This window comes from Cupressus sempervirens, chromosome 6 (genome assembly GCF_028749045.1).
Source record: "Cupressus sempervirens isolate cs-2001-9-10 chromosome 6, ASM2874904v1, whole genome shotgun sequence".
Taxonomy (NCBI): domain Eukaryota; kingdom Viridiplantae; phylum Streptophyta; class Pinopsida; order Cupressales; family Cupressaceae; genus Cupressus; species Cupressus sempervirens.
The window spans coordinates 237,194,011-237,266,099 of record NC_143123.1 but is presented as its reverse complement, the minus strand read 5'-3'; the positions used below and the strand labels follow the sequence as shown (position 1 = coordinate 237,266,099).

The 72,089-nt window shown below is 34.7% G+C and overlaps 1 pseudogene; it reads left to right on the top strand.

Moving 5' to 3' along the window:
• The first annotated feature begins 22,103 nt into the window (after positions 1-22,103).
• LOC149552124 (putative methyltransferase PMT7 pseudogene) lies at positions 22,104-47,473 on the top strand (annotated as a pseudogene).
• The last annotated feature ends 24,616 nt before the right edge of the window (positions 47,474-72,089 follow it).

Below are 72,089 nucleotides of genomic sequence, written 5' to 3'. Positions count from 1 at the left end.
CCTTATTTAGCACATGTTGTCTACTCCACTAATTTGCATGCTACACCATTGTAGGCTTATCCTCACATCATCGCACTTAATCTTGTGCTTAATGGAGGATAACCCATATTAGGTGGACATGTGCCTGGTTGTATGACATATCATGATGTTGACTTCTATGCATTCTAGAAGCTCTCCTGAGGCCTTTATATTCAGGCACTCCTAGTTTACTCTTGAATGTAAGTTATTGAATGAATATCATTATTCTGATCATACTCTATCTATTTTGGTCTACTGTGTGCTTGTGTTGAGTTCTTTAGTTCTTGGGTGAATTCTGGCCTAAGCCAAATTTTTACATGGTATCAGAGTTGAGGGAGATTCTCATCACGTAGCCATTCGAGACTATTCATGCTTCAACGCCTCGACACGAAATCGAAGGATCCACATAAATTGGGAGCGTCTAGAGCTAGATTTGACCTCACCATTGCATTTGGAGCGTTGATTCAATGAAGATTGACTATAAATTTGCCTATATTAGGTGAAAGTTGATCATGAGGCAAATTTTTTTTGCAAACTGGCACCCGAAGGCACCGATTTGCAATTCGGGTATGATCGTTTCATTGATCTGATTATTGTATTTCAGATCTGCAATTTTTCTTTTTCTCTGCACTTTATCTATATTTTTGAAATTATTTTTTGAATTAATTGGCAGATTACTTAGTAGAGACAGAATTTTTTTTTCGCTGAACTGGGCAATGACACCCTAGCTAGGCCCTCTATATTATTAGGTGGAATATTTTATCAATTGCAAGGTTTGATTATTAATCTGCAGGCTCATAGATCCACCGTCTATATTGCAAATCCCAGCAACACATTCAGTGAGCACACAATTTAGTCCAGCAAGACCTCTGACCAGCTAATCCAAGCACCAAGGCCGTTAGCAACAATCTAACAGATTTCACTTTTGTGTAAAATGCTGAGTGCATTTCGTTTTATACACTTTGCAAACTCCAACACCCACGATGTGGGACTAATACCTATACACTGGTAATCCGTAGAATTTCGATAGTGCAATAAAATATAGCAGGCAAAAAGTAGATCTTGGCATCGACAAAGGCTTCTTCGGCACATGCTCGCCAGTCTGCACTCTGGCCATCGTGAAGATAATATTCGACAAAGTTCTGACTCAGCCTCTGAATATAGTTTAGCAACCTCCAGCGATCAATCTAGCATCAGCAATAGAGAAGATGATTTCAACCATCACGTAATCAATTCCTTTGTGCAAAAGGATTTTGGTGGTCACTTTCTACAGTTTCCCGTGCATAGATTTGACACTACAACAAAGACATGCATCAGGTGACAGAACGCTGCTTCATGGACATGTGGTGAACTAGGTTAGGACATGTGGCATTTTTTCCTATCCTCCCACCTACAGATACATCCTCCATGTGGATTTGCACAATCAACGTACTGTAGACACATGGCGCATACTCATCTGCCAACTCACCTATACAGTTAGTAGTGACTGTACGTCTACCTCGTCAGCCTCGAACACGTCAGCAGTGAGTTAGCGACACCTCATCACTGAGCCAACAGACATATCAATTTTTTTTATCGATCGTATAATTTCGTACAGTACGGATTCACACGTTAGTTGCCACGTCATCTAGTGGGAAAAAATTCTTGTTGACATCATCATATTCTGAGCCTAAAATTAACGGTCATCTAATTGTCATTCCAGGGCAATATTGAACTACTGCGATAGCTGTATGACCATAAAATTTAACCTCATGTTTCACTGATGCAACCTTGCTCCAAATAGATTTTGGCTTTTGTAGTCTGGCTTCAGCAGGTTTCTAACTTGCACATCATGACTCCAAATCAGGTGTGATTTTTTTTGAAATTGGGTAGAATTTTCTAAAATTTTTAGTGCTGCAACTATTTTCTAGTGCACGAATTGTTCAAAATTTGCATTTTTTGGTGACTGTACCTGGATAATCTTGCATTTTGCAACTTCAAATACTCCGTACAGGCACATCTGGAGTCGAAAACAGGTTTCTTTTTTTTTTAAAGTTCATATTTTTTGGTCTACTTTCCAAATCTAGCATCAGATTATAGAGTTGTGTGGACAAAATTGTCACTTTCAGCAATAGGGCCTTTCTTTGCATTGTAATGCTTGAAAATTGTAGCACTTTGTAAAGCTTTAGATTTGTACTCCATTAAGAGGTTGTAACAAGCAAAATTAGAAGTCCACAAAGGCCAAAATTGGCAAGTGACCCATTGTAATCGCACTACTGATAAAGTGCCTAAAGCATCTATTTTGGGGGGGTTTATTGATTTAGTGAAAAGGGGGGGTGTTCTTGGTGTTGTGTTCCCTCTTTTCTGCACTTTTCTTTCATTTTCTGCATTATGGAAAACTTTAAGTTTCCTAAATTAATCCTCATAACTATGCTTCGTGGTTAATCAAAATGTTGTATCACTTAATGCATAATGGAGTTTCACAATATGTAGATAGTACTCTTCCTAAACCAGCAGGTGATAATGTATCAACAAGTGAAATTTTTAATTGGGTAGCCATGGATAGGAAAGCCCTAGGTGATATATGTTTGGGGGTAGATGATAAGATCATGTATCAAATTAAGAAATGTACTACATCCAAGGAAGCTTGGGATACCCTTGAAAGCCTTTATTGTAAAGTGTCTGAAGAGGATGTGTTCAAAATTGAAGATGAGCTTGTATCCTTAGATCCTAAGTCATATGACTATATACAAGACTTCATCATTAAGGTGAATGAATTAAGGAAAAAACTTACTGATTGTGGGAGTTCCATCAAAGATGATAGACTGATCTATCTCATCCATAACAAGCTACCATCAGAGTATTCCACATTTGTATCTTCTTTTAACACCTCAAAGACTACCTTAGGGTCTGCGTACAAGAAAGTCACTTTTGATGAATATGCTAAACTATTGGATGATGAAGAAAAGAAGTTGAAATTAATGGAGATTCTCAAATCACCTCAGTCCAAAGCATTGGTGGCCAATGAGGGTTATCAACATTCAGTTAGATAGTCTTCAAATAAAGGAAAGGGTAAAAAGAAGTGGAAGAAAGATAAATCTAAGGATGCAGAAAAGACAACACCACAATCAAATCAACAAGGGAAGTCCTCGAATTCCAACAAGAAAGGGGACAACGATAATAAGGAGAAGAAGAAGTGTGCTTATTGAAAGATATCAGGTCATGAAGAGCATGAGTGTTGTCTCAAAAATATTGATGAGTTGACCAACATCATGAAAAGACATAATGTTCCATTGCCTAATGCTTACAAGGAGAAGGGATCTTCTTCAGATTCTAAGGGCAAAGGGCAAGCACTCATGGCTAATTCAAACTCTTCAAAAGAATGGATATTTGACTCAGGTGCCTCATTTCATATGGGTTCTTCAAAGGAGGAATTTTCTTCATTGAATCACTCAAAGGTACCACACATCTTCATGGGGAATGATAGCAAAATGGAAGTTGAAGGAAAGGGAAACGTGGAGATGGAAAATGGAGAGTTTCAAGAGGTTCTCTATGTTCCAAACCTAAGTTCAAATCTTCTATCAATATACCAAGTCACTCACTTTGGAGATGGACATAGAGTTGAGTTCCTTCTAGAATTAGTTTAGGTGCATAGTCTTAAAGATAATTCCTTAGTTGCAATGGGGAAAGTGAATGATCACAAGAGGTTGTACTCTTTCTCTCATTTTGTGCCCAAGTCTTCTTCAAAGGCCTTGTTATCTCAATCCAATTCAAACATGCAATTATGGCATGAGCGGTATGGTCATCTTGACTATCACTATCTTCAACAACTTTGCACTTACCACGTGGTGAAAGGTCTACCTCAAATCAACTTTTCTAAGGGTGAATGTCCAACAGATTCAGTGGATATGCATCCAGAGGGGAAGTTACAAAGAGGGAAGTCTTCTAGAGCAACAAGTGTTCTACAAATGGTTCACATGGTATTAGCAGGTCCTTTTGCATGAAGACAGGGTCGCTACATACTCACTTTAGTTGATGACTTTTCAAAGTTCACTTGGGTCTACTTTTTGCATAGTAAGGGTGAAGTGTTGGAAACATTTCTAGCCTTCAAGGCTCATGTAGAATGAAAATCTAGAAAGGCCATCAAAGTACTCTGCATGGACAATGGAAACATGGATGTGAATAGAAGACTTAGGGACTTTTGTAGACATAAGGGCATTGATCTTCAAACTCCTTCAACATTTAGTCCGCATAAGACAGATGTTGCAGCTTTGAGGATCCAAAATCTTAAGTCTATGGCAAGTTGCATGATTCATGCCAAGTCTCTTGATCCATTATTAGAATTTGAAGCAATCTCTAGTGCCACTCACATTCTTAATCATTCTCCTCATCCAACCTTAGATGGAAAAACTCCTTTTGAGGCATGGTGCGGCAGAAAACCTATTGTGACACACTTTAGAGTCTTTGGTTGTCTTGCATGGGCAAAGAAATCTTCTAGGGGATGCAAGGCACAATCACCTAGGCCTTGTACCTTCATTGGTTATGAAGATTGTGTGAAGGCATACAGACTTCTAGATCGTGAGACACATTAGATATTTGTGGAGAAGGATGTACACTTTGAGGAAAGTTCACCTAGCTTATCCTCTACTCCTCTTCGCACATCATACAGTGTGGATACTAATAGTGACACCAACGATAGTGCTTCAACAGATTCAGAGATGTGGGTTCTATCGACAGATATAGTGAGAGGTCACTTCATCAGTTCAGTCCACATGCATACATTGCCACAGTGATAGGTCAAGAATAGCAGGGTACTTCTAGTCTTCCAGATACAAGTTCAATGAAAGATTTGGGAGATAGTATTGATGATTTGCCTCTTCTTCTTGATGCAAAATTACCTTCTTTAGTTGTCACAAGGGTTCCATCCAACTCTCTTGTTCATTCTCTACATGATCAATCATCACAAGTTGAAGTGATTGTGGATACTTATGATCAGCAGTTGTAGCAGGATTCTTCATTAGTTGCAGAAACATACAATTCTTTGGGACAGGTTCTTTTGCCAGATGAGTAGGTTTCAGAGACAACACTTATCCATGGGATTCTTTCCATGCACAGTGGAAACATCTCCTTTGTACCCTTGGCATTGTTTCTTCCTAAAGGGAGGAACACCATTATGTAGTCTTGGATCAGCTTCTTCATCAGAGAAATCACTGTTCAACATTCTTCTTTGGGGGGGGGGAGCCCATCCTGTCTCTCTTCCTCTTCTCATCATTCTCTTATGTATATATTGGATTTATGTCATAATGGGGGAGTCTTGATTACTCCATCCATCGATGCATCCTTCTTTATCTCTCTTTTTGAGTGAGGGTTTTTCCCACGAGGTTTTCCCTCTTTCCCCGCTTTATGGGAGATTGCATATCATTATGTACATGGGTACCTAACATGGCCTAGTAGTCGGGACCCATACTGCATTTCATCCTAGATTTCGTAAGCTTAAGGGCATTCCCTTAAGTTGCACTTAAGGGGGGGTGTTGGTGTAAATAAGTATTTACTTATTACACTTACTTAAGTTTTACTTAGGTTAATGCATTATTTAATTATTTTGCATTATTTTATTATTATTTTAGGTGAGAGACTTAGGAGTTTGTGAACTCTCATTGAGTTATGCAACTCTAATTATGCACATGGTGTCTACAACACAGGAGTATGCATCATTCATTGAGTTGTCATGTTGACAACATAGTTATCCGCACTCCTTATTTAGCACATGTTGTCTACTCCACTAATTTGTGTGCTACACCATTGTAGGCTTATCCTTATATCATTGCACTTAATCCCGTGCTTAATGGAGGATAGCCCATATTAGGTGGACATGTGCTTGGTTGTATGACATATCATGATGCTGACTTCTATGCATTCTAGAAGCTCTCCTGAGGCCTTTATATTCAAGCACTCCTAATGTACTCTTGAATGCAAGTTACTGAATGAATATCATCATTTTGATCATACTCTATCTATTTTGGTCTACTGTGTGCTTGTGTTGAGTTCTTTAGTTCTTGGGTGAATTCTGGCCTAAGCCAAATTCTTACAGTTTGGACCTTTGAATTTCTTGCATCATCTCAACTTGGGTGAAGTCATCATTATCCCAACCACGAGCCTTCCATTGGTGCCCTCTACCACCAGATGGTGTATGATGCAGGAGCATCCAGTGGTGTAATGGCAATCCTGTATCACCCAAAAATATGCTTAGTGTTAGTTTCTATTTAAAGTGTTTTCATTTTTGGATACCTATTTGGGTCAAATAAATATTCCAACTCTCATAGTTCCGCTATTGATTTTTTGGGTTAGAGTTTTTGAGCACCTTGGGATACATGCCAATGTAGAAAATGGGTTATTTTGTAATTGAGTCATAATTATGATGAGATAGAGGGTGTAAGTTGGAGTGATGATTATATTTGTAATTTAAAACACTCTAGAAAAAGAATTAGGTCAAAAGGCTTCATGATTTGAAAATTATTATAGTTTTAAGTTGCCTGGAGACCTCCTAAGAGCACTTTTGAGTTAGATTTAAGGCACTAAATGAACTTGTACTATCCCAAAATTGGGGGATGAGAAAAATATGGTCCATTGGGCTATAGAGGACTTTGAGAGCTTTCTATAAATGTAAACCATTTGTTAATCAGAGTCCCAGATCAAAAGTTATGCCTCCTGAAAGTTGGACTACCATTTCTAGATTCTTCTAATTTTACACTAGCTTCTAATGTGATTTCTAGAACCTTCTATTTTGGTGGTGGATGCTAAATGGAATATTCTAAAATGTATTTCTAACCCTAAACCTAATTGGGTTTTATTTAAGAACATTTCTAGCAATGTATAGGTAGTTCTTGGTGGAGTTTGAGAGAAGGTACTGTGAGGAGGACTTTTCTCCATGATCTAACTATTATAAGCCCATAGGGCATGTCTTTGAGTCTATTTACCTATACTAAATGTAGTAGTAGATTTTACTAATAATAATATTCCCCTTTTTCCTTTTGCATTCATTTTGGTTGTGGCTTGTGCCTTCATCAAGTGGTATCAGAGTAGGTTTTCCTGAGTGTGTAGATAGAGTGCTAATTGTGAGGTAGTTTGCACAAGGACTGTGTGGTTGTGGGTTTGAGATTAGAAGATTCCTCCATGAAGGGAGCATGGTGGAAGGGCTAAAGTTGTTACTCTTGAGGTTAGGGCCCTCTAGAGACAAGTCCAAGCATTGCAGGAGGATATTTGTAGAGGGATGAATGTTGCCGTAGGCAATGAAAGTGAGGAAGAAAATGAAGAACAAAAAATTGGGCCAAAAGGGGAAGGAGATGAAGAAGTCCTAAACAAGATAGAGGAGACACTTTTTATGGCCATTACTAATCTTGGAAAAATACCTTAAATTGACATGGGTATATTTTTAGGAAGTCTAAACCTGGATGAGTTGATTGACTAGATCAATGAACTAGAGAAATATTTTGAGTATGAGGATATCAGCGACCCAGATAGGGTTAAGTTTGCGAAGGCCAAAATGAAAGGCCATGCCAAAATTTGGTGGCAAGAGATTCAGCTAGAAAGAAATAGAAGAGTAAAGGAGAAAATCACAAGATGGGATCACATGGTGGACAAATTAAAGAAGTAGTTCATTCCTGTTGATTACAAGCTTGATTTGTTCAAGAAAATGTAAGGGTTAAAGCAAGCAAGAAATTTTTTCTAGGAATATACAAAGGAATTTTACAAAGTTCTTATTAGGGAAAGGCATGTAGAAGTGAACAAGGAGAAGGTTTCCTATTACCTTAGTGGGTTAAGACCTAGCATTCAAGAGGAGTTAAGTCTGGTTAGAATGACTAGCATTGAAGAAGCATACTCGTTTGCCCTATGAGTTAAGGAGAAGCTAAAAAAAAGATTTGATGGAAGGTAGAGAGGGCATAGTCAAGGAGGAAGGGGGCATGGTAGGTCATTTGGAGGCTGAAATGAGAACCAAAGGAAAAATGAAGATGTGGGTAGTAGCCGAAACCAGAGCAACGAGGGTTTCAATCGCTCCTGTGATCAAAACTTGGAGATCAAAGAGGAAGAGGTAGAGGATGTGGACAAGGTTTAGGAAGAGCAGGCTTCCATGGTACCTACTTTCATTGCAATGAAGAAGGTCATCATGTCTTTGAATGCCCTCAATGCCAAGGAAGGATAGATATAAGAGCTGATGGTCAAGCAAGGGTTTCTCATGTGGATGAGGATGCACAGTCATCACATTTAGAGGATGGAGAAAGAGGAAAGGTTCTAGTAAATGAAAGGGTCTTACTAAGTAGTGAGACTAAACCTAGACAAAGGAGGAGTTTGTTTCATACTAGGTACAAGTGAAAGGGTAAATGTTGTGATGTGATTGTTGATGGTGGAAGCACTAACAACTTGGTGTTAGAAGAGATGGTCTCAAAGCTAAAGCTCAAAGGGAGAAACACCCCAAACCCTATCAGATTGCTTGGGTGAAGGATGATCATAAGGTTCTGGTTAGTGAGCAATGTTTGGTGAAGTTCAAGATTGGGAGTTACCATGATGAGGTTCTCTATGACATCATTCCAATGGATGTCTGCCATTTATTGTTGGGAAGGCCATGGAATTTTGATAGGTATGTTGTACATGATGGTCATGCAAATACCTAATCTTTGAGAAAGGATGGAGTTCACCACAAACTCAAGCCCTTGATAAAGGAAGGTGAAAAGGTATGAAATAGAGCTAGGGTATGTCTTGTTGATGGAAGAATTTTTTTGGATGGCATGAAACATCAAAATATGTGTTATGCTTTGATTCCTATAAAAGATAAGGAAGGTAGTAGTGAAATTCCACTTGAAGTTTCAGGCCTCTTATGTGAGTATGGAGATGTTATCTCTGATAATGTTCTAGAAGGGTTTCCACTAGTAAGGTAAATCAGTCATGAAATAGATTTAATCCATGGAGCTAGTTTTCCTAATAGGGCTACTCATAGGATGACTCCTACTCAAACTAAGGAGCTAAACAAACAAGTTTAGGAGCTATTGAGGAAAGGTTTGATTCGAGAGAGCTTGAGTCCATGTGTAGTACTTGTAGTGCTAGCACCAAATAAGGATGGAGAGTGAAGAATGTGTATAGACTCTTAGGCTGTAAATAGAACAACCATCAAGTATCAGTTCCCTTTGCCAAGAATGGATGACCTTATGGACTATTTGAGTGGAGCTCAGTACTTCACAAAGATAGTCTCAAGAGTGGCTATCACCAAATATAGATATGAGAGAGAGATGAGTGGAAGACTGCATTCAAGACCAAGGAGGGTCTATATGAGTGGTTAGTCATGCCCTTTGGACTGACCAATGTGCCAAGCACCTTCATGCGGCTTATGAATGAGGTACTAAAGAAATTCTTGTGAAAATTTGTTATTGTCTATCTAGATGATATTTTAATTTTCAGAAAGTCTTTGGATGAACATTTATTACACATTCATAGTGTCCTTTAAAGGTTGAGGGAAGAGAAATTATTGATTAACTTGATAAAGTGTAGCTTTGTCAAAAAGGAGTTAGTCTATTTGGGGTTTGTTGTATCAGCTGATGGTCTCAAAATGGATCCAAAGAAGGTAAAGACCATCTTGGAATGGTCTACTCCAAGTTCTGCTACTGAGGTGAGGTCATTCCATGGTCTAGTTAGTTTTTACAAGAGGTTCATTAGAAATTTTAATGGCATATGTGCACCCCTAACTAAAACAATGAGGGGGGATAGAAAAGAGTTCAAGTGGACTATAAGAGCTGCAAGGAGTTTTAAATTGTTGAAAAATAAGGTGATAGAGAAACTTGTATTGGCACTTCCTGATTTCAATAAAGTGTTCTAAGTGGATTGCGATGCTAGTGGCAATGCTATTGGGGTTGTATTAAGCCAAGAAGGTAAGCCTATTGCCTACTTTAGTGAAAAACTGAATGATGCAAATAAGAAGTATTTTGTTTATGATCAAGAGTTCTATGCAATAGTTCAAGCCTTAAATAAATGGAGACATTATTTATTTCCAAAAGAATTTGTCTTGTATACTGATCACCAAGCATTGCAGTACCTAAATAGCCAAGGTAAATTGAATCAGAGACATTTGAAATGGGTAGAGTTCATGCAAAGCTATACATTTATGTTGAAACATAGAAGTGGAAGGTCTAATAGGGTAGTAGATGCATTGAGTAGGAGATAGTTTTTGCTGACAGTAATGTAGGTTGAAGTGGTTGGGTTTGATGAACTCAAGAATTTGTACCTTGGGGAACCTGATTTTACTGAAGGATGGAAGGCTTGTAAAGAACCTATTACTCTAGATAGGACTAGGTGGTCAAATTATTTGATTCAAGATGGTATGTTGTTCAAGGGTGGTCAATTATGTATTCCAAGGAGCTCTATGAGGGAGAACTTGATCAAGGAAAAACATAGTGGAGGAATGGTAGGACACTTTGGTTGAGATTAAAACTATTACAATTATTAGAGAACATTATTTTTGGCCTCAATTGTCATAGGATATGAAGAAGTTTGTGTAGAGTTGTCAAGTATGTGAAGCAACCAAAGGATTTAGTCACAATATTAGATTCTATTAGCCATTGCTTGTTCTATCGAAACCTTGTGTGAACATAAGTATGGATTTTTTTCTTGGATTTTTGAGGACACAAAGGGGTAATGACTCAGTATTTGTGGTGGTTGATACATTCTCCAAGATGGCACATTTCATTCCATGCCACAAGACTCATGATGCAGTACATATTGTAGATTTGTTTTTTTAGAGAAGTGGTGAGACTACACGGTCTCCCAAAGAGCATTGTTTTTAATAGAGATACTAAATTTATAGGGTATTTTTGGAGGACTTTGTGGAAGAAGTTGAGGATGGAATTGAAGTTTAGTTCTACACATCATTCGTAGATTGATAGACAAACATAAGTGGTAAATAAAAGTCTATGCAATTTGTTGATGTGTTTAGTAGGAGATAAGCCCAAGGAATGAGATTTGATTCTCCCACAAGAAAAATTTTCTTACAATAATTCTGTAAATAGGAGTACTAGTAGATAACCATTCCAAATTGTGTATGGAAATAGTCCAAGGACTGTACTAGAGCTAAGAAAAATGGAGCAAGGGGAGAGGACAAGTGCTGAGGTAGAAGAATTTGTTGAACATGTCAAGAATCTACATGAGGAGGTACATGCACATATTACCAAGATGAACCAACAATATAAGGCTAGGGTAGATCAAAAGAGGAGACATAAGGAGTTCCAAGTAGGGGATCTGGATATGGTATACTTGAGGAAGGAACAATTTTCAGTGGGTACCTACAACAAGATGAAGATGAAGAAATTTGGTCCCTACAAAATTTTGAAGAAACATGACTCAAGAAATGCATATGAGGTGAAGTTACTAGATGGGATTCAAATTTCTCCTATCTTCACTATTGCTGACTTAATAGAATATCATGATGATGGTGTAGATGAGGGGTTGATGTTGGAGCCATGTCCAATTCCTACTTTAGTGAAGGAAGAGATTGAAGACATTTTGGATAGTCATGTGGGCCAGAATACCAAAAATAGGTAGTATGAAGAATACTTGGTGAAGTGGACAGGATGACCAATAGAAGACTCAACTTGGATATCCGCAATGGAGGTTGCCCATTTGGGTTTCCCTCTACCAGCTATAAAGTGACAAGGTCACTCTTCAATCTACCTTGGGTGTCTGATGCAGGAGCATCTAGTGGTGTAAGGGAAATCCTGTATCACCCAAAAATATGCTTAGTGTTAGTTTCTATTTAAAGTGTTTTCATTTCTGGATACCCATTTGAGTCAAATAAAGATTCCAAGTCTCATAGTTCCATTATTGGTTTTCTGGGTTAGAGTTTTAAATTGAGATAACAAATATCATAGTATAAATATTTACAACAATCTAAAGAATAATATAGTATAAATATAATAATCTAAATAAAGTTACAACTAATCCAAGTTTTGGGGCTGTGAATTGCTAATGTGAGAAGTTGTGGACTATGTCATCTCATTGAACATCGTGGCATTGGTGATGTCTATACGACATCAAAAAAACAATTTTTAATTAAATTTAAATTTAACATACAGTTTAATACTAATTTTTAATTTAATTATTAAAAATGAAACATTGTGGTTTTGACATATACACTAGCTGACACTTTGGACAAGCACTATTTGTGGGGCAACATATATATACCATTATTAAATGGAAGTATAAAATACTTCTACTATTTAACACTTGGGAGGGGTGCATATATGTGATGAAAAATATTTCTTTTCCAATTATGGCACTGGCCTCTTCCTCACCCACTAATCCTAGTATTCTCTTTCTATATTGTTTAAAATGCTGAATTTGTTTCCCAAATGATATCACATCCTGCATTCATGTATACAAATTCATCTTATTAAATTAGAGTTTACAAGATGCATACATTTGTTGCACATTCATCATTTTCCTACAAATGTATAAAAGTCCTACGAAACATTATAATATTAGATGCTTACAAATGCTGCTTCTATGAGATTGTCTAACCTTGAACTAGAAGATGTAGAGAAAACACCAGTTAGCAAGTCTTGGGGATTGAGAAAAGGGTCCAAATATAGGGGCAACAATTCCTTGACTCCAAGTCCTTCAGCTATAATGAAATTATAGAATTTAAAATATCATGAAATTAATTTGGAAATGAGTAAACATCAATCTCCCAAGTAATAATACCAGTTTTAAAGAACAAAAAACAAGAATGGTGCCATACTAAGATGAAGTTTTGAAATCTTTTTATTGAGAAGTTGTAAGCCAATAATAAAATAAGGGAATATATAAGCTTTTAGTGTTACCAAAGTAGTCAAACATGCGCTTTCCATAAGAGGACCTTCCTATTGGAATGTCATCTATAAAGTCTCTTCTATATTAAGGAAAATCACTGGTCATTATTGTACCAATAAAATCATTATTCCTTGTATCTCCATAAGAATCCCTAAACATAAAAATAATAGGCACTTTCTGTCCTTTGACAATCAAAACATAATCACAATGCCGAGCTATTATGATAATCAAACTGAAATATACAAAGAACAAAACTAGGAATTCTGCCCTAGATTTATACTCTCATAGTTCCACTATTGATGTAAGTTTGAGAGATGATTATATTTTTAATTTAAAACACTCCAAAAAAAGAATTAAGTCAAAAGGCTTCATGGTTTGAAAGTTATTATAGTTTTAAGTTGCGTGGAGACCTCCTAAGAGCACTTCCAAGTTAGATTTGAGGCACTAAATGACCTTGTAAGGGTCCAAAAAATGGGAGACTAGTGAAGCTATCCATAGGGCTATAGAGTGCTTTGAGATCTTTCTAGAAATGTAAATGGTTCATCAATCAGAGTCCCAGATCAAAAGTTATGCCTCCCAGAAGTTGGACTACCATTTATAGATTCTTCTAATTTTATACTAGCTTCTAACATGATTTCTAGAACCTTCTATTTTGGTGTTGGATGCCAAATGGCATATTCTAGAATGTATTCCTAACCCTAAACCTAATTGGGGTTTATTTAAGAACATTTCTAGCAATGTAAAGGTAGTTCTTGGTGGAGTTTGAGAGAAGGTATTGTGAGGAGGACTTTTCTCTAGGATTTGACTATTGTAAGCCCATGGGGCATGTATTCGAGTCTATTTACTTGTACTAAATGTAGTAGTAGATTTTACTAATAATAATATTCCTCTTTTTCTTATTGCATTCATTTTGGTTGTGACTTGTGCCTTCATCTGTGTATGAGAATGTTCATGCTCGCAGTCACATTCCTCTTCTCTATGCTTAGACCAGTGGGAATCTCCATGATGAGATTCCTCTTCCTGACCATTGTCATGTTGGTTCTCCTCTACATAAAGTCCCAACCAAGCAAGAATCTCTTGTAGTACTAGTATCAATGCCCCAATACCACCCTGATTATTGTTACCCTATTCTCTCTCACCATCTTGACATTCCTCTTACTAGTGTTCTTCTTTATAGTTATTCTATCACTTACTAGGCTGACCACCAGGTCTACGTGTAGGAGGCATCACTATGGAAGCAACAAGATAGGGTCTGAATCATATGTCACTAGCATAGGGTCATAAGCATGAACCAAAATGAGATATCAAAATAATAAACATAAGATAACACTACACAAACAAAAAACACAGACATAGTGGAAGCATAACACAGAGATCCCAATGTTGCAACATGGGTTTTGATACTAGATGTAATGGCCCACCTAGAGACCCTTGGAACAAGGATAAATATAAGATAAGTTTTATTTATTTATTTTTAAATTTTGGATGCACACAAAAATTAACATACAAGGATCTTAAAGATCGCAAGGGAAGACTAACCAAACATCCAAACACCAATAGATATCCAAATACCACTACCAGACTAACACGACCAAATTGAATGCCGAAAACCCAAGATGATAACAACACCTAAAATCTTTGATCTATCAAAGCATGGAAACACTAGCATTACTAAAGGGTACTCAAAAATCCAAATTGTGTTCTTCGAAGAATAAAAAAGATATCCCCTATTTTCTACGTGAGAAAAATAAGGAACAATTTTGTGTGATGAAGTGCACCAAGCTACACGAGAAACTACACTCTCACATGATGGAATGTCTAGCCCAACCACCAAAATGCATGGAACAGGTATCAAGGCTCATGTGAGGAAACACAAGGAACCCTACATGGAAACACCAAGTCTGGCATTGTAGAGCGTACAATCTTTCTCACAAGAGAGTACAATCTCACAAGAGGATTTGCATCAATAAGCAAGATAAACATCAAAAGAGAAGATAGGGAAAAAAATCCTCCACATCATGGAGTATTAGATTGAGCAATTGAGGCAAAAAAAACTCAAACATAATATCTGAAAGATAGAAATTGCATCTAACCATCTAAACATAGCAGTGAAGTAAAAGTACTGAAAGCAACATCACAATGAAAAAACATAATGAAAATCATGCACAGTTCCTCCCAACCATAATGACATCATGAGACCTCAAAGATCCTAGCCATCCCTTGCGTGTAACATCCCAAACTACCCACTTGATAGTTGGAGCTATCTTATGAGGTCATCACCACCACAGTGTAATAACATCACAAGAACATGAAATCTAACATGCTAACCAATAAGCAAGAGATACTCCAACTAAAAAAAATCACATCATCTAATCATATGTTAAACATCATAATATAGGAATGTACAAAATAAACTAACATAATCTAAACATGATATCCAAGCATTCCAATGAAGGCATAAATCACAAGGAAACATACTTTAGATAAACTAAAATACCAAGTGAACATCAAGAATCGGTCACACTAGAACAAAAGACTATCTCTATACACCAATACCCAACAGTGATAAAGGCAGCTATGCCTCCCAACCATGTGGAAATCATAGGTCCACTCCCACTATGCTGATGGAGATAATGATCCAACCACAAACACACATAAAACAAATGTCCATAGCTAACATGCATCTTAGAAAATAATGATGATAGAAACCAAGATCATGAGATAATGCATGTACAATAGGTCCTGATCAAACACTAAATGGAAAACTATGTAGGGATCGAAAACATGGATAGTCACTTGGCATCAGAAAGCCAAAGCTTAGAACTATGCAAACTCAACTTCCCAATGGAAGGCTCTCACACTAAAACATTTTATTATCTTAATTTTTATTACCACCCAATTTTTTATTTAGTTATCACTTGATTAAAACTTCAACATGCCAACCCTTAGGAAATAGTCACCAGGCTATGGAGATAGAAGCCCTCTCCATGGATGCTACCCTACCCTACTCATGCTCATCCAACAATGAGTGCCTATAGGTTTGCATATTCCCAACCCAACCCCAAATGATCATAACTCAACTGAAATACAACTGGGAGATTAGGCCTCACAAGTCACCTGACAATTGCATGCGTATGTGCTCGTGTATGTCGCACCACCATCATGAAGATCATAACATAAGGACTGAATGATAACAGAATAAAAATACAACACTCAATCGAATATAGCTCAAGAGGATGAATGTGACACACATCCCAATGAAAAATAAAAGTGTAACAATGGTTTGACTAACATCCTATAGATAATCCAAGTCCACGACCACCATCATGCCAAGAAAACTTGAGAAAATTTGGTGGCACACAAATTGAGGTAAAAACCTCAAAACTTGAAAACTTCAAAAATAAAATCCATTTGGTCTTAGGGCACAAAAGCCATGGAAATAAAATAAAATTTAGCTTCAAAAAACATATGAAAAAATGGCCAACATAATGGTGTGAAATCCCAGACCCTCATCCCAAAAATATGAAAAATGTTCATACCCGACCAACCAAGTAGAACCATCAATCAAAAATGGAAGGGAAGACTAGTTCTCATTCTCCTAACAAACAACTGCTAAAAACATAACTAGAAATGGAGCTGAAACACAAAAATAGGAGAGTCCTATCTGGTAGCAAAAGGGACAGAAATGGAAATTAACCATATAAAATAAATATCCCATGGAAGATACCAAAAATTATAGAAAAACAAGGTCTGCCTAAGCTGGATCTAAGGAGATCAACCTCGTGAAGATCCCATGCCTGTAGCTCTCACAATGACGAAAACACAATCCTGTAGAAGAGGATTTTGGGAAATGTTCTCAATTTTGTAATTTCCAAAAGTGAGAAGTGAGGAATTAATTTCCTCTTTCAATACTTATTCAATTTTTGACTAAATAACTGATTAGGGTAAATAACCAATTAAACTAGTTAGACATCAAATCAAGGCAAATGAGAATAGGCTATTTTGATTAATTGGAATTATCTATGGTAAAGCTACTATAAATTAAAAATCAAAACAATTAAAGCCCAAAAACTATAAAACCAAAATCACAAAAGACCTTAACAACTTTGTGACCATGCAAAACTCTAAATTCACAAACACATTCACAGGTCTAGTCACATAATGCAAATGAGTCAAGATTTATGAAATCATTGGAAGGTTTAATTTAACATTTAAAGAAGATACAGTGACCATACAAGGATGACATTGGTAAAATATGAATAGCTGAATCACTAACTCCATGTGCCACTGCTAGGGCTATAAATCTTGCACACTAAAACACATGATCAATTGCATATAATAAAATAGCCAAAGAAATAAATGCATTAAATACCTAATTCAATCATTTATTCAATATATTAAATAATCCATTTACATCACTCACATTCACACAAAGCATATCAAAGCATGAATGAAGTAAATTACCATAGCATTAAATCTAACACATAAACATAATTAGAGATATATCCAAATACCAAATAACCATGTATCATCGTAATGTTAGAGTGGGGTTGTTGTTGCACCAAAAAATCAATCTATCAATGCTTGATACAACCACTCAAATTATAGTACATAGGAGGCGGTTAAGCCCTTGTCATGAATCTCGAGGGGAGCACTGAAAAAATTTCCAACAATCTACCGCTCAATGTTACCCGAGGGTTTGAGGATTCAAACTTGTGACAAGCTCTGATACCACTTGTTAGAGTGGGGTTGCTATTGCACCAAAAGACTGATCTATTAGTGCCCAATATAACCAGTACTCAAATTATAGTACATAGGAGGCAGTTAAGCCCTTGTCATGAATCCCAAGGGGAGAACTGAATAAATTTCCAACACATAAAACATACTATCATCTCAAAATGGCATCAACATACAAATATGATTAATTGCACATAATAGTATTATAGCATCGATGATACTAAAATCAAAGTATAACATCCAACCCTTAGGTCATCTCAAATGCAGAAATAATAACATGAGTGCAACCATCTCTCGAATCAAAATATAACAAGGTATAGACTACAAACACGAGAGGTACTACATGTTCTCCCTTTAGACTTTGGTGATCCTATTCCTAATAATCCCCACAAGCTTAGTTGGTTGTTCATAGTTCTCATTCATCATCTTACACACCACTACAATAACTTTCTCTTTGACTCATGGATCATTGATATTCTCTAAGTTATTCCACTCTACCTATCAATATACTTGATTTTTCTATGGCTATCCATAGATTTTTGTAGTATGTATAAAGAAGAGTTTTTCAAAAAAATATTCTTGAAGATATTGATGCTAGGTAAATAAAGTAGAGCAAAAATATTAGACAAAGGAGAGATTTGATAGCAGTGATATATAGATAAGAGAAACAATAATGTAAGTGAAAGAAAGATAGTGGCATAATCATCCAATAGAAAAAGTATAAGGTGGAGATAATAAAGAGTCAAATAAAGACAACATAAAAAAGGAAGACCATTATGCATTAGACCATGTGAACAAAAAAGTGGTATAGATGAGAAGGGAGGCAATTGGTATCAAAGCTCAGTAAGAAAATTTAGAGAAGATCCCCTCAGTATAGACCATCTATAGTTAGTAGTAGCCATACAAGACATTGACTCATGTTAGCAAGAGCAAGATATATTGAATGGAGAGGGAGTATTAAATAATTTTAATAAAAGGCTACAGTATCAGATTTGTTTCTCTCTTTGGATATGATGATTAAGGTTCTCTCTTACTATATCAATGCCTAGCTTTACTCATATTTTTAAGTGATGTATTTGTATTTTTGAAAAGCATTTTTAATATTAATACTTGTTTCATCAGAAAAAATATGTGCATATACAAGGAAAGGTCAACTGACAACAACTACAAAATGAAAGTTTGTAGAAGATTTGAAAAATAATATAGGAGACAATATCAGACCATGCTTGAATTTGATGGGCATTGATATGCTATTTCAAATATTATGTTAAGGTTATGATTGGCCCAAACTTTCATTTTTTGTGAAAATTGTATCATTTTAACACTTGATCATGCTTGATTCAAAGCTTTTATAATATTAAGCTCATCATGATTATATAAAGAATCTATGTCAAGCAAGTAGTTAATGTTGTCATGACTCTAAATCTTATAATTCCAATTGTGAATCTTCTTAAATTGAATTGTGTTTGAGACTCCTTCAATTGAAGAATAGTTGAATACTTAGAATTATATCATATTTGTAGTGATGCTAGAAGTAGAGAGATGAATGAGAAGTATGGGAGAGTATTTGCATTATCTTGAAAGCATTTATGGATAAACACAAGAAATTATATAAATATTGTAATTTGTATAGTATCTTATTGCTTGGTTGTCATTTCAAAAATGAAAGGACCGTGGCATACTATGCTTATTTTGTAGGGTTGTGCTTTTGTTTGAAGCCTTAAATATTGTTGCTCTTTTCCATTATTATTACATTCTTTGAATACATTAGTTAAGGTTTCAATTCAAGATATTATCTTAGATCAAAAGAAACACCTATTATTTGGAGCATGAGATACTGTATTCAATTTTACTTCTTATCCTGCTTTCTAATAGGGTTGGCTTAGAGTGTCATGTCTTGTTTTCTTCTCACCCCGTCTTATCATTTTATGCCAATTCTTGTTCAGGATTTGTATTTCAAATTGAGAAGTATCCTTTGTGCTATGAAAAAAGCCCTTACACTTTCCAATCAAACTAGTGTTGATCAATAGCTTAGATTCTTTTTTGATACATAACATACATAGACATCATACCTCTTGCTTCTCTGCCTTGAATCTTCACTTTGAGGTTGTTGAACAATTCTAGAAAAAGAGAGCTTGGGATCAAATATAACTACTTTGAGGTTGCTGAATAGTTTTGGAAATAGAGAGCTTGGGATCAAATACAACTACTTTAAGAGCAAGCCCAAAAACCAATCTCACTAATAGACAATAATCTCTAAGGATCATATTCTTGGTAGAAATTTAGAAAGAACCAAACATAAATTTTCAAAATTATTATACACAAGATACCATGTTACTCTCTCTCTCTCTCTCTCTCTCTCTCTCTCTCTCTCTCTCTCTCTCTCACACACACACACACACACACACACACACACACATTTTGTTCAATGTTTTAATAGGACTTTTTGGATCCTATTTTATAGGGAATAACTCTCCAAATATGAGTTTTTTTGACAACTCTTACTATAGTCCAAACTATAATTACTTCTAATTTAGGATTTTCTAGATTTTATTTTATAGGTTAGAAATTAGGCTAGGGCTTGCTAGAATTGGCTCCATTGGATGCATAAAACTGATCTATTAGTTTGGTTAACTCCTATAGACAAAGAATGAACTATTCCATACAAAAAATCTGGCCCACATTCTTCTCTTGCTGGTTACTTGCTCAAACAATGCATTCTACGACTAAATACATAGTCATGTTTAGCCTAGGGCATCAAGTTTGAAGTAGCTAATGGGTTTTTCCTATCCTGAGCCTTTAGAGTCTCAAAATGCATCCTACCTATTTTCATTTGAGTGAAGAATATCAATTTTCAAGAGTGAAATTTCAAATTATGGCCATTTCTTGGCTTCAAATCCTTGAAATGAGGGTTTCAGACCCGTAGTCAGAAAATTTACTATAACTACCTCAAAACTCAATCAAATTCAACCAAATCAATTACAAATGAAAGGTAACATAGGAATCCAAGTTCACATGTGCATCATCTATCTATACCAACCTGTACAGAGTCATACAAAAAAAATTTTCTCTAGAAAATAGGTTTTTCCCTTCATTAAATATTGATTCTTCCGTACAACTTGATGGCCAGTTATTAAATAGACACAATGAGTCTTAAATACCTTCATCAAATTGGTTCAAACTAAATTTTTATGGTTATGAATGTTGGGAGTCCATAAAGACATTTTTGACAACTTTTCCTAAATTGTATTTTTGCATATTTGCAATTTCTTGTCAAATACGACAACTTTTTGCATTTTTTTATCATAATGGACACTAACTAATCCCAAAAATTTAGGAATGGTAGTAAATTTGTGTCTAAGGTGAAACAAACATGTTTTCCCTTATTGAACACTAAAACACTCAAAAACCAAGAATGAGGTGTTTTAGTGATAAAGTTTAGAAACCAATGAAATAAAACATATTTAAGAATTTACATCTTCAAGAAGAATTAAGAATGAAGTGACACAAAGGAGTATATTAAAAAGAGCATTGCAAGTGGACAATGTTTCATTGATTATAATATGGCTAAATTTGAGCAATGTGATCAATTTTTTCTTTCAAAACAATATGTGCATATATAAACATTGTGTACAACATGTCCAATATTTTTGTAGATATAAATATTAATTAGACCAAGTTTTTCTTTCAAAACCATATGTGTAGATATAAACATTAAGTAAAACATGTCCAATACTTTTGTAGAGATATACATTAATTACACCAAATTTTTCTTTCAAAACCATATGTGTAGATATAAACATTAAGTACAACATGTCCAATAATTTTGCAAGCATATTTCCCTATGAAGAAAGACCACACTTGGCAATATGAACCAAGAACAAAATAATGAGACAATTTCTAGATTGTGGTCTCAGTTCTGAAGAAAAATTGATAAATATAACTATCCTTACAAAAAGTGTAATGGCTTAAAGAATTGAAGAATTCTAATCACAACATCGCAAAGTCATTGTAGGAAACATGGTCATGTTGAAGGGGGCCACGATTTTCATCTATTGGTGAATGTGGATTTTAAACTAGAGAAACATGGAGGTGTGAATATCCAAGTTGAGAATAACACTCCCATGGAAGAAGATGATAATGTATCAGAGGACATGATTAAATAAGATGGTATTGGTGCAATTGATGAAGATGCTCACGATGATGGTTCTAATGCATTTGATAATGATGATAAAAATGATCTTGATATGCCTCTAGTTGAGAAGGCATACAAGCACCTATACTAAGGCTCCCAAACAACTCTCCTCTTTGTTATAGTGTTGTTGGTGAACTTGAAGGTTATCAATGGTTTATCCAATGTAGCAATGTCATGTATGCTAAGATATGTCATTTTTGTCATCTTCAATGTTAGCATACCATTACTATTCATTATATTAACAACTCATATATTTTTTAGATTAAGGTAAAATCAGGTTTTGAAGGGGCCCCGAAACCCTTTACAATATAAAGAAAGATTTACCATGAAGCTCTACCAGGTTTTAAATGGACCTGAAACCAGCATTACAACAGAACCAGGTAAAGGATCTAAAACCATCAGACCCAAGTTAGGGACCTGGAAAGACAAACTGGATAAACTAGAGAAACCTCCCAGACCATAAAAGGAAGGACTAAGATTTTGATTTCACTCCCTTTTTATGAGAATGCAAAATCATATCAAATTGAGGGTGAGACTTTTTTGTTGTTTTAGGTTGATAGGTGAGTTTTTGTTACCACCATCAAACATTCTACCTTATTCGTACCAAGAATTATCTACCATTATGAATCAAAATTGGAATGAAGTATCAGATAATACATGCATGTCCCAATGATCACATTCTATATCATAAACAACATGAATTTTCAACAGAATGCCCTAATTTTCTTATTAGTAGATATCAATTAGATCAAATAACAAAAAAGGAGCCTCCCAAGGTTCTTTGGTACATTCCCATTATTCCACGTCTTGAACAATTACTTAGGTGCACTAGCTTGGTGCAATTTATGGATTACCATGCACACAATAGAAGTCAAGATGAAATTATTTGAATACCTATAGATTTTTTTGCATTTAAAGAGATAGAAAAAACATAGCCGCACTTTAAAGAATAACCTCATAATCTCAAGCTTGCATTGACAGTGGATAGTGTCAATCCATTTGGAGATATGAGATTTGTTTACTTAGTGTGGCCTATTTTTGTTATTAACAATAGCATTCCTCCTTGGATGTCCATAAAGAGGGAGCACATAATATTTTTAAAGATTGTACCAGGTATTTTTTTATTTAATAGTTTTATAAACAGTGCATCAAAGTGGTCATAATAATTATGTAATGTCTCTATTCATTCAATTACTAGGTAAGTACCAAGTTAAAGAGATGAATGTGTATATTGAGCCCCTTATTGATGAGTTATTGAAGTTATGGAATGGGGTCACTATATATGAAATCTCTAGACCAATAGGACACATACAATTTCAATTCCATGCAATGCTTGTATGCACAATAAATGATGCCCCTGGGCTAAGTCATTTTTGCAGTATGTTATATTTTTAAGGTCACATATTTTTGGTTTATTATAGTGCTTACACATTATTGTTGTATGTTTAAGTTGTGCATGATTTTTGTACATGATCATCTTTTAGGTTTTTAGACAAAGGGAAAATTTGCATGCTTAATTTGTGGTCCAAAGATGAAATCTCATCATTTAAGAAGTTTAGGAAAGTAGGTGTTCAATGAGTTTTGAAACTTTCTCCACAATAATCATAAGTATAGAATTATTGAAAAACATCTTTTTAATGGGAAAGAAGAGATAACATCAAGACCATGAAGAATGAAACCTCATTTATGAAAGTTGGAATATGATTGACTAAATCGCGAAGGTAATGTCCAGTTTGTGGTCCAAAGTTTGAGATTTATATTTTGATATTGTCTTTTATTTAGTAATAATATAAATGATGCTCATAAAAGTCATCAAGGAATCAATGACTAACTTCTTGAGGAATAAAAAGTTATCCTACTCAATTTAGTAGGTTACCATGCTAAAAAGATCTCCCAATTGTGCATTTGTTTGATGCTATGTATATTCGAAAGAATGTAACAAAGACACTATGGAAAATATTGGATGGAAGGTGTGATAGAGAAAGATTTGTCAAAATTTCTAATGACATTCATGAATCCAATCATGCATTGAAAAATTTCATTGAATCAAATAGCAATGGAGACCGCATAAATATGAGTGCCCTTGGTTATTAATAGAGCAACAAAGTGATGCATTAAAAGAAGTCATAAAAAAACAAAAAATTTCATAGGATTTTTTGCAAATATAAGCAATCTTGTATGAAAAAAGGGTGATTTTGGGCCATGGTTGAAAACACATGATTGGGATACCTTCATTAAGGTAAGTCATGTTCTTTATTTACAATGTATTTGTAAAATTACATGTATTACCTATTGTATTATTTCATAATATATTGAAAAGACCTTTTTAAATTTGATTGCAATATGTCCTACCTCTATCCCTCCCACACCAGTTTGACAACAATATTAAACAAGTTATATATGATCTTGAAAAATACATGAGGTTAGAAGTGTTATTTCTTAGATTTGTTGTGCATATATTATATTTATGACTTGCTTTACTTTTTGTGTAATTTATTGTATTTTTAATCTAAAATCTCATTTATATTTTCTTGCATGTTGAATCTCTTTTAGGTGGTTATCATCTAAAGAACTTGATAAAAAAAATATTAAATATTGGAAGAGAAAAATTCCACAGCTTATGTGTGAAATGCAAAGGTGTCTACCTTCAAATTTTTTTAATAATCAAGAACACTACCTCATACATCAAGTTAAGGAGATTGAATTGTGTGGACCTGTACAAACTAGGTCAATGTGGATGATTGAGAGGCACTTGAAATTTATGAACGGCTTGGTTTGACAAAGAGAACATCTTAAGGGTTCTATGGTAGAAGGATATATGGTATACTAGACCATAGTGTACATTAGTAAATATCTTCCCAAATTTTCATAAGAGATCCATTCAGATTGCATTTGGGATTCCAACTCCATTAACAAATTTCAAGGGGTGTAATTGATGGGGAAAGGTAGATTGAGAAAAGTGAGAGGTAATTATAAGATTTTATTGTAGTTAATTAATTCTTATCTATCATCAATATAAGTTGTTTCTTTTAGTACCTCTTGTGTTTGCAGTCTGTTCCTTATTTATTTTGATTCGAGAGATACTTGTACTCATGCTATTTTTTTTTGTATTTGAGATGACCTAAGGGTCAGATGTTATAATTTGATTTTAGTATCATGGATTCTATACTACTATGCTATGCAATGGATCATATTTTCATGTTGATACCATTTTGAGATGACAGTATGTTTTATGATGATATCTGGTTATCCAATATTTGGACATATCTATGATTTGGTTATATGTTGGGTTTAATGCTATGGTTATTTACTTCATTTTTGCTTCATTATGCTTTATGTGAGCATGAGTGATGTAAATGGATTATTTCAGTATAATTGAATAAATGGTTAAATTAGGTATTTAATTCATTTATTGCTTCAGTTAAGTTATTATATGCAATGGTAGTTGATTATGTATTTTAGTGTGCAGGATTTATATCCTTGGTAGTAGCACATGGAGTTAGTGATTCAGTTGTTCATATTTACCAATGTTGTCCCTATATTGTTGATGTGCCTTATTTTAATGTTTTAATTAAACCTTTTGGTGATTTGATGAATCCAACTCATTTGCATTATGTGAGTAGACCAATAAACATGTCTAAGCATTTAGAGTTTCACATTGTTGTGCAAGTTGTTAAGGAAATTCTATGATTTTTGGGTTTTCAAGCTTTAATTGATTCAATTTTTAATTTCTGAAAGCTTTGCCATAGATGAATTCCAATTACTTGGAATAGTCTATTTTTTTTGGGGTTGATTTAGGGTCTAACTAGTTAAACTGGTTATTTACCCTAATCATTTGTTCACTCAAAAAGTGAATAAGTATTGAAAGAGGAAAAATTTCTTACTTCTCACTTTTGGAAATTGTAAATTTGAGAACTTTTTCCAAAATCCTCTTTTAGAGGATTATTTTTCTAGTCATTGTGAGAGCTACAGGCATGGGATCTTCATGAGATTAGTCTCATTGGATCCAGCTTAGAGAGACCTTGCTTTGTCATGATTTCCAACAACTTCTGTGGGTTATTTATTTTATTGTGTTGTTTCTTGTTTCAACCTCTTTTGCTGTCAGGTAGGGTTCTCTTGTTTTCTTATTTCAGCTTCATTTCTAATTCTATTTCTAGTAGTTGTGTGTAAGGAGGCTGAGAGCTAGTGTTCCCCTTCATGTTTTTTGGTTTTGCTTGATTGGTCAAGTATGAATGTTTTCCCTATTTTTGGGATGAGGCTTTGGGATTTTGCATTGTTATACTAGCCATTTTTGCGTATGATATTTGAAGCCAAAATTTATTGGATTTTTGTGGCTTTTGTGCCCTAAGATCAAATGGGGTTTATTTTTTTAGTTTCCAATTTTTGGAGTTTTTACCTCGATTTTCATGCCACCTAGTTTTCTTAGGTTTTTTTGTATGATGTTGGTTGTGGACCTAGATCATCCATTGGGATGCTAATTAGATTATTTTTTCACTTTTATGTTGTATTGGGATGTGTGCCACATCCATCCTCTCAAGGTTATTTTTGGTTGAGTATTATTTTGCTTGTGTTCTCATCCAGTATTTGTGATATGATCTTTGTGATGGTGGTGCACTAGACATGAGCAAATGTGGATGTATTCATCAGGTGACTTGCGAGGCCTAATATTTTAGGGTTTTGTAGGAGTTATGATCATTTTGGATTGGGTTGGGAATATGCATGCCTATAGGAACTCATATCTAGATGAGCATGGGTGGGTTAGGGTAGCATATAGTGGGAGCTTCTATCTCCATAGGTCAATGACTATTTCCTAAGGGTTGGCATGCATAAGTTTTAATCAAATGATAACTAAATAAAATATTGGGTGGCAATAAAAATTAAAATAATAAAATGTTAGTGCGAGAGCCTTCCATTGGGGAGTTGAGCCGCACAATCTAAGCTTTGGCTTTTCGATGTAGAGTGATTCTCCATGATGTCAGCCCCTACATAGTTTTCCATTGAGTGTCTGGCTAGGACTTGTAGTACTTTCATTGTATCATGTTCTTGGTTTCAGTCATCATTATTATCTGGTGTGTGTGATAGCCATGGACATTTCTTTATGTGTGTTTGTAGTTGGATCATCATCTCCATCAACATGATAGGAGTGGACCTATGGGTTCCAAGTGGTTGGGAGGCATAACTACCTTCACCACTGTTGGGGATCGGTGTACAATGATGGTCTATTGCTCTAGTTTGATCATTGCTTGCTATTTTCACTAGACACTTTAGGATCCAAAGTATGCTTTCTTGTGATTTATGCTTTCATTGGAATGCTTGGATTTCATGTTTAGATGATGTTAGTTTATTTGTCCCATTCCCTTATTATGATGTTTAGCATATGATTAGATGATGTTATTTTCTTAGTTGGAGTATCTATTGCTTATTGGTTTAGCATGTTAGATTTCCTGTTCTTATGATGTTATTATGCTTTAGTAGTGACATTCTCATAAGACATCTCTGACTATCTAGTTGGCAGTTTAGGATGTTATGCTCGGGGATGGCTAGGACCTTTGAGGTCTCATGATGCTATTATGGTTGGGAGGAATTGTATACTTTGTTGTTTTAGCTCATTGTGATGTTGCCTTCAGTTCTTTTCCTTCATTGCTAGGTTTAGATGTTTAGATGTAGTTTCTGTCTTTCAGATATTATGTTCAAGTGTTTGTGCCTCAATTGTGGATCCAATACTCCCAAGTGTGGAGGTTTTGAATCCTTGTTTTGTTCCTCTATTTGTCCTTGGAATGTTTCTTTCTTTTCCTAGGTGACCATGTGTCAGTATTGGGTGACACTTATAAAATATCACATCCCTAAAGAAGAAGAATTGTTCAATACTAGAAAGTATCGCACACCTTTAGGAAAACTATCACATGATACTTGAAAGTATCACACTGACTTTGAGGAACCATCATACAATATTGGTAACATATCATACGATCTTTCGAGAAGGATCGGCACTTTCAAGTGAACAGTCGGCACTTTTCAGTTTGTTTGAAAATTTTCAAGAGGTGATTTGACTACCCTCTATGATGTTCTTAAATCCCTTGGTTTTGGATTTTAAATTCAGAATGTTTCAGATTCAAAATCGTATATGTCCTTCCGTAGTTTCTTGTTTTGGGTTAGTAGTGGCATTTGGAGATTTGTTGGTGTTTGGATGTTTTTTTAAGTCTTTCATTGTGATCTTTGTGATCCTTGTATGATTTTGTCATATGTATTCATACTTGCTTTAAAAATATATCTTATTTTATATTTATCCTTGTTCCAAGGATCTCCAAGTGGGGCATAACATTTCTAACTAGTCTAGTTGTCTTTTTATAGTTGGTTGTGAGTGGGATACACTACATTTGTATATGAAATGATTGTATGGATTCAACAGTCTCAAGAAAATTGTCACTCATTATGATGGGACTGTATTGCATCATTGGTTAAAGAAGACCATTGTAATGGAGATCCCAATGTTATGCCCATGGTACTTGATCTAGCATATGGATTAAGAGATAGAAAGGTACATAGAAGATTAGCAATCATGACCTATAAGTTTAATATCAACTCACAAATCAATCCAAATAATCTTGACATGTTTGAATAATTGTAGATCAAACACCACAAAACTATGTACTACCTATTGGAAATAATCCAGACTAATAATGTTACTAAGAGGGGAGGGGTGAATCAATAACTCTAAAACTTTAATTCAGTTCTGCATAATAATATTTTTACCATTCATCCATCTAATCTTCTGTATGCATGAAAAGATAAACATTTGTAACACATGAACACACAGATTTGGTGACCTAGAAACCTTCCAATTAGAAAGTAAAATTGGGGTGGGGATGATGCCCACAAAACTTCAATACTATAGTATAAAGTTGGCCAGTTAAAGATTACAATGATCACTTCTGATGATCTGCCCTGTTAGGAGCAAGTAGGATTGCTAGATCCTCCTTGTTAAAGGATTTACAAACATACAATGAAGTATGCACTCTGTTAGGAGATTTACAAAAGACTATCAAGTCTACCTTGTTAAAGGATTTAGCAAACTGATTCACCTGTTAGGATGAAGTAGTGGATCTAATTACAACTGATTGTTGATAAGATCCTTTGTTCTCTGATCACTTGATGTGATGGATATATCTTTTCTATATCAATGTTGACCTTGCTGTATTCCTCTATTCTTGCTAGTGATTCACTTTCCCTCTTCTCAAATTATTGCAACACACACAACCAACGATATTCAACATCTCATCATTTCAAATGATATATACCATTCCAATATTTACATTGGCAAGGTCGGCCAAACACAAGTGAACAAGCATTACTGATTCGGCTAGGTGGTAGAAAACTCGGGTTCCACAAACTGACTCGGTGACCTTCTGATACTTGGCATCCACTACAATACACTGCATCATCATGCACTCAGTAAGAGTAGAGGCACGGTCCATACTAATCATTCTAAGTAGCTTGGAACTCAATAACCATTGGTGACTTGGTGAATATTGTGTCACTCGGTAAAAATTGAATCCATTGATAACCTTCTTCACTTGGTAAACACTAATTCCTTTGTTTACCTTGGTCACTCGGTAAACACTAAGTTCTTTGTTCACCTTGATCACTCGATAAACACTAAGTTCTTTGTTTACCTTGATCACTCAGTAAACACTAAGTTCTTCGTTTACCTTAATCACTCAGTAAGCACTGACTGCTTGGAGAACACTATTCTGCTTGGTAACTACTAATTGCTTGGAGAACACTATTCTGCTCGGTAACCACTATTTTGCATGGTAACCACTGTGAACTTGGTAAATACTTTTGAACTACCCATATACTCAGTTTCCAAAGGAATGCTCGATATCAACTGTTTACTTGCAGAATTTATAAGGTAACCACTGAATGCTCGGTGTGAACTGTAGACTAGGTGATGAGCTCGGTAAGCATTTAGAATCGAATAAGTGTTGTGACTAATGACAAATATATCATAATTCCAACAATCTCCCCCTTTGCCATTAGTGACAAAAACATTTATGAGCCAAAACTTATATACAATATCTAACATACTGACAATTGATTCTGCTGAATATACATGGCTTCCTTACATATAACTCCCCCATACAATATACACAAGATATTTACATGAGTTATATGACTTTTATTTACAGTATGTTTTTGTCTATTTTGTACATTTATCTCACCAATAACTCTTTCTGAGTATCTCTTTCTCCCCCTTTTGGAAAATAATGCCAAAGAATAAAAAATAATGTATTTACATAGAAACACCAAAATGTGAGATAAACTCTGAATGTACCTGAAGAATGAGTTGCAGAGTTTTGTCCCAACTCTCTTGTAGGATTTTGCATGTGGATAGAGCTATTTGAACTTCTGTAGAGAGTTCAATCACATGGTCTGCAATGGAGAAATTGTTGTCATGGATCAATGTTTTTGAATGGGCAATGTGCTTTTGCATTGTGTCCATGACAGGAAGGATCATATTTTGAATATCTAACAATGTAGATCAGATCCTTGACTCTTCTCTCAGCAATTTTGCTCATTTTTTTAACAAAAATTTGATCCTGAAGTGATGAGATGAGGTTGAACTGGGGTCAAGCTTCAGGTTTTGTGCGCTTGCCTTCAGATCCTCATCTATCTTATTCAATTTCTCTCTTATCTCCTTAGTATACTCGATAACATCACAGAGCTTAGAAAAAAGAGATGTCACATTATTAATATAATTTTTAATATTGGCCAAAACTATGGTTAATTCAACCTATTTTATTTCTATGTGCTGAGCAATGTGCTTAAGCACCTTATTATCAAATTTCTTTTCTGCCTTCTCTATCAACTTTTCTTGACCAGAGGTATCCTCATTGAATTTATTGACCGCTTCTTCTAATTGTAGCAAAATGTGTTGAGAAGTATCAAAATCAACACCTATAGCCTCAGTAATTATATTTTTCACTTCATCAATAATTTTAAACTCTCTATCTCTCTCATTCCGTAGTTGTTTCTGCTTTGCCTTTAGTTCTATGCGTTGACTGAGCAGTCTTAGTTCATCAACTGAAGCAGTATCTGTATCTATCTTTGGAATGACAATTTTAGTATCCAAGTCTACATCCTCATCAATTGTCTTGCCTATAAGCAAAAGTTTTAATGGAGTCTTTGGTTTTTCTACTGTACTAACATCTTTCCCTTTGAAAATAGAGACAATGGTTGATGAGGTTGGACTGGCTGTCAAAACTGGAATAGGACCAACTAAAGGAAGACTGAGAGCAGGGCTAAATGTATCCAAAATTGATATACTTCCCAGAATTGATGTGCAGGCCAGAATATTTACAATTGAAGAGCTTACTAGTGCAAAAATTGATGCTAATGTAGCTAAAGTTGACAAAATTGGAGAGCAAACTGAAAAACTTACTGTAGAAGGAATAGATACTTCTGATGTGGTGACTGCTGTAGTGGATGACTTGGTAATTGAAGAAGTTGTCTATAGCTCGATAGATGAAGTGGAGGTATGCAGCTCGGTAGATGAAGTGGTAGACACTTCCATTGATGATACCTGGAGCTGAGATGTGGCAGGTGCAGATGATATATCTAATGTAGATGTGACCAAACCTGCTGAAGCTGACTCCAACCTTGATGATATCACAATTTTAGGTGGAGAGTGAGGAAGGGATGTAATAACTGCTGTTGCAATTTTCATAGGGTCATCCTCTTCTTTATCTGCCTCTTTAGCTTCTTCCTCCTTCTCTTTCATCAGTGCATGTAGCTCTCTTGGTGAGATCGTGATGGATGGAGTTCTATCAAGCTCATCATCACTATTGCTATCATCATCTTTGATTTTTACTAGGTCTACACTGGGCTTATGTAGATGATAGATATTTTTCCACATGTTTGTAGTATCATTTACAGCATGTTCAATGTCTTTAATTAAAATCAAACAAGTGTGGAATCTGATCATCATTTTACCTTCATGGTTTTTCATTTCAGCTTTTACTTTTGCTCCAGTGAGACTTGGTCAGAGATTCTTCAGAGATTGCTCATAAATATCTTTTACGGTTTGGGTGGCTAACTCCCATCTCGGTTGCAATCTCTCCAGTAGTTCTTTTGAGATTTGAAGTGCAATCTGGTATGGGGAGTATTTCCATTTACCCATCTTGCTAAGTACCAATTCTTCAATTTGCATTTTCTCAGCATCAGTTCTAGTTTCAAATTTCAATGCTTTGAAATTTGTGATGCTAGCTCCTTCCTCCAATTGTTTGAGCCTTTGCTTGAACGTGGGCGCAAGCCTGACTAGTATAGGTTCCTGCTTACCTTTCCTGGTTCTTTTGGTAAACACTACAATAGGCTTCTTCTTAGGTTTGATGATGATTACCTTGCCTTTCTTCTTTGGCTATTCCTCTATAGATTCTTCTTCTCCTTCTTCTTCTTCACCTTCTTCATCTTCACCTTTTCCTTCCATGAGCATAAGAGGACCGGTAGAAGCTTTCAATTTGGCTATTTTCCTCTTACCCTTACTTATGGCCTGTGGTAGCTTGATTTCAAGCTCAATTCTGGCCTTGGCTTCATCATAGGTTTCAAAAATTTGTTGCCTAGGGTCTACTGGCTCATTTACTAGTGCTTCTATAATATCTCTAGCTTCATCAATATTTACCTCATAAGGAAGAGGTTTTACCCATGCAACTCGGGGTATGACTGCCTGAATGTATACCTTGTCACAGTCAACCATGAAGCACACATCATCTTTGTAGTCCTCAACAAGCTTGGGAGGAATTTTGAATCAGTTATTCATTCTCTCTTTGAAGTCTTCAAAATAATTATCCATAATACTATCAAAATTTTCACCCATCTCTGCTACAAACTCATTTATTTGATACAAAATTGGAATATCTTTCCTTCATACAATTGTACCTTTTGAAGGGAAAAAATTTTGTACATAGAAAAATAGACAAACTAACAAAGAACCAAATTTACAAGAGTTGGTTTTTGAGGTCCTTATACTATCCATGTTTTTATAGTTGTTTTAGCAGCACATCTGCTAGGTCAAACTCCATGTTTTTCTTCACAACCTTATAGGCTAAATCTATGGCCTCACAGGGCACGCTATTCAATCTACTAGAACTATACATCTTATATGCAATTAAATAAATTTTTAATATTAGCTCTATATCAAATACATTGTTAGGTTTTAATCCTCTACCATCCCATTCGGCTAGGGTTAACTTCTGAAGTTCATCCCGACTTAGGGTTTTAGTTGTTTTTGATTTTCTTAACATTGGCAAACCCGTGATCTTATGAATCATTTTCTTCGTTATCAGGATGGGTTGTTCTAACCACATTTGACCATTATGCACATGGCTTAAAATGTATCTTATCCATTTCATTTGAAAGTTCCTTGGTAGATGCGGGATATGGGTCAAACCTTTGGTTTCCAGATGTTTGAACTCGGGTTTGAGGGTTCCATCCACACACAACTCGGCTAGGGAATTATCCATATCTAGTGTCCCTATCTCTTGAATAGTGCATTTGAAATGAGTATGAATGTCATTTATAAGTAGTACCTTTGGTGGAATCTTCGATTGGGCTCCATGTGGATCGAGAAATTTAGCTATGGCAGGAACGAGCTTGAAGCTGGGTGCTTTCCATTCTGCTCCCTTCACAAGCATTTCAAAACCTCTCTTTGCCTTGCTACTACTGGTGCTTGTGGATGCCATTGCTGCTTGATGAGTGAATAATTTTGTTAAACAGATTCTTTGCATGAAAATTGCTTCAAATCGCTTGAACTCACTTTCGCACTCTTGGAAATTTCTTCGCTCTATATATTCTAAATTCGTAGTGAAAAATGAGATCAAATTCTACCTTTTTGATGAAAAATCTACCATTAATGCTTGGGTATGAAGGTAGCTGATATGTCTTAGGGTTTGTCAGATAGTCACCGACTTACTCGGTAAACCTTGCAACTCGGTAAACAAACAAAACCTTTCACATTATCGACCTAGCTCGGTTAAGTCTGAAACCAACCTTGCTCGGTAGATGCACAACAGTGAACTATGTCTTGTATCTAAAATACTGATTTGTCATTTGCACTTCTACATTTTGGAACTACTTTAGGATATTTCTTGAAGATGTAGTCCCTAGTCCTTCTTGATGAGTCTAATTAGAAATGGTGGAGTCACCCACTTCTTGAGTGACATTGCCATTATTTGAACTTTCTAGCTCGATAGATTTAGGAATCCACAGTTGTCTCATCTATTTTCGAATATTGTCAGCTCCGGCTTTCTTTTCATCTTCAACTCTTCCTATATTCATGCAATTCTTGGATATATGACCAATTTTGGTACATGTCTAACATGTTATAGTTGTATCTTTCTTCCTTAGGTGATGCCTTGCACAATTTATTCCAATGTGTCCATATTCTCCACAATAGTGACATCTGCACCAAGTATTGTAGTCCCAACCAAATATTGCTTTGATAACTTGTTCTACTAGATTGAATGCTTTGGATCTACATTCAAATTCCTTGTGACCTTGTTTCTTGCATTTGTGACATTTGCCTGCAAACTTTGGCTTTTCTTTGCATTCATTTGCTTTGTGACCATGCTGATTGCAATTGTAGCATTTACCATTGAATTTTTTTTAACCATTGCTCCAACATCTGTTAGATGTATGACCTGAATTACCACAATGATTGCAAGTAGGTCTTTTATTCTTTTGAGTACCCTATTTGGAAGATTCACCTTCTTCATTGTATCCAAGGCCTGCTTTACCTTTTTGTCTATGAAAATTTTGTTCATTTTGCAAATTCAATTGATCCATATCTACTTGAGATTTTATCATCCTTTCATTGACTTATTTTTCAACATTTAAGTCATTTTTCAAACTTTCATTGATTTGTCTTTCAGTGATTAAATCATTTCTCAAACTTTCATTCTCAGATCTTAGATTCATAATTTCTTCATTTGCATTAGATAGTTGTCCTATAAGATCTTCATGCTGAAGGGATAGATTATTTATTACCTCTAAGTCTTCATTTTCCTTGTTTCTCTATTCCAAAACTTCACATAACCTGATGGATTGGATTTCTATTTCTTTTCTAAGCTTTCTTACTTCTTCCTGCAGAGAACCATTCTTTGCTAGGAGTTCCTTGATTGCTTCATTAGCTTCATTTGAACTACTTGATGGTAAAAGGTCTTCGATCCTTTCTTCAATATACTTATGATCATTCATTTGTCTTGCAAGTTCCTTCCTTCTTTTCAGAGATTGAGAAAGATGCTCTTTTGCTTCATTGAGTTGAGTCATGGCCATTTCCAGATCTAGCTTTTCATTCTCAATAAATTTGTCAAGTCTGAATATCTCCATTGTCCTTGATCTTTGCTCAAGCTATCAAACTTTTATCCTGAGAACCAAAATGCTCTGATACCAATTGTTGGAAATAATCCAGACTAACAAGGTTACTGAGAGGGGAGGGGTGAATCAGTAACTCTAAAACTTTAATTCAGTTTTGCATAATAATATTTTTACCATTCATCCATCTAATTTACTATATGCATGAAAAGATAAACATTTGTAACACATGAACACACAAATTTGGTGACCCAAAAACCTTCCAATTAGAAAGTAAATCTGGGGTGGGGATGATGCCCATAAAACTTCAATACTACAGTATAAAGTTGGCCGATTAAGGCTTACAATGATCACTTCTGATGATTTTCCCTATTAGGAGCAAGTAGAATTGCTAGATCCACCTTGTTAAAGAATTTACAAACATACAATGAAGTATGCACTCTGTTAGGAGATTTACAAAAGACTGTCAAGTCTACCTTGTTAAAGGATTTAGCAAACTGATTCACCTGTTAGGATGAAGTAGTGGATCTAATTAAAATTGATTGTTGATAAGATCCTTTGTGCTCTAATCACTTGATGTGATGGATATATCTTTTTTGTATTAATGTTGACCTTGTTGTATTCCTCTATTCTTGCTAGTGATTTGCTTTCCCTCTTCTTAAATTATTGCAACACACACAACCAATGATATTCAACATCTCATCATTTCAAATGATATATACCATTCCAATATTTACACTGGCAAGGTCGGCCAAACACAAGTGAACAAGCATTACTAAGTCGGCTAGGTGGTAGAAAACTCAGGTTCCACAAACTGACTCGGTGACCTTTTGATACTTAGCATCCACTACAATACACTACATCGTCATGCACTCGATAAGAGTAGAGGCACGATCCATACTAATCATTCTAAGTAGCTTGGAACTTGATAACCATTGGTGACTTAGTGAATATTGTGTCACTCGATAAAAACTGAATCCATTGATAACCTTCTTCACTTGGTAAACACTAAGTTCTTTGTTTACCTTGATCACTCGGTAAACACTAATTTCTTTGTTTACCTTGATCACTCGGTAAACACTAAGTTCTTCATTTACCTTGATCACTTGGTAACCATTGATTGCTTGGGGAACACTATTCTGCTCGATAACCACTAACTGCTTGGAGAACACTGTTCTGCTTGGTAACCACTGTTCTGCACGGTAACCACTGTGAACTTGGTAAATACTGCTGAATTTCCCATATGCTCAGTTTCTAAAGGAATGCTCGGTATCAACTATTTACCTGCAGAATTTATAAGGTAACCGTTGAATGCTCGGTGTGAATGGTAGACTAGGTGATGAGCTCGGTAAGCATTCAGAATTGAATAAGTGTTGTGACTAATGACAAATATATCATAATTCCAACACTACCATGGCCTTAAATTTTGCATAAAAAGTTGGACGAAATGAAGAAAACTTGTGATTTTGGGATAAGTGCAATCTTCAAGATCACCAATATTTCATCTAGAAATGACATATATCTTGAACAATCTAAAAATTGACATTATGGAATTTTGGGTGATATACTTGAGTACAACTTTAATTCACTCAAATTAGTTCTATTTGTTGTCAAATGGTATAGGGTATGACTGAATCAAAATGATCTTGATAGAACTATTATTGAACATGATAGTGGATTTACAATTATTAATATAAGGTCATTTGAGCTATTTGGAGATGAGCCCTATGTCCTTCCAAGCCAATGTGAGCAAGTGCTTTACTTTGGCATTCCACATAAACTAGGTTGGTCATTTGTTGTTAGACATGATTCAAGAGGAAGGCTGATAAAGTATAATGTGATGGAAGAAGAAGATACTATAGAATTAGAGGATGAAGTAAATGATGATCATGAATGAATGTTACACAATGATGATGATGAAGAAGAAGGTGATGATGATTATGATCATGATCATGTTGGTGAAGATGGTGATGATCAAGGTGATGATAGTCATGATAATGGTGATGAACATGATGATGATGGCAATGAAGATGGTAGTGGTGATGATGACAATTAAAGTGACAAGTACAATGATGGTGATGATGATGATGACATGGATGAAGATGATGATCAATGACATGATACATGAAATATATGTCAATGTATGGTGAATTTCAAGTATGATGGGATCATGATTTTTTTATAGAAATATGTTTTCCTTCTATATTTTCATAATACAATTTACTATTTTATTAATACAATTTACTATTTTGTTAATATTATTTTGGGTAAGTCTATTACTTTCATTTCACTACTGATTGCTAAGAATTACTAATCTTTTTCATAGGGTGACATGGATACACCACAAGGCATAGGTGGGGATGTACTAGCTCACTCACCTTCTTCAATGTATGTAAACCTTAATTAGTGTGATTGTACAAATTGTATAGAAACAAATATCATATTATTGTGTTATTTTTTTAATGGATTTGGAGTTATTTTTTGATGGAATTTTACTGATATTGATGTCACAACTTGATACTTATTGATAGGGAAAAGCAAAAAATGATAGTAGATTAAATGTGATTTGAAACAAAAGTGCCATTTGTGTTGGAAATAACAATAGGGAAAGTAAACTCTTGGGGGCCGGGGGGGGGGGGGGTGAATTAGTACTTCAAAACTATAACCATTAAAATATTCACCACACCTACATCTCACAAATTTCATGTAAATTGAAATACCAAACTAAACATATTCATCTATAGAATGAAAATAATTAACACATATGACACAAGATATTTGGTTACCCAGAAACCCTCCAATGAGAAGGTAAAATTGGGTGCGGATGACACCTACAAATCTTCACTATTGTAGTTGTGAAGTGTAGCCAATTAAGGTTATAATAAGTTTGATCATAAACTATGATCTACCTTGTGAAAGGTCTACCCTCTTAAAGGCTTACAAAGACTATTAGGTATTACAATAAAGTAAGCACCCTATTAAAGGATTTAAAAAAGCTTTCTAGGACTACTCGATTAAGAGATTTTTACTAATTCACCTGTTAGAATGTTTCAGCCTTGATCCTTTGATTAGCACCTCTCTTCTAGATATCAGAGCTTCTCTTTGTTGATGTATATTTGTTCTTCCTAATCAAATGTATCACTTCTGTCCTCTCTTTGCTCTCCTCTATTCTCTCTAACTGGTTTTCTAATTCATACCTCATCACATCTCCTTAGGCACCATGAATGCTCTATTTGTACATGTAAACCTCTATCTTCACACACACTTTTAGGGTTCACCCTCCTTAACAATACTTAGGTGACCTATGGTTAGGTAGGAATCAACAACTCTGATTCACCCATTTTTCCACTTAATTGATTCCTTTATTTGATTAGTTCCATGTTTTGCATAGGGATTCTTAATGTAGATTCATTCTTATCTTTTGGAATTGTAAAAAAGTCCATAAGTCAGCCCAAAAATGGTTTACATAGGAGTTTGTGCTATTAAAAACAACTATGTCCAAAACTATTTACTCAAAACTTGAAGCCTTTGATACTCGACATCCACTATATCTTCAATGTTGTAACATGACCTCTAAATGACTCTGCATCCATTGTTCACTCATCATCTAAATCACTCGTCATGTATTAGCTTTGTTGTCACTGGAGTGACTTAGTACTAACTATCTACTCAACACATACTAGTGCTCAACATGTACTATACATTTTTCTCGAGATGCATTATCTGACATCTTATGCTCAGCATGCACTACTTTCACTAGTAAATTTAGGCCTAAATTTTGACGCAAAAAAGTCAAAATTTTGACAAGAGTAGTTCGATAAGGCGACCAAGCTTGCTATCGGTCTTTTTTGGTCAGTTTTTTGCAACATACATTCTGCGTCAAAATTTTAACTTCATAAAGGTGGACTTACCGACACAAATTTCATCGATTTCCCTAGTCCAAGTGACACTGTTATTTCCTCATTTGCGGGTGCCACTGGTCAAAATTTTGACGTAAACCTACACCAATTTGGCATCGAAATTGTGATGAAAACACCTTACTTTTCTATGCTAGTTCCATACAAACAACATCAAAGGCGACCAATTTGGTGTCAAATTTGTGACCAAAATACCAATTCTAATTTGCATTTGTGTCAAAATTGAGACGAAGATATGTAAAAATTTTGACGAGCTATCCCAGTTATTGGAAAATCTTTGCTCTCATAGGAGCCTTCTAAACTGCACAAAACTTGATTCTAAAGCATAATTGCTTGGTGCATGAGAGTCAAGGTATCATGCACATTTCTACCTCCACACCATTGTTTCATTTGTCACATGATTTATTTCATACAAAAAAATGGGAAGGAGGAAGAAATGTGCATGATATCCTGAGTCTCCACCGAGTAATTATGCTTTACAACTCAAATTTTGTGTAGTTTAAAAGGCTCCTATGAGAGCAAAGCGTTTGCAATAATTGGCACAACGCATCTAAATTTTGGTTCCTATAGGGAAGAATAAAATTAGGAAAGAATTATTTATCATGAATGAAAGCTAATAGTTTAAGCTATTTTTCAAATAGATAAACGTGACAAAAAAACTTACAGTCCCAATCACATCATCATATATAAGAGCACATATATAACTATAACTATAACTATGTCTAAAACCAATGTAATTTACAAATATCCAAAATTCAAATATTATCCCTTGATGTTTTTTTTAAAGCAAAGTTTTAAGTCAACTATGTTATTGCCTTGGATGTAATACCAAACTGTCATTAGGCTAAAGACTGCAACAAGATTTATGATTTACAAATGCAAGGAGAACTACCCAACCAAAGTAGAAAATGACATGAAAAGTTAACGATCTATCAATTAACAATCTAGATGAAATATTTCTAGCAATTGAATTGTACATTATAGAAACAAAAAATTGTCTTAAAATTGACACCTCACCAGTTGTTCATTTGCATCTGTAATGGCTTCACAAAAGTTGAAAGCTTACGATTTGTCAAGAACACAAAAAGCACTCATAGTTCAGCTACATCAATAAAACTAAAGTAGTTCAATTGCATGGTGAGGGAAAGAGACTATCAATATCAATTGTGGAGTTGCAGATAGGTAAGCGATAAACATAAAATGGTAGTACAAGATTTTAATAGCAATTGTGACCTTCACAATTTTTCTCAGTAGTTTTGGGTCATTAAATTGGATAGAAAATTGATAGTAAAATGTGAAAGAGAACACACATAATGTCACATCAAAATAAGTTTGCATCCTACATATGAGTATGCATCAAAACTGAATTTTTACCTCCTCAATCTATCTATATCAATAAAGAAATAAGATATTTTTGTAATACAAAATTCTTGAACCCTATTCCACTGTAATATTTCAAACTTGCAAAATAAAACAAAAGCCATAAGAGCTAAAATAAAAGGATTTATTTCTAACAAACTATCACAAATGCTTTGTATATAACTTAGGACATGATACAAGCTATTTCACAAGCAACACTTAACTTTCCAGTTTTTTTTCTCATTTACTAGAGTGATGATAAACTATATGCAAAGTAGAAATAGTGCAACATAATAGATGATTAGTATCTACAATTTTTAATATTGAAAATTATAAAGAATGTAATACTCACAAGTGTCGCTACCTAAGAGAATGCAACCCAAGTTTATCATGATCTCTGCAACATTCATTGCATTGGGAATATCCTACTTATTTGCAAACACTAGTAACATTGCATCTCGTAGTTCATCTTGCAAAAACAAGAAACTTAAATGATAAAAAAAATTCTACAGATAACATGAAAATAATTGTTAAAAGAATGAGGCCAATTTTACACATAATAACCAAATTTTCCATGAGAAAGACATGAAATCTTCTTGATCCATTTTCCAATTGTGTTTATACAATCCTAAAAATTCACTTTGATAGTTATGACTAATTATTGTTGGAAGAATTTTATTTGCTTCATCAAACGAGTGTATATTGTAGTCTTGGCTTCTTGTATTTTTCAAGATAGTATCATTGCTTGTCTAGTATTGTTCAATCTAAAAGGTTGATATTGATATGTTGTTTTTCTATAACAACCAAAATAACGGGTTGTTAACCTTTACACAAACAAGGGATGAAAGCATAAACATAGGGCATCAACAAAACAAAAAAAAAAACCTCTTCCTATGCACTTGGACAAAAGTCTAAGCAATGCTATTGTTAGGATTGCAACAAAGGAAACCCCACTACAACCTATCAACAAGGCCCAAGAGTGATTATTTAAGAGTTAGCATTATCAGTAGAATTTTGTTCAAAATAGAAGTGGGAACAGTAACTTCAACAACATAGGCCACAAGGCTAGTGGGCATCGCACCTGAAATATGGTCTAACATCCAAAATTGTGACAAGAATGGAAGCGATAGAAGTCTAGCTCAGACCAACAGCATGAGAAGCATCAATATAATCAAAAAAAGTTTCTCCTTCATTAGAAAACAAGTCCTCAAAAGGAAAATCTAAAACAAAATCAGAAGCTCTAATTGTCAAATGGTCATTTTTCACAGCCCTCCATCAAGTGACATCACCTATCCAGCACAAAATGGAAATCATTAGGCATGTATCCTATAGAGATGCAATCTCTACAACAAAATGGAAAACCCTCATACTCAATGCTTCATCCATGGCCTCTCATCAACCATGATTGAAGTGGAGAGATCTCTATTTCAACTAGAATACAAATATAGAATAGCCCAAAATTGTACTAGATCCATCCAATTTTAGGAACTAGCAAAGGGAATTTCCAATGGCCTTAGGCAAAACAAATCACAAAATTGAAATGAAGATGAGGAAGGAAAACCCATACATAACTCACATAGGTATAGCTCAATGTCACCAAACATTAGGGACTTCAAAGAATTAGTCACCCAATGGTGTAAATCTTAGAGGCACTAGAGACTCTAAGAATTTATAGACCATACTTCTGCACTAATAAAAGTCCATGTCATCACCACAAAATAGGACAAACTTTGCATAAGAATTGACAGCCCAAGCATAGCTCCTTCAACCAAAATTTGATAGACAATTATCTAGAGCATTCAGCGGGCCTAGAACCACCAACAAGAGAAAATATCCTAGCACCTAGAAGCCTAGCTTAGTGCTACATCGGGATAGTCAAACCCCAACAAAAACCATCCAATAGATCTCTTCTGATGGGGTGTGTTATGAGTATATTAAGTTCCCCTCTTTCTCCAGAGTGGAAAACATCATGAATTTTGAGTTTAGATCTACGTTATGTAATACTGCTTTACTCATGTTTAGAGATCCTTATAGTATATTTAGAGATACTTATTATATCTACTCTATAATAAATGGCAATGTAATAGCATACCAGCATCAGAGTTCATAACCCACATCAAAAGTGGTTAGTTACACAAGAAGAAGCATCCAACATGGGACATGAGAAACAAATTCATATTGATTTCTCCTCTATTATCAGAGGATCATAGTAAGGCACAACACAAATTCTCAAGTATAAATAATAGTCAACTGTCATTTTACTTAGATCCCTATGAAAATGTAGCACTGAAATACAATATACAATGGCATTAGGAATTTGGTTGACAACCAAAATTAGTTGAATTGAAATAGGAAACTTCACCAAAGAATCAACTAAATATGTAATTTTAAGCATATTTTGCTACTCAAAATGTTACGACTTCTTCCTTCCTGACCTTAAACTCATGAAATTTTCTAGTTTTATGAGGGGAAACATGATCTCTCCAACTGTTAGTTCTAAGTGGCTTCCACCTTAGGTGCATAAAGGCTTTGAACTAGATAGATAAAATACACAACCATGCTAAAGACCATGGAAATAGAGGATAACATGGAAAATACTAAATAACAAGTTGGGTGATGATGAAGACTACAGTGAAGGTAGAAGATCCCAGACATCATCAACTAATACCAAACTACCAAATCGATTATACAACTTGAAAAGATAAGACACACCTTACAACTAAATGAAACTCTAGAAGCTACCATCAAATGGCATGACATTCAATCATTACCAATAAATGAATACAACATAGAGAAGCTACTAGATATGGTATTTCTATTCATTTTTGAAATGAAAGAATGTAGTAGGTATGCAACCATGACTAAGGAAAGTGCAATTTCACACCATTTGCCATGTTGATGTTGAGATATAGACCTGTGCAATCCAATCTCTCAAGGAATAGACAACACCACATATCACCATCTTTGCCAAAACAGGATTTTTCATAAAGTGATTTTAGAATAGTTACTAAAATGGTCATAAATTATGTTTTTATAGTAAAAGAATACTTTAACTTAAGAAAAAAAAATACAATATTAAAACATGATATCCTGCTTTAAAAACTAAAAAAGTACTTGTAACAAAGAACTTCATTTCGACTTGCTAATTTGTTGTCACTATTAACTATAAGCTTATCTTTAAAGTTTGAGCTTCACTTGGTTTCGAGAATAGTTAAATATTCTCTACTTAACAGGGCCAACCACATGAAGGTGGATGCTCATTTGGCGCCTCCGACCACCCCCCTGCCCCCGCCGCCCCCCACCCCCAACATCACTCTAAATTCCCCATTAACATTTAATAAAATTCAATTCATCCATTTTTGAAATATAACATTCAATCATTATAATCACATGATAACATTCATTAACACATAAAATTCATAAACACACAACATTCATGAATAATTCAAGAGTAAGTCATTCATGAATAATTCATTAACACAATATTCATAAACAATATTCAAGAGTAAGTCATTCATGAATAATCATATCTTTTTTGCTTTCTTGCCGTTTCTTTTTCTAATAAAATTTCTAAGAAGAATATCAATGTTCTCGTCATCCCCATTAACATTTAATAACATTCACTTCATCCATTTTTGAAATATAACATTCAATCATTATAATCACATGATAACATTCATTAACACATAAAATTCATAAACACACAACATTCATGAATAATTCATTAACAAAAAATTCATTAACACGCAACATTCAATAGTAAGTCATTCATGAATAATTCATTAACACATTATTCATTAACACCCAACATTAATGAATAATATTCATTAACAATATTCAAGAGTAAGTCATTCATGAATAATCATATCTTTTTTTCTTTCTTGCCATTTCTTTTTTTCATAAAATTTCTAAGAGGAATATCAATGTCCTCATCATCCCCCTCCTCTACTAGTTCTAACACATGTCTCCTCCTCATCCGTTCAGGAACATCATGAGGCCGTTGCACCAAAGGGGGGTCCGCTGCAATAATAAGCACTTCATGAGTTAAATTTGCACCATTTTATATTAGGGAATTATGAGTTTTTATTTAAGTAAAAGAACTATAAATCAAAAAATTAATTTAAAAGAAAAAAACATAGATTTTCTTTACCTGAATGTGCGACATGATCTACCTGCTAATCAGTCTGAACATCCTCCGACACTTGTTCATCACAACATGATTCTATATCCTCAACACAAAAAGGTTACACCCAGTTCAATTAAAGATGTTAAATTGTATTAATAATTATATAATTAGTTTTAAATAAGAAATGAGCACCTCCATCAATAGTACAATGCATATCAGGGGCTTCATGATGCTGCGTATGATCTGTGTCGTGATTAACAAGCTGCATTGCAATGTCATGCACTTTACTATCAAATAAATTGTTGCTCAAGTATTCAATTTCTAATATATATTTTGGCATATTTACCTACACACATGATGCAAGAGACTATTTGGTTGGGGCAATGGAAGTTTGCCGTAGGCATTCAGCCACCGCTGCATAGCCTTTCTTGAAGGCAATTTTTTTGTGTTCTTTTGTGGCCTCCAGATTAAAATCAGCGCCCTGCATTTTTTTATTAATTAAAAAAATTATTTGAATTTTTGTTGCCTGACTTTAAGTCACCCATTTTTTTTGGCAATATTGAGTCATATAGTCATCAAGTCAGTCTGGTGTCTAGGTCTAAGTCTTTATAGGTAGGTAATCTTTGCCAGGTTTCCCTTCATTTTCCATCTTGTTTTAAGCCGAGTGGGACATTTTCAAGGTCTCATTAATTGGGTAGGTTGTAGCCCCCAATCTGGAAAAGATTATGATCTTTCAATTAATGATCTTTTCAGTAGAAGAATGGTTGGGGATTATGATTTTCAAGCATTCAGAAAGTTTACATATGTATAACACATTGACATAATTGGTTTTGGAAGTTTCAAATTTTATTCCTTGTGCATTCAGTTGTTGAAACCTTTCTTATATACTAAATGAATGCATATGTGCCAACATGGCTTTCAACAACAGACTATAGATAGTCACAGATTGAATCACATCTCAGATTGTTTATAGTTTTGAGCAAAGTCCAAACAATAGAACTTTGGAAAGAAGTCTTTTTATTAATACAAGACTATGGATGCAATTCTCTGAAGGCTCTTTGATTGAAGTAATCACTTTAAGCAGGTACGTTAATGCTAGCAGTATTGTATTACTATAATCTTATGAAGGTAACAAAATTTGGGATAGTTCCAAATCAAATTATGATTAGTATCCTTTGAAGATAAGAAAGGATAGGGTTATGAATATTTTTATCATAAAACTCTGCCTACATTATGTTGAATCTTACCAAGTCACAAAAGAATTAACTCTGATTATGAAGGAGCTGTGGCTTTTCAAGATCAGCAATGGATGAACAATGATCATTAAAGAATTAAATTATCATTATTCGGTTATATGAACAGTCTTTGTGATATTTTGAGGCTCAACAAGCATATTATGAGGATGTACTTATGGTGCACGATATGATTCTTGGGCCTATTCAATAGAATAGTGATAGACATGGTATGATTCCAAATTGTGGACTCAAAAATGTGATTATTTCATGGGGCCATGATGAATATATGCACACGGTAGAAAAAATAAACAATACCACATTACCTCTTGCTGCACTTTTTATAATCAGATTTCATTCTTTCACTCTGCATCAAACTGGTGCATATAAACACTTGATGAAGGATGAGGATTACAAAATGTTAGAATGGCTCAAAATATTCAGAAAATATGATCTATACAGAAAGAGAAAAGTAAGAGTAGATGTGGAAGCTGTGAAACCATACTATCAATCACTCCTTGACAAGTATTTTCCTGCCAAACTAAGATGGTGATTAACTAGATGTATGTATTTCCTAACTATTAATAGCAAAAGATGGAAAAGAGCAGCTCAGAGTAGTTGTACAGAAATCTTTATGTATTTTTAAATTGATAGGGAAGTCCAATGCTCAGTAGTTGGTGCAAGTTCTAGGTGTTGGCTGTGGTGTTGCAAGTTTTGCAGCTTATCTTCTTGAATTGGATATACAGACAATTTCATTTTCTCTGAAGGATGAGCATGCGAATCAAATTAAAATTTCTCTTGAACGAGGAATCAGTGCTATGATTGCAATTCTGGGAACAAAACAACTGCCCTATCTAAGTAATTCATTTGAAATGGTTCATTGCTCATGTTGTCCTGCTAATTGACATGAAAATGATGACATTCTGCTAAAAAAAGTGGATCAACTTTTGAGACCAAAGGGGTACTTCGTTTATTCTACACCACTTGCTTATAGGAAGGATACGGACTTCCCACTTCAATGGGAGATCATGACAAATCTAAAAAATTCAATGTGCTGGAAGCTAATTGCATTCCAAATTCAAACAACAATTTGGTTCAAGCCAGGTGACAGGGAATGCCAATTTTAGAAAGCACAGTAAAAAAGTTCGACTTTATGTGACCAGTCAGATGATCCAGATCAATCATGGAATAAGACTTTACAAAATTGCCTAACTTTAAGTTCCCAAAAGGAAAGTCTCCATCAACCTCCTCCCTTTCAATAGTGCCTATCAGTCTTCCCTAAATGACTCGAAAAAAAGGAATCTTCGCTACAGATTTCACTACAGATACAACATTTTGGCAGAAGCAAGTAGAAGAATACTAGAACCTTTTGAATGTTAGTGAACATGATATTCGAAATGTAATGGATATGAATTGTCTCTATGGTGGATTTTCTTTCTCTTTAAGCACGAAACCAGTTTGGGTCATTAATGTAGTTCCATCAACCTTAATAAATACATTACCTGCAATCTACAACAGAGGCTTGATTGGTACCTTTCATGATTGGTGTGAGCCATTCTCTACTTGTCCACGTACATATGATTTGCTCCATGCATTCCAATTATTCTTATATTATAAAGACCATGGTAGAGGTTGCCATATAGAAGATATAATATTAGAGGTGGATAGTTTGGATTCTATAAGCCCAGGGTGAAGGTGGATTTGGATCAACAGGTGTTGAAATATGAGCTTTCTATCTTGAATGTACTAAATTTTATGAAAATGTTTTTTTAACATTTTTAGAAGATTCTAGAGAAACAAAAGGCATTGTTGCTGGTGAATGAAATGGCTTTTTGCATTGTAATCGGCTACAGGAGTCATTGTTTACTTTTGTTGGACTAAACGAGAGCACTCCAAGTGTTTGTGCGATTGTGTAGGTGAGAAGCATGGTATTGTCTTTTCTTAGTGCATGTGAATGGAGATGATAAATGAACAAGAAAAAGAAGTAGTGCAACTACTATGCAAAAGTGAGTGAGGTAAATGGTGTTTTTCATCAATTCAAACATGTAGATGTGGCATACTTCAAGTTCATGTCAATTGGTAGAGTCTTTTCATTTCACATTCTTTGAGGTAGATCAAAGGAAAAGATAGAGCCTTTTGAGTTTCTTTTTATTTGTAATTTCAAAAGTGTTATTCTTTCACCTTTCCAGATTCTGGAAGCTGAAACACTTCAGATTCTTATGAAGATCATATATTGTAATCCTTATATAAACTATTGTAAAGAAAGCAAAAAAAAGGGGGGGATGGGGGTGTGGACAAGTTATTGGTGTAAAGGACTTGATATTGTAGAGCCAATAAAAGAGGATTTTATGTCAATAATTTTTGTTCCATTTAGTTAGCCTGTTGCTTCTATGCATCTTTATTTTAAATCTGAATTATAGGAAGAAAGGAGGGATGTTTCATTCTTTTTGTAATAAGGATATGAATTAATCAGAGTAAGAAGTGCTTTGGGAGATTCAGGGAAAGATTCAGTAGAAGTTCTTAATCATTTCATTTAAATTTTTGTAGATAGTTTCTGGGTTATGAATTCATAATATTTGTGGATTCTATAGCTTGGTTTGTAGATTAGTAAGTATTTCTTGCCTGAATTAAGCTCTGGTTAGACTTAGTTCGGTTAGCCTCTTCTACTCTCAGGTTAAGAGCATACACCTCATTAGTTTATAATCAAAACATAATTCTTTGAAAATCATCCACATAGGGAGTTGTACCTATAAATTTAGAGAAAAGATAGTAATTAGAAGATGACTTTTCAACTGTTGTCAACAGATGTTGTTTAGCATTCGAGCATTAAGGGTCATATTGTCACAAGGAACAAGAAAGGAAAAATCTATTTACCAATAATTTTATAAATATTTTTTCTTTGCAATTCATTTATTGCTACTTACAACATGTGCTTTGATTTTCAAATATCCCCCAGAGCCAAGTCTGTGTTGCCCAACCTTTTCCAGCCTCACCTTTATTGCCTTTGATGTGTCCTGCAACCTATGAAAAGTTTGAAATACGTTAGATGATAAAGATATAGAGATCAGTACTAAATAGTGGATTATTAGATATTGGTATGAAGGTTTTAGCATAAAGAAGCATGTTCCACCAAAAATATGAAAAAAGAGAAGAAATTATAGCATCATACCTTTAATTGACATGTGTAATCATGCTATTTATCCATGGAGTTCATGCTAAGTATTTATCCATATTCTAACATGCCTCTCCATAAAATTACACATCAATTTCGACAGTCTATATTATCCATTGTCACAGAAAGTAAATGATAAGCTAAAAGTTCAAACAGCTAGTAGATTTTATAGATTAATTTTTTTTCCATCAAAAACAAGTCAATTTAGTTGAATGGGATGTGAACATATTTAGTAAATTGGGGAGGGGGGGGGGGGGGGCGTCACATGGAGGAACCACTGGTTCAAACTACAGTTTAGAGTCTATATGCTTAGTGGAAAGGCATGAGTTTGGTAGCATTACCTTAGTATCATTACCTTCTGGTTCTTGATGTCCTACAGAGTATACATAGGTTCTACACTAAAAGTGTTTTTATCCTCAAGGTTGCAATAGGTATAAACTTGAGGGTGAATGTTAGATTTTGGATTGTTTTAGTAGCATTCCTTTTTACCCGTAGCTAAAAAGTAAGTATTTTTTTTGTTTTCAATTTAAAAGACATCACCTTTATGCATCAAGTGCTTCTTTAGCCTCCACAGTGCATGGAACTGATTTTATAAATGGTGGTTGTAACTGAAACAAAATCCCCAATGATTTGCTAAGATAACTAGCAACTAACAGGAACTACCTAGCATTGTTCCAACAAAAGACTCATGACTTAAGACTTATCTTAATCTATGTTTATTTTGATTGCTTCTAGCAGTGGAGCACCATTCAGAATGTTTGAGAAGATCAAAAACATTACATCATAGTTTGGAGGATGTTTCATATAGTCTACATCCACAATAAACAATTTCAAAGCTGATAGTTGGATAGAAAACTATTTAGATAAGCTTCAACTATTCTTAAAAGTCACATAGTAAAAGAAGAATTAAGGATAGAAAAAAATAAAAAGTCAACTTTAACACTTTTATTGTAGAAATTAAGAAAATTAGTATGTGATCATGTTTAAACCATTCGCTTTAATAATGCCACATAATTTTGATCCTATAAATAAGGTATAAGAGTTTAAGAAACAGTAAATTTCATAGAGTGGAAAGAAATAGCAAAAATTATCAACATTATTTATAAGAATGAAATTTTGGTTAGAGTTTTCCAAAAACAAATTCATAACTTTAAATGCTTGCAAACAAATGCTTTCATGTAGATTAAAATAACATAAATTCTTACACTTGTAGGGGACATGGCCAATAATGGAGAATGCATGCACAACTCCTCCAAATAAGGAAATCATTGTAGAACTTTGACATTAGCAAAATCTTCATCATTAGAATAGGTGATTTTCCTGATCGATTTCACTTTTGCAAAATGTTCCAGAAGTTGAGTGTTAGTTTCCAAATAGAGATATTTAGGTAAACAAAAGCTCACCAATATCTTACTATGCAAACTGCAATCAATAATTCTAATGCTTTCTAAGAGTGGACAATTTGCATCTAGTGTCATATATATATCAATGACATGTTGGAGGGGTGATACAATCAAAAGATCAAAACTAAGTGCTAATCAGAGAACTATCAATATCTCAAGTCTCAAAATGATACATCAAATATACAATGAATCTCATGATCAATATAAAGATACAAAAAGGGAAAAAAGATAGCATGGACCTAACTACAGCCTTCCCTCTCATCACCAAGAGGAGGAGGAGGAGTAACATCTACATGTGCAGGAGGCACTACACCATAAGAAGCTCAAGCATAATCATAGAACCTTGAGACATGTTGAGCTAGAGGTACTACATTTTCACATACTACATAATAATGAGTAGTTGGAGAGGTATGATGATAGGTCTCATCTCACTCTAACTCTATCTATCTCTTTAGCTCTATGATCTTAGACCATAGATCTACTATCTCACAGTTCCCCTCTTCTAGCTAGTCATGCATCTCTAACTATAACTTGCACCTGTAACTTGCCCACCTACCTTTGAGAAGTCCTCAATCTCTCCCTCACATGTCATAGAGAATCTTGAGTCTGTGCTAATACATCTCCTATGGGTGAAACTTGTGGAGGCTAATTTGGCATGTCATCATCCCCTCCTCCACCCACATCCTATTATGGTGGCTCCTCTACCCTACGTCTCCTGGCATCACCTCCTACTACACCCATGGTTCTCATCTCTCTATGAGTTCTCACCTGAGTAGGCCTATGTGCCTATTCATTGTTGCTTGATCTAAGATCCAATCTAACAGTATGAGAAGGAATTGTAACAAGAACTACTAGTGGCCATTATAATGGTCTCTCCTCCCACAAAGGATGTTCTTGTGGTTGTTGAACATCAGGGTGTGGTGCCTAACTAACTACCCCTATAGGATCAGTTATATGAGGAAATGAATGTGTGGCCAAATGCTCTATGTACTAGGAAGTGACACCATCATTCACTACATCTAGAAAGTAGTCCCACCTATAAATGGTAAGGCCACTAACATCTTCCATACATCTGATTGGGTCCAATCTAGGAGAACAACCTTTCTTTACCTCCTTGGTGAAGTAGGTGTAACTACAGTACTCCTGTGATATACTGTATTGATAGTTGAACTGTCTCTAGACATGGGTTAGCGGAAATCTCTCTATCTTCAATGAAGAATGGCCATTCAGTAGCTAAGATACCAACATGAATCCTAGCTAGGAGAATACATCATCTTATGGCTCTATGCCTAGCCATGGTCAATAGGTAACATACATCATGTCATCCAAATGAAGTCTCAAATAGTTTGTCTTACCTAGTGTAGGCTGGATCATCTCTCCACAATACCAATAAATATAAATCTACAAGGGTTGTTGTCAGTCCTCAAAGATAGGAATGTGATTGTTGTCATTAACTTGTGTTTATGGCATTGAACGTGGTGCTTATTACTTTTAGGAGACTGACCATTAGTAAAATTCTTGCAAAGTTTTTCAAAAAAATTGTTCTTGTCATTACAATTACTGAATATCATTTATCACCTATACTACTAACAGATACAACTATGGTGCATGTAGTTGAGCATTACTATATTTTCAATACATAATATAGCTATATGTGAAGTTATAAGCGCACTATATTTATATCTTATGTAGGATTTATGCCCAGATTGAGATTGAGATTTATAAGCAGTTGTGTTAGCATATGAATTACATTCCTTTCATCAATAGATAGATTAAATTGAGCTAGTTGAAATTGTTGATACTGAAGTTGAACCCTAAATTTTCTCATTAATGTACTAGTAGTTAATACTATTGCATACCTCTTTGGATTTTCTAGTGTACTTTCTTTTGGACATTCCCCTTTCTCTTTTGCATCCAAAATGAACTCATTCTAGTCCCTTACTGAAACAAAGGGAGGAATCTCATACTTTGGGTTTAGGATGAGGCTCTTTCTATATGTGTCCCTCAACTTTAAGATGTTTGGAAGCTTTTTGTAACAATTTCTTATGATAAAAAATATTACTACCAAACTCATGCTCTATATCTTTGATGAGCTCATCTTTTAATTTTTGATCTTGGTAGTTCCACCTTTTAAGAAAAAACACAAAATTGTTAGATATAGCTAGTATAAGAAAAGACCCAAATGAAAGGAAAAATGTTGCACCAATTAATGATATGAAAAAAAATAGTGGGATAAAATTAGTTCAGTTATGATGTTCCACCTTTTACGTATGGTGGGCCCAAATCTTCGCAGTGTGAGGTCGTAAAGCCTCCTATAAAATGTATCATTTTCTGCAAAAAATGTCATGGGATAATTAATAGTAAGAACCATTAAAATGAATCATGTGAAGAATACTTTTCATAGTGAATAACAAATACATAAAATGAGATACATTTCATCTTTTTAGTGATCTATTTTAGCATTCGAGGATCAAATAATTATTACAATATAAAAAATAATTATTTAAAGAACCTAGAATTTTAGGACATTTCAAAGGCATTGATTCATTATTGTCGATCAACAATGATGTCTGCATAGCTCCCATGCTAGAAATACGAGTAGCTCCAGGAAATGGTGGTGAATTATTACCAATACATGCACTATGATCTACATTTGGCAGCATACTAGATGGTGCATCTCCTACCACAAAAAAAAAATACACTATGTGATGCACCCAAGATTAAAGTACATATTATCAACTCATAATCAACACAAAACCAAATATAGAAAAATAAGGATTTACTAGCTAGACGTCCCCTTGTTGCTGAAATTGCAGTCAAAAATCTCATAAGGGCGTCTGTCAACCTCGTAGGAATCTCCTGTACTGAATGACTTGAACAATACATTGTTAGCAAAGACATTCTGAAATAATAAAAGTAAGAGTTAAGAAGTTTTGAATGTTCGAAATAAAAAATTCCTTCTAACATGTCAACTAAAAGATTATTTTACTAGTGGCAGTCGGAGCTCTGCTACTACCAGCCTCACTGCGTTGTCCTTGACCAAGTTGTGGATTAGTTGCCAAAAATTCTTGTATAACAAGAATTTAGTAGTTAAAGTTTCTTACAACTCTTTTAAAAATTGCATCAATAAAGTATTTTTGCACTTATTTCATATTTTACTTCACAACATAAAAGATTATAAAATATAAATCTTTATTGAACTTTTTTTATAACTAAATATTCATTGGAGCTTACTTCATAATGACAAGCTTGCGCTCTCAAATTTGATAGCCTCTTCATCATCTACTCAGATTCCATATTTGCATCATCCAAAATTTTCATTGCTTCTAAATTAATTTTAAAAATTTTTTCTTCAACATTTTAATGAAATTGGGAGTTTCGGCAATATCCTCATCAGAAGGCATAGCTAGTGGCTCGATACTTACTGATGCTGCTTTACCCTTATCTTGAACATCAAATTGTGAGAGGAATATCAGTAAAACTATCATAAAAACTAAAAAACTATAAATAAAATAACATTTTTCAACTATCTAATTTGTACAATTTCAAAAAGGTTTACCCTCACTGAAGAAGGGGTGGGAGTAGCATCCTGGTGACCTCTATCATCTGTCAAATCCATATCATCTTGTCACAAAGATTAAACATAAAAAATTCAGCTAACTGAAAGCAATAGATAGCAAAAAAAAACTTATTAACAAAATGGTAAATAGTACTTACACCGTAAATAAAATAACGTAATAATATAACATTTTTCAACTATCTAATTTGTACAATTTCAAAAATGTTTACCCTTGCCGAAGAAGGGGTGGGAGTAGCATCCTGGTGACCTCTATAATCTGCCAGATCCATATCATCCTGTCACAAAGATTAAACATAAAAAATTCAGCTAACTGAAAGCAATAGATAGAAAAAAAAAACTTATTAACAAAATGGTAAATAGTACTTACAACCCTCATGATAGTAACTTTGTTTGTATCTATGCGATTTAAATGGTAATCAATTAGCAGTTCTTCCCCTGCACTTATTAATTTTATTGTACAAACAAAAACTTCATTCCCCTCACGCGCCTCAAATATGCAATTGGGTTGCTTACTAGTTGAAGAAGGTTGTATACTATTTATAAAACCTGTAATATTACCTATTTCTTTTGGTCTACCATCAATGTACATAGAAAATCTTTTACTTTGATCATTTTCTTTCCGTTGTATATAATTAGCTGATAGCCCATACCTATGCATACTTATTTTATATCGAACAATCTGAATCCAATCATTGTAATTGTAACATGGACTGACATACTTGAACAATTCGACAACTTTGTTGTAACATACCTTTATCCCATCCATGGAAAATAGGCCCAAACCATCTAATGAAGATGGAGCAATACGATATATCCTCTCATTAACACAAAAATTTGTGTTAATTAGAGGTAGCTCATTGGGTACCCATTCTTTCTCAATGTGTGAGTACCAAAAGGGCACCTTGATGTCACCTTTGGTCTCATCATCATAAGAACATGACCGCTCATTAGTAAGGAAAAATTGCATGTGTTTATCAATTTTTTTTCTATTCTTTTGACCTCTAGTTGATCTCCCTGTTTTAGCCATACTATATGTAGAGCTTTCATATACAAGTTCCTCATTTCCCTCATTCAATGTAGATAGATCTGATAAGTACCTATTTGGTGGGTCCTGCAATCCATCACATGGAAAGTGAAAGTGACAAATATAAAATGTAGTAAGTTGAAAGTGATTATACAATTATATTTCTATACGGACCTTCTTTGTCTATATATACATTATATGATTATATAATATGTCTATTTATAACATAGGTGCTTAATGATAGACCAGAAGAATATAAGAAAATTATGTCTATTTATTGACTTATACCTGCTGATCCATGTCACTATGCACAATCCATGCCAAACGGGTCAAATTTCCTATAGTCAATTGACTATTTGCAAAAAGGGTGACAATCAGACACAATATAAAGATTGGTAATTATAAATAACATATGTTGTAATCATTAGAAATGAACACAATAAATATGTAATCAAATTTTTTGAATATGTTAATCATTTACCCTAAGTTAGCTAAAAATTAAATGATACACGTTTGCTACAAATAACTTAGAAGACAACATGAACAATAGGCAACATCACAAACATGAACAAATTTCTCTTATATATGGAATGCAAGATCATCAACAGAAGGGGTGACGATGTACCTATAGTCAATTGACTGTTTGCAAAAAGGGTCATAATCAGACACAACTTAAACATTGGTAACTATAAATAACATATGTTGTAATCATTAGAAATGAACACAATAAATATGTAATCAAATTTCCTGCATATGTTAATCATTTATCTTAAGTTATCTAAAAATTACATCATACGTGTATGCTACAAATAACTTAGAAGACAACATGAACAATATACAAGATCATAAATATGAACAAATTTACCTTATATATGGAATGCAAGATCATCAATAGAAGGGGTGACAACATTTGCAGTCATTGATTATCTTCATCATCATCATCATCATCATCACTATCATCACCATCATCATCACCATCATCATCGCCATCATCGCCATCATCATCACCACCATCACCATCATCATCGCCATCATCACCATCATCGCCATCATCATCACCATTACCATCATCATCATCACCACCACCACCATCATCATCATCATCATCATCATCATCACCATCATCATCATCACCATCATCTTGATCTTCATCATCTACTTCTTCATCATCTTCAATATCTTCTTCTTCCATAACATTATACTTTATTGGCCTTCCTCTTGGATCATGTCTAACAAAAAATGACCAACCCTATTTATGTGGAACCTCTAAGTAAAACACTTGCTCACATTGGCTTGGAAGAACATAGGGCTCATCTCCAACTGGCTCAAATGACCTTGTATCGATCATTGTAAATCCATTATCATGTTGAATAACCGTTCTATTTGGATCATTTTGATTTAGTCATAACCTGTACCATTTGACAACGAATAGAACTACTTTGAAGGTGTTAAATTCACACTCAATTATATCATCCAAGATGCCATAGTATTGATTTTGAGATTGTTGAGGATGTATGTCATTTTTAGATGATATATTGGTGACCTCAAAAACTGCAGTTATCCCAGTATCACAAGTTTTCTTTGTATCATCCAACCTTTTTATGCAAAATTTGTGGCCATGATAGTACATAGCTTTTTGGTGCTTGACCTAAATTTTTTGAAGTGTGTGTAAATTATTTACATCGTGAGTTGATATGAAACATACGTCGAGTTATGAACATTAATAAATTTTTACGTACCTCTCCACCTCTTAAACCCTTTACTAGATCAACTACCATTGGCATAACATTGGAATCTCCATTATGATGAGCTTATGTAACCAATAAAGCAACACCTTCCCATGTTAATGAGCAACCATTTTGTTGACATCGTTCAATCCATTTCATCATCCAATCAAGATTGTTTGCAATATACAAATGTATTGCATCCCACTCTCGACCACCTATTTAAAAAAAAATACCAATTAAAAATAATTTATAGTGAAGATTTATAAGAATTAATTAACTACAATAACATCTTAGATTTACCTCTCACTTTCCTCGATCTACCTTTGCCCATCAAGTACTCCCTTCAAATTTGTTAATTGAGTTGGGATCCCAAATATGATCTACATGGATCTTTGCTGCAAACTTAGGAAGATATTCACTAATGTACATCATGGTCTGGTATACCATATATCCCTCCACCATAGAACCTTCAAGATGTGCTCTCTATCAAACCAAGCCTTTCAAAAATTTCAAGTGCCTCTCAACCATCCACATTGACCTGGTTGGTATAGGTCCACACAATTCAATCTCCTCAACTTGATGTATGAGGTAGTGTTCTTGTGCATTGAAAAAACTTGGAGGTAGAAACTTTTACATTTCACACATCAAAAGAGGAATTTTTCTCTTCCAATATTTTATATCTTCTTTATTGATTTCATTAGATGACAACCACCTCATGTATTTTCCAAGATCATATATAACCTATTTGACATTGTTGGTGAAGTTGCGCAGGAGAGATAGAGGTAGAACATACTGCAATATTTGTAAAATGATCTTGTCAATATTTTATAAAAGAATGCAATTGAAACTACATGAAATATATAAATATATAGTGAATACAAAATAACATAAATTACCTTAATAAATTTATGCCAATCGTATGTTTTCAACCTTGGCCCAAATTCACTTTTATTTGATATGACATTGCTTATGTTTGTAGCAAATCCTATGGGAAATCGTATTTTTTGTATGACTTCTTTTATAGCATTTCTCTGATACTTTGACAATAACCAACTAAGGGAACTTGTATCAATCTAGTCTCCATTTTTATTTGATCGAATGCCATTTTTCATTGCATGGTTGGATTCTTCAATGTCACTACAAGTTTTGACAATTTGATCTTTGTCACGCCTTCCATCCAAGATTTTTCGTAATGTCTCTACTACATTCTTTCCAATATGCATAGGATCAAACAAATGCACAATTGGGAGTTGCTTGTAGTATGGCAACATAGTAAATTACATAGGATAAATCTTTAGTCCTTTTGGAAGTTGGTCATTGATGTCTTGACGACCTTCACAAGCATCAATCACATCATCAGTAAACAAAACACAATATTGAAATATAAATTTGAAACAAAAACTATCAAATGGAATGAAATTAATTCAATGATTTATTTTATTGTATGCCAACTTCCATAGGCGAGGTGTCATTCTCTATGGCTTTGATGTAGTCTCTTCTAGACCATTGAAAAGATGTTTTTCAGTAATTCAGTACTTATGATTTCTATGCAGAAAGTGTCTATTCTCATCAAACACCTACTTTCTTAAACTTTTTGAATGATGATATTTCATCTTTGGACCATAAACTGGACATCCAAATTTACCCTTTGTCTAAATACCTACAAGATCGTGTATAATTGGATTAAATGTGTTAACTTTGACATACCAAAAAAGAGGTGTCAAGAAGAGAACATACCACAAAAATGTGTTAGCCCAGGGGCATCGTGTATTGTCCATACAAGCATTGCATGAAATTGAAATTGTCTTCATCCTATTAGTCTACAAATGTCATACATAGTAACCCCCTTCTATAACACCACCAACTTGTTGATAAGGGGTTCAATATATACATTGATATCTTTAACTTGGTACTTACCTAGTTGAATGAGAAAAAATATTACATAATTATTTTGACCATTTGATGGATTAGTAATAATAAATTAATTTAGATGACCACTAAATCAAAAAATACCTGGAACAATTAGTGTCAGCATTATGTGCTCTCTCTTTATGGACAACCAAGGAGGTATGTTATTGTTGATAACAAAAATAGGCCACAGCGAGTAAGTAGATCTCATCTCTCCATAAGGATTGACACCGTCTACTGCCAATGAAAGATTGAGATTACGAGCTTCTTTAAAGTGTGGCCATTTTTCCTCTATTTCCTTAAATGTTGAACCATCTGTAGGCATTCGTATAATGTCATTTTGACTTCTATTATGTGCATGGTAATTTGAATACAGTGTCAATAACACAATCTTTAAGAGGTGCAATCTTTTTCTATAATTAAAGACTTTATTGGAAAATAGAAATCATTACAAAAAATCCTCATCTAAGATTTAGAATACTACTTTGATGATAAGCCTGAGGCTTTTGTGACCTAGACCAAAACACAAGCTGATGGAATAAGATGGTCATATAATAAGGAGAAGAAAGAGGATCAAAAGTTCAGAGTTACTAACTCAAAAAACTTAAAAATGATCCTGTTGATTTCTTGTATGAGGTACTCTCATGCACATTAAAAAATACACATGCACCCATATAGGTAAAACTTCAAAAGATGAAAATAAAAAGCCTGCATACAGTTTGGCAGACACTCCATGTGGGAACTATTAGTTAAATGGCACAATTCCAATCAAAACATGAAAAATTACCTACTAATTATTAAGAAGCAACACTTTGAAAACAAAAATCAAGGGGCATATGGGAAAGTGATGAGAGGATTACCATTACTAAGGGATGTCGACTCTTTTTTCTCATCCATATTGGATCTAGCGGATGAGATCCAACTTTAGGATATGTCCTAAGGATTTCTACTTCTCATCCACTAAAGAAAAGTATGTCTAATAGTAACAACGTATGTCATTTGATAAGCCAATAGAATTGCTAGAAGTCTTCACAATCTACTCATTCCATGCTACAAGGCTTTTGAATGATCTCTTTCAATGCCTTATCAATGACTTCTCTTGCCTATTTGCCCTTGGATATTTAAAATCCTAATGGTGAGTGGAAGATACAAAACTCTACTATTGCTACTCTAATAACAAGGTTAAGAAATGATGCCCACAACCATTTGTTGTCTGTTTCATAATCCTAAATATAATTAAAATTGGTTCATACAAACTTCCATTGTATTTACCTATTTTTAATGGTCCAATTTTGAAAAAGCTACTCTTGGTTCGATTGAGAAGTTCAAGAGGGAATAAAGTGTTTTAAGCACTTTCTAACTCTCCAGCACACATCACAACCTAGCAAGCACTATTTGACACCCTACTATACTCATGCCCACCAAGATCTTGCTTGCAGTACTTTATGTTGCATCATGTCTATATATATTCCATTTGCACATATTGAAATATAAAAAACAATAACAATGACAATGAAAATAATTGGATGACACACAACACAAAAAGGCCTAATTTGGGGAAGACTCTCTAACAGTAGACAACTGAATACAGTAGGGCTTTATTAGCTCCTTCCTGGCCAAGGAAGGATGCCTTATAAACAATCTATACAAAAGCATGAGCAAAGAGTTAAAGAAGATTTTCTAGGAAAAAAAAAAAAATCCTTTCATTTTAAGATGATATATAAAGGAATTCTTCCAGAGAGGGGCCAACTCGATTCATTTTGAGTTTGCTAGGTTTAACCCATAGGCATTACTACACTAAACTAGATCTCAAATAACCTTTATATCAGACCCAAATCTAGGGACTATGAGTGCCAAACTAATAACTTAGCTTTTTGTACAATCAAATCAACATATTAAAGAAATAAAGCCATTTGTACAAGGGTGATATTTCCTCAAGTTTTCTTTGTTGCCAGATTCCTTTAGATAAAGATAGCTACTGTAAAGAAGTGGATAGATTCACCCAAGAATCTCTCCTATAAATGGAATTCCTTCTCAATTTTGGAAGGATAATTTCACAAATATTGTAATTTAAACTTCTAAAATTAGCTCATCTAGACACAAAACCAACAATGTCTGCAAAATCTTATGAGAGAGAACAAAAAAAAATGATTAGGAAATTGAAGTGGGTTATAGGATCAAACATTTCACATACATTTCCATGTAATTATTGGTCTAAAAGGTTGAGCCCCATCTTCCTTATGAGATTAGTTTTGGTTTGGATAATAGTTTATAAAGCGAAAAAGCTATGTTGTGGACTTAATCCTTTGGTAGATACATATCCGAATTGGAGAAGATTATAGTGTTAGGTTTTATTATAAATGTTTCTTTTGTGATTTGACTTCAATATCCTTGAATCTTGATCTTAATTTTTTGTTGTAATTTATATTTTGATTATGTAGGTATAATGGGAAAGAATTGGGGTATGTATAATTTATTTTGTTCCTCCTAAAATTGAGCTTCAAATGAGGTTCAGGGGTGGACCAAATATCCATTTGCATTGGATTTTTTGTAAGGTTTACAATTTTGGCAGGTTTGAATTGCATTTTGAATGGGTGTCATGGGTGGTGGCAGCATTACTCTATTCCAACATTGCTTTAAAAATCCAGAGGCGAGTCATTCTATCCAATTAGATTGGATTTGCTGAAAGTTTTTAACATTCTATTTGATTGGAAAATTATTTTATTCTTTTAGTTGTCATCTTTTCTTAGTTTTCAATCTTATCCTTATTAGACATGGTTTGTTACTCTTGTTAATTGAGACTTTCACTCCTTTATTAATATTGAATCTCTAGGTAATCATTTTGTGTGTCATTACATTTTGCAATACCCCTGTCCCTGAGATGTTTTGGATATCTAGGCATTATATCAATCCTGGCCATGAATCCACATGGAATTTCATTTTAAGCCACTAAAATCTATATATTCAATGATATACTCCTCTCTAATTAGTTTTTGAGAAAATAGATACTAACAATATAATTATGCCATGGGATTTATCATTCTATGAAATACATAAATTCTAAAATATTTGAACTTAGGAAAATTTGACATATTTATCTATGAAGTCTTCAAAGATAACTAAAAATATCATGACTTTATCTTTGATGCCTTCAAAGATCACACAAAGTGAATTTTTTTTGAAGTCCTTGAAGATTACTGAAAATATTGTAAATTAATCTATGAATCCTTCAAATATTAGTAAAAAATAATTGTAAATTTTGATCTATGAAGCCTCCAAACATGACCAAGATCTCCACGCTAAAGAACAATGTGGCTGCATCATAGATCATCTGTTGTAAAAAAAAAACATGTTAACAAGGTTATAGTAGTATATTAGTTCATATTAAGGGTTCCAATATCTATCTTCATAAGTCACACAATATTATCATATCCCCCTTATTTAATTAATTTTCTATATCCATTAGAATGATTTTTGAATTTTTATGTGCATTGATGAATTTTTGTGTGCATTGACTCTTTTCTAACAAAATGAATATGTTGAGAAATCTTTTCTAATAGTGCCTTATCAACCATGAACATGGTTGTGAGGTAATATGTTTGGTGTCCAACCTCAAAAAAAATTGGTTCCATAGAATAAGAGCATAGTATAATTTCATAAGCTATGTCAGCTTCTTCCCCTGCATGCTCCAAGAGGCTTGAAAATTATATTTGGAAAATAAATGTTGATGACAGTCCTCGTTAATTATAATCCATCTTTTCCTATTCTATTTAGAATAATATTTACTCTATTAGATATAATCTATTAGTATATCAAATAAGATTTGGGGACATTACATTGTGACAGAGGAGTGAATCTAAGTAAGCAAAAGACTAAAACTACACTAGCAACCAAAGTAGGTCATTGAGTTACAAGCTCAATCACAATCACAATCACAAGAAATAGCTCATGGATAGATGAATGATTAGAGGTGTATTTTTTGGATGATAATAGCTCACAAAGACCGCAAATCAGACTTCATAGTCCATAAATCTTGAGTTCCCTTCTAACATCTCAATGTATCATACCTTGAATACATAGGATTAGCAATACATAGATCAGCAAAATGGAGAAATTCCAATTGATAGATGAATAAGTTTAAGTTCATTTCCATCATCTTGGTGTATTAGTGCTATTAAAATTAATGTTGGATGATGAGGTTAGTGTGTTGGACAATGCTTGGATGGCTAAGGATAGCTAATGGCGACTGCTTGTTTGCTACTTTTGGCTATTTGTCTATAGCTGTGAATGGTAGGTAGGTGGGAGAAATTACTCTTCCAATAGTTTAGGATGTAGTAAATTTGTTAAAATTATTTTTATTTTTATTTAGAAGCTTAAAATGTGTCTAGTTTTAATTAGATAAATTGGGAGGGAGCTGAATTTTTATATTAAGTCAAAATATGAAATAAAAATGAGCTCACAAGTAGTGAATTTAGGAAACTGAAAATTCAGTAATTAAACCTACCCTAAGATCACCACACTCTAATATTTAAAAAAAATCAAAAAGCATAAACAAAAATAAAATCAAGAGTAAAACTAGAGGGAAGGGACTTTAACCTTTTGCAATATTGCTTCATCTTCTTCAAAATGTTCAAGAAAGAACATAATAGAGAGACCAACATAGTAAAATCTAGATGAGCTCAATATTTTATCCATCATATATTTGTGAAACTACAATCAAGATTTGACTGTGTATTTTTTAAGTCAAACTCATTGACCTATATTACTAATAAGAATAGTTTGAGTGACAAAATCAAAACAGAAAAGTCAGCAAAAATCCTTATCTTTGCTCATTTTGCCTTAGCTATTCATCTTCCCCTGTCCACATTGCTTGAGGATAGCTCTTTCATCATTTTTTTGGTTAATGTGGAGAGCTAATATATTATAATTAAATAGCTGATCAAGAGGGAAAGAGGGAAAGAACCAATAAGAAAACCTTCTATCTTTGCTAAAATGCATCTTGAAAGATAATTTCTCTTACAAAAACTCTTTCTAACATTTTTATATAGAAATAGAATAATCTTAAAAATCTTTAATTTATCTTCCTATTAGCATCCTAATTAATCTCATCATAAAAAAAACCTATGCTAAAAGTGATGGAATCAACTGTAAGAAAATGCTTGAACTCGTGGTTCAGAATCTCCAAATCAACTAACTACTTTAGAATCACTCTTTCAACATTATCTGAGGGTCTTCATGGTTATTTTTCACAAGAAAAATGGCATATAGAATCCCCTCATTTTCTTCTTCATAGGGAACCAATAGTATAGTCTCTTAACCTATTCCTCAATACAAATTATTTAGGATTGTAGACACTAAAAAATGGTTCACATCTATGACTTGATCACTTCTTCATACTAATTTGTCCCATTTTCTCATTCTACTAACTTTGATCTTTTGGCCAGATTGACCATATTTCGTCATTTGTATCCCCTTTCACATCAATTTCATATCAACTCGAAATCATATCAAATCAACTTGAAATCACCCCAAATCAACTCAGAATCATTTGAAATCAGTCCTAATCAACCCAAAACATATCAAACATCCCAAATCAATCATCATTTGTCCAACTCCTAGGTATTTTTGTGGCTTTCAGTGCCTTGGAAATCTATCAACCTATCAATCTTATCGATCTGACCTTAGTACTGTCGTGGCTCTCAGTGCTAGGTCAAACTATCATTCGTGTCATCCAATCTTTGACATTGTTGAGGCTTTCAATGTCAGATCATGGCATCATCAACCATTTTAATAACATTAACAATGTCTGTCAATGTTATTATGATCAAACCTTATCAATCAATTTCAATCCTGTAGCATTTACAATGTCGGTTAAATGTTACATATCAACCGATTCATGTCATGTGTCCTTGGCATGTGATCAACTTCAATCAATCAATCTGATCATGGCTTTGATCTATTGGTCATCATCTCATTCCATATCCATCATCATTACATTTTCATCAGAGGATACTATCGCATTCATTTAATCAATTTGGCCAATCATTTACTAATTCTCTCTATAGGATTAAATAACCCATAATTTCATTCTATTATTCTTCCTAATTATCATCCTCAATTAATTAATCTTACTAATTAATTGATTCATTATCTACAAACCATGGAAATCTACAATTTCCTAAGTTCCATTTTCCATCATTTATTTCATTTTCTACTAATTCTTATTTTGTGGAACAAGAGGATTTTTAATTCAAATATTCCATAAAATATGGCATCCTCATGACACTTGGATATGACACCTCATGGATTCTCCTTTGATACTTGGCTAAGACTTCTCATAATCAAATATTCTTATTCTCTTACGCATGTCTCTATTTGGCTTCTTTGTCATAGATTCTTGGCTTTAAGTGGGTTGAGGTGTCTTATGACGCTTCATAGATTCTCTTCCACATTTAGCCAAGTTTGACTTACATGTGTCATAGAATCTCACAATTGGCATATTTTGTCATATGTGTCATGGATTCTCAAAGGAATCTCTGGACACATCACATATCTATGGGTGAAAAAATCCAATGCTCTCATCCTCCATGTTAATTATAAATTGGACACTCTTTCTCTCATTTTTGGTCCTTGAATCTGAATGCTGAAGTCTTGAGTCCTTGAATCTGAATGCTTAAGTTTTGAAAACCCAAATCTTTGAGACTTTGAGTCTTTACTTCCTTGCATTTTGCATTCTTTGTCTCACATTAAATCACACTTCAAGTATTCTCATGGCTTTATCCCTATCATAGGCTCTTTGCTTCAATCTTGTGTGCACTATAGTCAAATTGGAGCTACAATCATTTGGAGAAGAAAGAAGAACATGGGAGCTACAAACGGAAAAGGGAGTTTTTAATTAGGTTTTCTTTCTTTTGATTAGTTTGGCTTTCATGGTAGACTAGTGGGTGCTAATATATGTTGATTGAGTTTGTGATTTGCTCATAGTATGTTATGCATTTTAACCTATTTTTTTGGTCCTACATTTGGTGAACCCGATGTGAACATGCATATCTAACTTGGGTTTTCTTGTTTTGTGCTTGTAGGTGCAAGGAAGGAGCTCACTTGGAAGGGTATAATGACTATCTGCTCTTCCTTTTCACACCTATATTAATTAGGGGGTCTAGTAAAATTCTTATATGCTCTTGTTTCTTGCATTCTATTAGCTTGCTGTCCTAGGGTGCACTCTGCTTTGTCAAAGCGCACTTGGGACCCCTAGGAGCAGTTTTAGGAGCCCAGAAGCCATAAAAACCTCTTTTTGTTGTTTCTAACTTACCAACTGTGCCCAACTAGGCCCCAACTACATCATTGATGCAGTCTACACTATTTGGGCGCACTTGGGAGTGTAGTTTTGAAATTTTCAATTTTTGGGTCTTGTCTAGAAACCATTTCCCCACACTCTGCATCTGACTTCCCAACTATGCCCTAAAACTACCAGCTACACCCAAATGGGCCCCAACTACATCATTGAAATAGTATACACTATCTGGGTGCACTTGGGGATGTTCAGAGCCATTTTGGCCTTTTGGGGAGCAATCTGCTCTGTCAGAGCACACCTGGGTTCATAGTAAGCACATGCATCAATCAAAATCCATATTTCAAGTTCCTATCACTCTCTAGGACATAGATTAGGTGATTTTGTGTTATTTATGGTCTATTTGTAGCATGTGGAAATCATTGGATGAAGACGTGATCATAAGAAACTACTAATGTGCACTTTGTAGGACGTTGTCGAAGACTTTGTGTGTCTTTCAAAACTATGTGTGTGGATTTCCTAGATTAGATAACATTTCGTTTGGTGCTTAAAAAGAACATTTTTCTTTTTTTCTTGGTGTGTCAACAGTGTTAAATCCCTAGGAGTTGCATTTGACGTATCCTCTCCCCTTGCCATTCGTGGATCTTGGGTGTAAGAGAAATCTGTGTAACTTCTATAGGAGACCTGCCTTGGACCAAGATACTTGATATTGGGTATGCTAGGGGACGACCTCAGAGCAGTAACAGGCCAAAGCTAGGTCAACCTTCTAGCCACTATATAAAATTTGATTATGATGAAAGTCATGTCAACAGTATTGCTGCATGATAGCTCTCCTCTAGTAACCTTGTGGTGCGTCAAACCCCGATTCTTGGGGCTGGGAGACCTTCTGCGGAAGTTTATCATTCACTTGCTGAACGGAATGTCCTTACTAAAAACTATGTTTTAGTGGCCAAAATCATTTCTATCCATTGGCTCAAGGGGTCACCCACGGCCGTGAAGACATCCTACATTCTCGCGGTCCTTAGTAGAGACAACAGTCCCTTGGGAAGTCATGCCCCTTGGGAAGTGGATCTTGGTAGCCCCGAGAAGTGAGTGTGCTTTAAGGAGGAGCCTGCGGTGCCAAGATCCTAGGTTGTTTGCTCTAGATAAGCATGGCTGAACTTTGGTTCAATTAGGAATTCAGTGGATACAATCCTAAAAGCCTAGGTTGTGGTGTGCTTGTTAACTTTTTAAAACAGTTATTCTTGTCTTAATGTATCTTGCGTGTGTCTAAAACATAATCAAGATAAAAGAAAAACTCTTAAATTTACACCTTGGATATCATTTGAACTTGTCAAAACATCACACATTGCCAAAACATTTCAACCTTTATCAAACTTTTCAAAATTTGGCTCAACACACTCAAACCTTGAAAAACATGGTGACTTGTGCTCTTCAACGTGCATGGCAAAATGTAGATCTCACACTTGCATAGATTTCACTTGCATTAACCCTAGTATAGGCCTTATTCATGCATCATATAGACTTCATATTGCACCTTTTAGTCCTCATTTAGTACCTATTATCTTTCATATTGCATCCATTTCGGTTCAGTTTACTTTCCTTAGTTTTTGCATTCCCATCTTAAAATCAGCACTTTGCACTCATCACCTTGCATCCTTGCATACCTATTCATCATCTTGACCACTTTATCCATCATTCCAGGTGTCCTAACCATCATTTTGAGCATCCATACTAGCCCTAACACTATCCTCTACTATTTACCTCTCTGTGACATTAATCCTGAAATCATAGCTTCCAGAATTGCCTCAGTTTCAGCTCAGTTTACCAACTATGCCAAGAAACTACCAAATGCACCGAACTGGGCCCCAATTGCATCATTGAAATAGTCTACACTATTTTGGTGCACTTGGTGGTCCTGAGATCTAGTTTTGGGTTCCAGATAAAATTTTGGGGCTTCAACAGTGTCCTTAGGTACCTGGTTAGCTCCCCTTGCACTAGCTTGCCCAGATCGGCATTCTACAGCACCTAATCTTCATCACCTTCACTTAAGACATCATTATATACATCATAACCTTCATTTTTCATCTCCCAACCCATCCTAACATCAACCCCATCATCTTAGCTTCCTGGCATGTCAGTTTGCTAACCATACCCTTCAGAATCAACAAACATTCTTCCTAGCTTACCAACTGCGCCCAGAAACTACCAAATACACCCAAACTAGATCCAAGTGCATCAATGATGTAGTTGGTATCATTAGGGTGCACTTGGCACTATTAGGGTGCACTTGGGTACCTGCATGACCATTTTGGGTCTCCGAACTACACTTTAGGACCCCAAAATTGCACCTAGGAGCCTCTACACCTACCCATTCTGCACTTGACCCAAAACTGTATCTTGCACCCAAAATCCCCTTTTTAATAATAAGCATTGTCCATATCACATATCTGCTCAGAATCACCACCATTTCAAGTCCTCTAAACATCATTTTGAACCCCCAAAACCTTTGAATTTTTGTCAAAAATCTAAACAAAGTATGAGTCTTAGAGTACCTCCTAGTGTTGACGGATAATGGATCTTGACTAGTCTTTTTATCTTTTCTTAATCATTTTCTTTGGTCAAAATCTATCTATTTCTTGATATATTTGACATTTTTCATCTTTTATCAATTTGATCTTTTTGTCTTTTATCATTTTTTGGTCAAGATCCAAAGTCCTTTATCACAAGGTTAAACTCCTAGACAAAATATTTTCTAAAAGGTTTTACCTAAGTCCAAAACTTTCCATATACCCTTGTCATAGCATAATCATATCCCTAGCATCCCCAAACATCATTTTGACTTACCCTAGTGGTATATCCCCTTCATATTGCATTGATCAAAATCCTTAGCATCATTTTCACTACCAAACCCTATCAAATTGTCCATCAACCAAATTGTCTTCTTGAGCATTTACCCTCATTTTGCATGTCCCAAATGTCATTACGAACCCTAGAACATCATCCTTTGCATGATATACCTTGCATACATCAACCTTTAGCATCCTTAACAAGTCCAAAACATAACCCTAATTGTCATTTTGCATACCTTAGAGTCATTTTCATCCCCTCCAGTCAAACCTCAAAACATCACCTTACATTTGCATTTGCATAACATCCCTAGGAAATTTGCACTTTGCACATCAAAACCATAATTCTTCTAGCATTTCCTTACATTTCATAACATTCCTAAACAATTAAAAATTACAAAAACACTCATATCTTGCATACCCACCACTCTAAATCACTCAAAACACTCAAAATTTCCATTGTATTTGCATTCTTAGGTATCATGCCAACACTTACTAGGACACAATCAGCTCAGAGACCCAAAGAACTATATCAAACTTTGTTTTCTAAGGCACAAGCACAACCAAAATCTCATCCAAGACAAAGAAAGAGCAAGAAAACCCAACAAACCTTTGGCGAAGACCAAATTGAGGCATCACAACCATTACTAGCCGACCCCTTGAACATTTATCTGCAAGATCCTCATAATCAAGCTATGGCACGAAAAACCTTGAGCAATGCACCTACCATGATATTTCCTCCAAAAAATTCCCCCACACATGGTATGGTTCAATGGAGTCTTGACTTTGAACCTATATTCGTGCTAATACCACCAGGAGGAGGAAGTGTACCAACCACACCTGAAGATGAACAATCACATTCCTTTGAATTCAGCCAACCTAACACATCAAACAAAAAATAAGGTATTGTACACCTAAGTGATGACTCTGACACTTATTATGGCATCACTGATGAAGAAATGGCTAGGGCATGTCAAGACAAAAGTTTTCGTAAGAACTTCAAACATTTGGCAGCCCAAGAAATTGTCAAATTTAACCCAAATGTGGAAGGTCCTAAGTTCAAACATCAAACCAACTCAACTATTGAAAATACACAACCCATGATAAATTTGGACTTCGACAAGGGAAAAAAACCTTTGGAATTTTCAAACACAATAATGGCACCTATAAGGTCCTATCAAGAGTCAACTATCGAAATCCTCCAAAGTACATTTGAACACATCAATGTTAATCCCTTGTTTGATGAAATACCACCAATCCCTAAACACCCCAAAAGGACATTAAGACTTGATTTTAGTCACATGATGCAAAAACAAGATGCACCTAAAGGGACTTGTGCTCTAGGGATGCCAAACATGCCTCCTTTGGAGGCAAATCAACAAAGTACACCTTTTCTCCTAACTTTACCAAGTGCTATGACATCAAATGCTATGGAGCCTCTCATAAATACAACATGTGAAACATCAAGTGAAACCATCCCATGGACACACAAAAGAAAAGTATTATTGACATTATGCCCATTCCCAATAGGGACACATCTCATAGTCAAGTCAATATGATGTCACAAACAAGAACATCTAACACACAAAGGTACCAAAACAACAATACAAACATGACGTTCAATTCTCAAGGACTTAGTTAACCCCCATGACAACAACAACCTACAATGGTACAAGGACTCAACACTTCCAAGGCACAAGCAAGTCTACATCCACTTGACACACATCCCACATATCAACAACAACATCAAACACAACGACAACAACCACAAGTGGGGAAAACATCCAACATTCCTAATACGAAATCCCATGTGAACCCACTTGACTTACACACAATTTATCAACAACAATTTCAACAGCAATTCCAACAACAACAAATGATATTTGCTAAACAACAAGAGCAACTCAAGAAACAATTGGAATACCAAAGATGCCTTGAGCAACAAATCACATACCAACAACATTTGTTACAACAACAACATGTGCCACAACAACCTCAACAAATACCTCTACAACAACAAGCACGCACATGGTCTCACATACAACCAACAGAGGTATCCCAACAACAACCACAACACATGGCACAACAACAATACATGGTACAACAATCGCAGTCAATCCAACATCAAGTGCCACATCAAATACCACAACAAGTTCCCCAACAACATGGACCTCTCTATCTTCGAGGTGCCAACATACCTCCACCACCTAGTGACACTTCATCAGACTCATCAGACATAGAAATGTCAGAACAAAGTAGACATAGTTCTCGCCATAGCAAATAGTCTCCTCACAGACACAAAAGACTTGAAGGAAAGACCATCATGCAAAACCCCAATGAAGAACTATTACAACAATTCAAACAACTTTCCAAACAAGTCGAGGCATTGGGAGTCCGAAAGAAACATGCTCTATATACAGAAAGGGACCTACGTCCTAATCCATTTGATAAAAGTTTGTATATGCCTCCATTCACAAAACACTTTGAGGCTCCAAGGTTTGAAAAATACCAAGGAAAAGGAAACCCTGTTGATCACATCTAAGAATTTTGTGCTTCATGTACTAAACTCAGTGATGAGCCCACTTACCTTATGAGATTGTTCCCTCATTCTCTAGGTGGGCCTGCAATTGAATGGTACTCCAAACTTCCTGGTAATATCAAATCTTGGTCAAAGCTAGAAGACAAGTTTATCTCCCACTTTGCCTTCAACATTACAAATGAGGTGACACTTTTTGATTTGTGCTCAACTAAAAAAAAGATGGGAGAATCATTCATCACATTCTTACTGCGTTGGAGAAGCCTAGTTAGTCAATGCTCACTAGACATTCTTGAAGAACAACAAGTAAACCTGTGCATTGAAAACTTAATCCCAGACTTAATGTATGAACTCAAAATCAAGAGTCCAAGTACCATTTCTAAAATGATGAAAAAAAGGGCTAGTATTGAAGATGCTCTTATCCATAAGGGAATCCTCAAGATAAACAAAGAAAACACAAACACCAACTCGTCTAATGACAAGGCAAAATTTTTCTCCAAAAAGAAGAGTGTGACTAATGATGGCATTGTAGACACCTGCACGATTAGCACATCACAACCTCAACTGAATTTGAAAGGTGTAAACCATACAAATTCACAAACCTCTAATCAAACATCAGCTCCACAACAGAAAACTGAGACTCCAATGCAAGATAAACCTCAAAGACATCCTAGAACCAAAGACATGAAATTCACACCATTGGGAATACCACTTGAGACTGCATTACAATAGTTACTGAGTAATAACTTCCTGCAGCTACCCCCAATCAAAGAGGAACCATTAACTAAAGTAGATTGGTGGGATGATAAAAAGTATTGT